Genomic DNA, 72,089 nt, shown 5'->3' on the forward strand with positions numbered 1-72,089 from the left:
AGTTTTGGGTGGATTTTTCAATTTTTTGGGGTGGTCACGAATTATAGTCCTTTTCGCTCTAGGACGCTTAGTTTAGGAGATATGGGCAAAAGAAGTTTTTCATATAAAAATTTCAATTTTTTTAGGTTTTGGGTGGATTTTTCAAGTTTTTGGGGGTGGTCACGAATTAAAGTCCTTTTCGCTCTAGGACGCATATTTAAGGAGATATGGGCAAAAGAAGTTTTTCATATAAAAATTTCAATTTTTTTTAGGTTTTGGGTGGATTTTTCAATTGTTTGAGGGTGGTCACGAATTAAAGTCCTTTTCGCTCTAGGACGCTTAGTTTAGGAGATATGGGCAAAAGAAGTTTTTCATATAAAAATTTCAATTTTTTTAGGTTTTGGGTGGATTTTTCAATTTTTTGGGGCTGGTCACGAATTAAAGTCATTTTCGCTCTAGGACGCATATTTAAGGAGATATGGGCAAAAGAAGTTTTTCATATAAAAATTTCAATTTTTTTTAGGTTTTGGGTGGATTTTTCAATATTTTGGGGTGGTCACGAATTAAAGTCCTTTTCGCTGTAGGACGCATATTTAAGGAGATATGGGCAAAAGAAGTTTTTCATATAAAAATTTCATTTTTTTTAGGTTTTGGGTGGATTTTTCAATTTTTTGGGGTGGTCACGAATTAAAGTCCTTTTCGCTCTAGGACGCATATTTAAGGAGATATGGGCAAAAGAAGTTTTTCATATAAAAACTTCAATTTTTTTAAGTTTTGGGTGGATTTTTCAATTTTTTGGGGTGGTCACGAATTATAGTCCTTTTCGCTCTAGGACGCTTAGTTTAGGAGATATGGGCAAAAGAAGTTTTTCATATAAAAATTTCAATTTTTTTAGGTTTTGGGTGGATTTTTCAAGTTTTTGGGGGTGGTCACGAATTAAAGTCCTTTTCGCTCTAGGACGCATATTTAAGGAGATATGGGCAAAAGAAGTTTTTCATATAAAAATTTCAATTTTTTTTAGGTTTTGGGTGGATTTTTCAATTGTTTGAGGGTGGTCACGAATTAAAGTCCTTTTCGCTCTAGGACGCATATTTAAGGAGATATGGGCAAAAGAAGGTTTTCATATAAAAATTTCAATTTTTTTAGGTTTTGGGTGGATTTTTCAATTTTTTTGGGGTGGTCACGAATTAAAGTCCTTTTCGCTCTAGGACGCATATTTAAGGAGATATGGGCAAAAGAAGTTTTCAATATAAAAGTTTCAATTTTTTTAGGTTTTGGGTGGATTTTTCAATTTTTTGGGGTGGTCACGAATTATAGTCCTTTTCGCTCTAGGACGCTTAGTTTAGGAGATATGGGCAAAAGAAGTTTTTCATATAAAAATTTAAATTTTTTTTAGGTTTTGGGTGGATTTTTCAATTTTTTGGGGTTGGTCACGAATTAAAGTCCTGTTCGCTCTAGGACGCATATTTAAGGAGATATGGGAAAAAGAAGTTTTTCATATAAAAATTTCAATTTTTTTTAGGTTTTGGATGGATTTTTCAATTGTTTGAGGGTGGTCACGAATTAAAGTCCTTTTCGCTCTAGGACGCATATTTAAGAAGATATCGGCAAAAGAAGGTTTTCATATAAAAATTTCAATTTTTTTAGGTTTTGGGTGGATTTTTCAATTTTTTGGGGGTGGTCACCAAAGATGGTCTGTATCAAACTTTTTTAGGTTTGCGACTGTCGCAAAGTTGTAAACGTCGTAAACGTCACATACGCGTCGTAAATGTAGAAAAAGTAACAAAAGTCGCAAACTGAAAATACTTTAGTCGCGTCGGCTAGGCAGCGAATTCGATGATATCCAAGACGATGGTAGGTGCGAAGAAGTTTCAATTCTTAGGAATGTTCACAATTTTCGGTTTTAGTCCCCACATTTTCCCTATTGCCTTTTGCACGAGTACAGGGTAACCGTGGATTTTCTCGTCCTTTCTTAGCTTTAAGTTCAGTCTCCTGTCCAATATAACTCCAAGGTATTTTACACACTCACTAACGGGAATTTCGATACCACCTAAGAAAATAGGCTTGACCATGGGAAAACTTTCACAAATTTCTGCAGAAACTCACAGCAAATGCTGTCAAACTAAATTAAAAAATGTTCAGGATTTCTTCTATTCAAAATTTGGTTTTCTACAGTAGGTTTACGACTTTTGCGACATACGTATTATACCGTCGCAAACGTATGTCGCAAAAGTCACAGTTTGTGACAGGCCAACCCTGGTGGTCACGAATTAAAGTCCTTTTCGCTCTAGGACGCATATTTAAGGAGATATGGGCAAAAGAAGGTTTTCATATAAAAATTTCAATTTTTTTAGGGTTTGGGTGGATTTTTCAATTTTTTGGGGGTGGTCACGAATTGAAGTCGTTTTCGCTCTAGGACGCATATTTAAGGAGATATGGGCAAAATAAGTTTTTCATATAAAAATTTCAATTTTTTTTAGGTTTTGGGTGGATTTTTCAATTTTTTGGGTGGTCACGAATTATAGTCCTTATCGCTCTAGGAGGCTTAGTTTAGGAGATATGGGCAAAAGAAGTTTTTCATATAAAAATTTAAATTTTTTTAGGTTTTGGGTGGATTTTTCAATTTTTTGGGGCTGGTCACGAATTAAAGTCCTTTTCGCTGTAGGACGCATATTTAAGGAGATATGGGCAAAAGAAGTTTTTCATATAAAAATTTCATTTTTTTTAGGTTTTGGGTGGATTTTTCAATTTTTTGGGGTGGTCACGAATTAAAGTCCTTTTCGCTCTAGGACGCATATTTAAGGAGATATGGGCAAAAGAAGTTTTTCATATAAAAACTTCAATTTTTTTAAGTTTTGGGTGGATTTTTAAATTTTTTGGGGTGGTCACGAATTATAGTCCTTTTCGCTCTAGGACGCTTAGTTTAGGAGATATGGGCAAAAGAAGTTTTTCATATAAAAATTTCAATTTTTTTAGGTTTTGGGTGGATTTTTCAAGTTTTTGGGGTGGTCCTTTTCGCTCTAGGACGCATATTTAAGGAGATATGGGCAAAAGAAGTTTTTCATATAAAAATTTCAATTTTTTTTAGGTTTTGGGTGGATTTTTCAATTGTTTGAGGGTGGTCACGAATTAAAGTCCTTTTCGCTCTAGGACGCATATTTAAGGAGATATGGGCAAAAGAAGGTTTTCATATAAAAATATCATTTTTTTTAGGTTTTGGGTGGATTTTTCAATTTTTTTTAGGTTTTGGGTGGATTTTTCAATTTTTTGGGGTGGTCACGAATTAAAGTCCTTTTCGCTCTAGGACGCATATTTAAGGAGATATGGGCAAAAGAAGTTTTTCATATAAAAACTTCAATTTTTTTAAGTTTTGGGTGGATTTTTCAATTTTTTGGGGTGGTCACGAATTATAGTCCTTTTCGCTCTAGGACGCTTAGTTTAGGAGATATGGGCAAAAGAAGTTTTTCATATAAAAATTTCAATTTTTTTAGGTTTTGGGTGGATTTTTCAAGTTTTTGGGGGTGGTCACGAATTAAAGTCCTTTTCGCTCTAGGACGCATATTTAAGGAGATATGGGCAAAAGAAGTTTTTCATATAAAACTTCAATTTTTTTAGGTTTTGGGTGGATTTTTCAATTTTTTGGGGTGGTCACGAATTATAGTCCTTTTCGCTCTAGGACGCTTAGTTTAGGGGATATGGGCAAAAGAAGGTTTTCATATAAAAAATTCAATTTTTTTAGGTTTTGGGTGGATTTTTCAATTTTTTGGGGGTGGTCACTAATTAAAGTCCTTTTCGCTCTAGGACGCATATTTAAGGAGATATGGGCAAAAGAAGGTTTTCATATAAAAATTTAAATTTTTTTTAGGTTTTGGGTGGATTTTTCAATTTTTTGGGGTGGTCACGAATTATAGTCCTTTTCGCTCTAGGACGCTTAGTTTAGGAGATATGGGCAAAAGAAGTTTTTCATATAAAAATTTAAATTTTTTTTAGGTTTTGGGTGGATTTTTCAATTTTTTGGGGATGGTCACGAATTAAAGTCCTTTTCGCTCTAGGACGCATATTTAAGGAGATATGGGCAAAAGAAGTTTTTCATATAAAACTTCAATTTTTTTAGGTTTTGGGTGGATTTTTCAATTTTTTGGGGTGGTCACGAATTATAGTCCTTTTCGCTCTAGGACGCTTAGTTTAGGAGATATGGGCAAAAGAAGGTTTTCATATAAAAAATTCAATTTTTTTAGGTTTTGGGTGGATTTTTCAATTTTTTGGGGGTGGTCACGAATTAAAGTCCTTTTCGCTCTAGGACGCATATTTAAGGAGATATGGGCAAAAGAAGGTTTTCATATAAAAATTTAAATTTTTTTTAGGTTTTGGGTGGATTTTTCAATTTTTTGGGGGTGGTCACGAATTAAAGTCCTTTTCGCTCTAGGACGCATATTTAAGGAGATATGGGCAAAAGAAGTTTTTCATTTAAAATTTCAATTTTTTTAGGTTTTGGGTGGATTTTTCAATTTTTTGGGGGTGTTCACGAATTAAAGTCCTTTTCGCTCTAGGACGCATATTTAAGGAGATATGGGCAAAAGAAATTTTCAATATAAAAGTTTCAATTTTTTTAGGTTTTGGGTGGATTTTTCAATTTTTTGGGGTGGTCACGAATTATAGTCCTTTTCGCTCTAGGACGCTTAGTTTAGGAGATATGGGCAAAAGAAGTTTTTCATATAAAAATTTCAATTTTTTTAGGTTTTGGGTGGATTTTTCAATTTTTTGGGGTTGGTCACGAATTAAAGTCCTTTTCGCTCTAGGACGCATATTTAAGGAGATATGGGCAAAAGAAGTTTTTCATATAAAAATTTCAATTTTTTTTAGGTTTTGGGTGGATTTTTCAATTGTTTGAGGGTGGTCACGAATTAAAGTCCTTTTCGCTCTTGGACGCATATTTAAGAAGATATCGGCAAAAGAAGGTTTTCATATAAAAATTTCAATTTTTTTAGGTTTTGGGTGGATTTTTCAATTTTTTGGGGGTGGTCACGAATTAAAGTCCTTTTCGCTCTAGGACGCATATTTAAGGAGATATGGGCAAAAGAAGGTTTTCATATAAAAATTTCAATTTTTTAGGGTTTGGGTGGATTTTTCAATTTTTTGGGGGTGGTCACGAATTGAAGTCCTTTTCGCTCTAGGACGCATATTTAAGGAGATATGGGCAAAATAAGTTTTTCATATAAAAATTTCAATTTTTTTTAGGTTTTGGGTGGATTTTTCAATTTTTTGGGGTGGTCACGAATTATAGTCCTTTTCGCTCTAGGACGCTTAGTTTAGGAGATATGGGCAAAAGAAGTTTTTCATATAAAAATTTAAATTTTTTAGGTTTTGGGTGGATTTTTCAATTTTTTGGGGCTGGTCACGAATTAAAGTCATTTTCGCTCTATGACGCATATTTAAGGAGATATGGGCAAAAGAAGTTTTTCATATAAAAATTTCTATTTTTTTTAGGTTTTGGGTGGATTTTTCAATATTTTGGGGTGGTCACGAATTATAGTCCTTTTCGCTCTAGGACGCATATTTAAGGAGATATGGGCAAAAGAAGTTTTTCATTTAAAATTTCAATTTTTTTAGGTTTTGGGTGGATTTTTCAATTTTTTGGGGGTGGTCACGAATTAAAGTCCTGTTCGCTCTAGGACGCATATTTAAGGAGATATGGGCAAAAGAAGTTTTTCATATAAAAATTTCAATTTTTTTTTAGGTTTTGGGTGGATTTTTCAATATTTTGGGGTGGTCACGAATTAAATTCGCTCTAGGACGCATATTTAAGGAGATATGGGCAAAAGAAGTTTTTCATATAAAAATTTCAATTTTTTAGGTTTTGGGTGGATTTTTCAATATTTTGGGGTGGTCACGAATTAAAGTCCTTTTCGCTCTAGGACGAATATTTAAGGAATATGGGCAAAAGAAGATTTTCATATAAAAACTTCAATTTTTTTAGGTTTTGGGTGGATTTTTCAATTTTTTGGGGTGGTCACGAATTATAGTCCTTTTCGCTCTAGGACGCTTAGTTTAGGAGATATGGGCAAAAGAAGTTTTTCATATAAAAATTTAAATTTTTTTAGGTTTTGGGTGGATTTTTCAATTTTTTTGGGGGTGGACACGAATTAAAGTCCTTTTCGCTCTAGGACGCATATTTAAGGAGATATGGGCAAAAGAAGTTTTTCATATAAAAATTTCAATTTTTTTAGGTTTTGGGTGGATTTTTCAATTTTTTGGGGTGGTCACGAATTAAAGTCCTTTTCGCTCTAGGACGCATATTTAAGGAGATATGGGCAAAAGAAGTTTTTCATATAAAAATTTCAATTTTTTTAGGTTTTGGGTGGATTTTTCAATTTTTTGGGGGTGGTCACGAATTAAAGTCCTTTTCGCTGTAGGACGCATATTTAAGGAGATATGGGCAAAAGAAGTTTTTCATATAAAAATTTCAATTTTTTTAGGTTTTGGGTGGATTTTTTAATTTTTTGGGGTGGTCACGAATTAAAGTCCTTTTCGCTCTAGGACGTATATTTAAGGAGATATAGGCAAAAGAAGTTTTTCATATAAAAACTTCAATTTTGGATTTTTAAATTTTTTGGGGGATTTTTAAATTTTTTGGGGGTGGTCACGAATTAAAGTCCTTTTCGCTGTAGGACGCATATTTAAGGAGATATGGGCAAAAGAAGTTTTTCATATAAAAATTTCAATTTTTTTAGGTTTTGGGTGGATTTTTTAATTTTTTGGGGTGGTCACGAATTAAAGTCCTTTTCGCTCTAGGACGTATATTTAAGGAGATATAGGCAAAAGAAGTTTTTCATATAAAAACTTCAATTTTTTTAGGTTTTGGGTGGATTTTTCAATTTTTTGGGGTGGTCACGAATTATAGTCCTTTTCGCTCTAGGACGCTTAGTTTAGGAGATATGGGCAAAAGAAGTTTTTCATATAAAAATTTCAATTTTTTTAGGTTTTGGGTGGATTTTTCAATTTTTTGGGGTGGTCACGAATTAAAGTCCTTTTCGCTCTAGGACGTATATTTAAGCAGATATGGGCAAAAGAAGTTTTTCATATAAAAATTTCAATTTTTTTTAGGTTTTGGGTGATTTTTCAATATTTTGGGGTGGTCACGAATTAAAGTCCTTTTCGCTCTAGGACGCATATTTAAGGAGATATGGGCAAAAGAAGTTTTTCATATAAAAATTTCAATTTTTTTTAGGTTTTGGGTGGATTTTTCAATTGTTTGAGGGTGGTCACGAATTGAAGTCCTTTTCGCTCTAGGACGCATATTTAAGGAGATATGGGCAAAAGAAGGTTTTCATATAAAAATTTCAATTTTTTTAGGTTTTGGGTGGATTTTTAAATTTTTTGGGGGTGGTCACGAATTAAAGTCCTTTTCGCTGTAGGACGCATATTTAAGGAGATATGGGCAAAAGAAGTTTTTCATATAAAAATTTCAATTTTTTTTAGGTTTTGGGTGGATTTTTCAATATTTTGGGGTGGTCACGAATTAAAGTCCTTTTCGCTGTAGGACGCATATTTAAGGAGATATGGGCAAAAGAAGTTTTTCATATAAAAATTTCATTTTTTTTAGGTTTTGGGTGGATTTTTCAATTTTTTGGGGTGGTCACGAATAAAAGTCCTTTTCGCTCTAGGACGCATATTTAAGGAGATATGGGCAAAAGAAGTTTTTCAAATAAAAACTTCAATTTTTTTAAGTTTTGGGTGGATTTTTCAATTTTTTGGGGTGGTCACGAATTATAGTCCTTTTCGCTCTAGGACGCTTAGTTTAGGAGATATGGGCAAAAGAAGTTTTTCATATAAAAATTTCAATTTTTTTAGGTTTTGGGTGGATTTTTCAAGTTTTTGGGGGTGGTCACGAATTAAAGTCCTTTTCGCTCTAGGACGCATATTTAAGGAGATATGGGCAAAAGAAGTTTTTCATATAAAAATTTCAATTTTTTTTTAGGTTTTGGGTGGATTTTTCAATTGTTTGAGGGTGGTCACGAATTAAAGTCCTTTTCGCTCTAGGACGCATATTTAAGGAGATATGGGCAAAAGAAGGTTTTCATATAAAAATTTCAATTTTTTTAGGTTTTGGGTGGATTTTTCAATTTTTTGGGGGTGGTCACGAATTAAAGTCCTTTTCGCTCTAGGACGCATATTTAAGGAGATATGGGCAAAAGAAGTTTTACATATAAAAACTTCAATTTTTTTAGGTTTTGGGTGGATTTTTCAATTTTTTGGGGTGGTCACGAATTATAGTCCTTTTCGCTCTAGGACGCTTAGTTTAGGAGATATGGGCAAAAGAAGGTTTTCATATAAAAAATTCAATTTTTTTAGGTTTTGGGTGGATTTTTCAATTTTTTGGGGGTGGTCACTAATTAAAGTCCTTTTCGCTCTAGGACGCATATTTAAGGAGATATGGGCAAAAGAAGGTTTTCATATAAAAATTTAAATTTTTTTTAGGTTTTGGGTGGATTTTTCAATTTTTTGGGGGTGGTCACGAATTAAAGTCCTTTTCGCTCTAGGACGCATATTTAAGGAGATATGGGCAAAAGAAGTTTTTCATTTAAAATTTCAATTTTTTTAGGTTTTGGGTGGATTTTGCAATTTTTTGGGGGTGGTCACTAATTAAAGTCCTTTTCGCTCTAGGACGCATATTTAAGGAGATATGGGCAAAAGAAGGTTTTCATATAAAAATTTAAATTTTTTTAGGTTTTGGGTGGATTTTTCAATTTTTTGGGGGTGGTCACGAATTAAAGTCCTTTTCGCTCTAGGACGCATATTTAAGGAGATATGGGCAAAAGAAGTTTTTCATTTAAAATTTCAATTTTTTTAGGTTTTGGGTGGATTTTTCAATTTTTTGGGGTGGTCACGAATTAAATTCGCTCTAGGACGCATATTTAAGGAGATATGGGCAAAAGAAGTTTTTCATATAAAAATTTCAATTTTTTAGGTTTTGGGTGGATTTTTCAATATTTTGGGGTGGTCACGAATTAAAGTCCTTTTCGCTCTAGGACGCATATTTAAGGAATATGGGCAAAAGAAGATTTTCATATAAAAACTTCAATTTTTTTAGGTTTTGGGTGGATTTTTCAATTTTTTGGGGTGGTCACGAATTATAGTCCTTTTCGCTCTAGGACGCTTAGTTTAGGAGATATGGGCAAAAGAAGTTTTTCATATAAAAATTTAAATTTTTTTAGGTTTTGGGTGGATTTTTCAATTTTTTGGGGGTGGACACGAATTAAAGTCCTTTTCGCTCTAGGACGCATATTTAAGGAGATATGGGCAAAAGAAGTTTTTCATATAAAAATTTCAATTTTTTTAGGTTTTGGGTGGATTTTTTAATTTTTTGGGGTGGTCACGAATTAAAGTCCTTTTCGCTCTAGGACGTATATTTAAGGAGATATAGGCAAAAGAAGTTTTTCATATAAAAACTTCAATTTTTTTAGGTTTTGGGTGGATTTTTCAATTTTTTGGGGTGGTCACGAATTATAGTCCTTTTCGCTCTAGGACGCTTAGTTTAGGAGATATGGGCAAAAGAAGTTTTTCATATAAAAATTTCAATTTTTTTAGGTTTTGGGTGGATTTTTCAATTTTTTGGGGTGGTCACGAATTAAAGTCCTTTTCGCTCTAGGACGTATATTTAAGCAGATATGGGCAAAAGAAGTTTTTCATATAAAAATTTCAATTTTTTTTAGGTTTTGGGTGATTTTTCAATATTTTGGGGTGGTCACGAATTAAAGTCCTTTTCGCTCTAGGACGCATATTTAAGGAGATATGGGCAAAAGAAGTTTTTCATATAAAAATTTCAATTTTTTTTAGGTTTTGGGTGGATTTTTCAATTGTTTGAGGGTGGTCACGAATTAAAGTCCTTTTCGCTCTAGGACGCATATTTAAGGAGATATGGGCAAAAGAAGGTTTTCATATAAAAATTTCAATTTTTTTAGGTTTTGGGTGGATTTTTAAATTTTTTGGGGGTGGTCACGAATTAAAGTCCTTTTCGCTCTAGGACGCATATTTAAGGAGATATGGGCAAAAGAAGTTTTTCATATAAAAATTTCAATTTTTTTTAGGTTTTGGGTGGATTTTTCAATATTTTGGGGTGGTCACGAATTAAAGTCCTTTTCGCTGTAGGACGCATATTTAAGGAGATATGGGCAAAAGAAGTTTTTCATATAAAAATTTCATTTTTTTTAGGTTTTGGGTGGATTTTTCAATTTTTTGGGGTGGTCACGAATTAAAGTCCTTTTCGCTCTAGGACGCATATTTAAGGAGATATGGGCAAAAGAAGTTTTTCAAATAAAAACTTCAATTTTTTTAAGTTTTGGGTGGATTTTTCAATTTTTTGGGGTGGTCACGAATTATAGTCCTTTTCGCTCTAGGACGCTTAGTTTAGGAGATATGGGCAAAAGAAGTTTTTCATATAAAAATTTAAATTTTTTAGGTTTTGGGTGGATTTTTCAATTTTTTGGGGCTGGTCACGAATTAAAGTCATTTTCGCTCTATGACGCATATTTAAGGAGATATGGGCAAAAGAAGTTTTTCATATAAAAATTTCTATTTTTTTTAGGTTTTGGGTGGATTTTTCAATATTTTGGGGTGGTCACGAATTATAGTCCTTTTCGCTCTAGGACGCATATTTAAGGAGATATGGGCAAAAGAAGTTTTTCATTTAAAATTTCAATTTTTTTAGGTTTTGGGTGGATTTTTCAATTTTTTGGGGGTGGTCACGAATTAAAGTCCTGTTCGCTCTAGGACGCATATTTAAGGAGATATGGGCAAAAGAAGTTTTTCATATAAAAATTTCAATTTTTTTTAGGTTTTGGGTGGATTTTTCAATATTTTGGGGTGGTCACGAATTAAATTCGCTCTAGGACGCATATTTAAGGAGATATGGGCAAAAGAAGTTTTTCATATAAAAATTTCAATTTTTTAGGTTTTGGGTGGATTTTTCAATATTTTGGGGTGGTCACGAATTAAAGTCCTTTTCGCTCTAGGACGCATATTTAAGGAATATGGGCAAAAGAAGATTTTCATATAAAAACTTCAATTTTTTTAGGTTTTGGGTGGATTTTTCAATTTTTTGGGGTGGTCACGAATTATAGTCCTTTTCGCTCTAGGACGCTTAGTTTAGGAGATATGGGCAAAAGAAGTTTTTCATATAAAAATTTAAATTTTTTTAGGTTTTGGGTGGATTTTTCAATTTTTTGGGGGTGGACACGAATTAAAGTCCTTTTCGCTCTAGGACGCATATTTAAGGAGATATGAGCAAAAGAAGTTTTTCATATAAAAATTTCAATTTTTTTAGGTTTTGGGTGGATTTTTCAATTTTTTGGGGTGGTCACGAATTAAAGTCCTTTTCGCTCTAGGACGCATATTTAAGGAGATATGGGCAAAAGAAGTTTTTCATATAAAAATTTCAATTTTTTTAGGTTTTGGGTGGATTTTTCAATTTTTTGGGGGTGGTCACGAATTAAAGTCCTTTTCGCTGTAGGACGCATATTTAAGGAGATATGGGCAAAAGAAGTTTTTCATATAAAAATTTCAATTTTTTTAGGTTTTGGGTGGATTTTTTAATTTTTTGTGGTGGTCACGAATTAAAGTCCTTTTCGCTCTAGGACGTATATTTAAGGAGATATAGGCAAAAGAAGTTTTTCATATAAAAACTTCAATTTTGGATTTTTAAATTTTTTGGGGGATTTTTAAATTTTTTGGGGGTGGTCACGAATTAAAGTCCTTTTCGCTGTAGGACGCATATTTAAGGAGATATGGGCAAAAGAAGTTTTTCATATAAAAATTTCAATTTTTTTAGGTTTTGGGTGGATTTTTTAATTTTTTGGGGTGGTCACGAATTAAAGTCCTTTTCGCTCTAGGACGTATATTTAAGGAGATATAGGCAAAAGAAGTTTTTCATATAAAAACTTCAATTTTTTTAGGTTTTGGGTGGATTTTTCAATTTTTTGGGGTGGTCACGAATTATAGTCCTTTTCGCTCTAGGACGCTTAGTTTAGGAGATATGGGCAAAAGAAGTTTTTCATATAAAAATTTCAATTTTTTTAGGTTTTGGGTGGATTTTTCAATTTTTTGGGGTGGTCACGAATTAAAGTCCTTTTCGCTCTAGGACGTATATTTAAGCAGATATGGGCAAAAGAAGTTTTTCATATAAAAATTTCAATTTTTTTTAGGTTTTGGGTGATTTTTCAATATTTTGGGGTGGTCACGAATTAAAGTCCTTTTCGCTCTAGGACGCATATTTAAGGAGATATGGGCAAAAGAAGTTTTTCATATAAAAATTTAAATTTTTTTTAGGTTTTGGGTGGATTTTTCAATTGTTTGAGGGTGGTCACGAATTAAAGTCCTTTTCGCTCTAGGACGCATATTTAAGGAGATATGGGCAAAAGAAGGTTTTCATATAAAAATTTCAATTTTTTTAGGTTTTGGGTGGATTTTTAAATTTTTTGGGGGTGGTCACGAATTAAAGTCCTTTTCGCTCTAGGACGCATATTTAAGGAGATATGGGCAAAAGAAGTTTTTCATATAAAAATTTCAATTTTTTTTAGGTTTTGGGTGGATTTTTCAATATTTTGGGGTGGTCACGAATTAAAGTCCTTTTCGCTGTAGGACGCATATTTAAGGAGATATGGGCAAAAGAAGTTTTTCATATAAAAATTTCATTTTTTTTAGGTTTTGGGTGGATTTTTCAATTTTTTGGGGTGGTCACGAATTAAAGTCCTTTTCGCTCTAGGACGCATATTTAAGGAGATATGGGCAAAAGAAGTTTTTCAAATAAAAACTTCAATTTTTTTAAGTTTTGGGTGGATTTTTCAATTTTTTGGGGTGGTCACGAATTATAGTCCTTTTCGCTCTAGGACGCTTAGTTTAGGAGATATGGGCAAAAGAAGTTTTTCATATAAAAATTTCAATTTTTTTAGGTTTTGGGTGGATTTTTCAAGTTTTTGGGGGTGGTCACGAATTAAAGTCCTTTTCGCTCTAGGACGCATATTTAAGGAGATATGGGCAAAAGAAGTTTTTCATATAAAAATTTCAATTTTTTTTTAGGTTTTGGGTGGATTTTTCAATTGTTTGAGGGTGGTCACGAATTAAAGTCCTTTTCGCTCTAGGACGCATATTTAAGGAGATATGGGCAAAAGAAGGTTTTCATATAAAAATTTCAATTTTTTTAGGTTTTGGGTGGATTTTTCAATTTTTTGGGGGTGGTCACGAATTAAAGTCCTTTTCGCTCTAGGACGCATATTTAAGGAGATATGGGCAAAAGAAGTTTTTCATATAAAAACTTCAATTTTTTTAGGTTTTGGGTGGATTTTTCAATTTTTTGGGGTGGTCACGAATTATAGTCCTTTTCGCTCTAGGACGCTTAGTTTAGGAGATATGGGCAAAAGAAGGTTTTCATATAAAAAATTCAATTTTTTTAGGTTTTGGGTGGATTTTTCAATTTTTTGGGGGTGGTCACTAATTAAAGTCCTTTTCGCTCTAGGACGCATATTTAAGGAGATATGGGCAAAAGAAGGTTTTCATATAAAAATTTAAATTTTTTTAGGTTTTGGGTGGATTTTTCAATTTTTTGGGGGTGGTCACGAATTAAAGTCCTTTTCGCTCTAGGACGCATATTTAAGGAGATATGGGCAAAAGAAGTTTTTCATTTAAAATTTCAATTTTTTTAGGTTTTGGGTGGATTTTGCAATTTTTTGGGGGTGGTCACTAATTAAAGTCCTTTTCGCTCTAGGACGCATATTTAAGGAGATATGGGCAAAAGAAGGTTTTCATATAAAAATTTAAATTTTTTTAGGTTTTGGGTGGATTTTTCAATTTTTTGGGGGTGTTCACGAATTAAAGTCCTTTTCGCTCTAGGACGCATATTTAAGGAATATGGGCAAAAGAAGATTTTCATATAAAAACTTCAATTTTTTTAGGTTTTGGGTGGATTTTTCAATTTTTTGGGGTGGTCACGAATTATAGTCCTTTTCGCTCTAGGACGCTTAGTTTAGGAGATATGGGCAAAAGAAGTTTTTCATATAAAAATTTAAATTTTTTTAGGTTTTGGGTGGATTTTTCAATTGTTTGGGGGTGGACACGAATTAAAGTCCTTTTCGCTCTAGGACGCATATTTAAGGAGATATGGGCAAAAGAAGTTTTTCATATAAAAATTTCAATTTTTTTAGGTTTTGGGTGGATTTTTCAATTTTTTGGGGTGGTCACGAATTAAAGTCCTTTTCGCTCTAGGACGCATATTTAAGGAGATATGGGCAAAAGAAGTTTTTCATATAAAAATTTCAATTTTTTTAGGTTTTGGGTGGATTTTTCAATTTTTTGGGGGTGGTCACGAATTAAAGTCCTTTTCGCTGTAGGACGCATATTTAAGGAGATATGGGCAAAAGAAGTTTTTCATATAAAAATTTCAATTTTTTTAGGTTTTGGGTGGATTTTTTAATTTTTTGGGGTGGTCACGAATTAAAGTCCTTTTCGCTCTAGGACGTATATTTAAGGAGATATAGGCAAAAGAAGTTTTTCATATAAAAACTTCAATTTTGGATTTTTAAATTTTTTGGGGGATTTTTAAATTTTTTGGGGGTGGTCACGAATTAAAGTCCTTTTCGCTGTAGGACGCATATTTAAGGAGATATGGGCAAAAGAAGTTTTTCATATAAAAATTTCAATTTTTTTAGGTTTTGGGTGGATTTTTTAATTTTTTGGGGTGGTCACGAATTAAAGTCCTTTTCGCTCTAGGACGTATATTTAAGGAGATATAGGCAAAAGAAGTTTTTCATATAAAAACTTCAATTTTTTTAGGTTTTGGGTGGATTTTTCAATTTTTTGGGGTGGTCACGAATTATAGTCCTTTTCGCTCTAGGACGCTTAGTTTAGGAGATATGGGCAAAAGAAGTTTTTCATATAAAAATTTCAATTTTTTTAGGTTTTGGGTGGATTTTTCAATTTTTTGGGGTGGTCACGAATTAAAGTCCTTTTTGCTCTAGGACGTATATTTAAGCAGATATGGGCAAAAGAAGTTTTTCATATAAAAATTTCAATTTTTTTTAGGTTTTGGGTGATTTTTCAATATTTTGGGGTGGTCACGAATTAAAGTCCTTTTCGCTCTAGGACGCATATTTAAGGAGATATGGGCAAAAGAAGTTTTTCATATAAAAATTTCAATTTTTTTTAGGTTTTGGGTGGATTTTTCAATTGTTTGAGGGTGGTCACGAATTAAAGTCCTTTTCGCTCTAGGACGCATATTTAAGGAGATATGGGCAAAAGAAGGTTTTCATATAAAAATTTCAATTTTTTTAGGTTTTGGGTGGATTTTTCAATTTTTTGGGGTGGTCACGAATTAAAGTCCTTTTCGCTCTAGGACGCATATTTAAGGAGATATGGGCAAAAGAAGTTTTTCAAATAAAAACTTCAATTTTTTTAAGTTTTGGGTGGATTTTTCAATTTTTTGGGGTGGTCACGAATTATAGTCCTTTTCGCTCTAGGACGCTTAGTTTAGGAGATATGGGCAAAAGAAGTTTTTCATATAAAAATTTCAATTTTTTTAGGTTTTAGGTGGATTTTTCAAGTTTTTGGGGGTGGTCACGAATTAAAGTCCTTTTCGCTCTAGGACGCATATTTAAGGAGATATGGGCAAAAGAAGTTTTTCATATAAAAATTTCAATTTTTTTTTAGGTTTTGGGTGGATTTTTCAATTGTTTGAGGGTGGTCACGAATTAAAGTCCTTTTCGCTCTAGGACGCATATTTAAGGAGATATGGGCAAAAGAAGGTTTTCATATAAAAATTTCAATTTTTTTAGGTTTTGGGTGGATTTTTCAATTTTTTGGGGGTGGTCACGAATTAAAGTCCTTTTCGCTCTAGGACGCATATTTAAGGAGATATGGGCAAAAGAAGTTTTTCGTATAAAAACTTCAATTTTTTTAGGTTTTGGGTGGATTTTTCAATTTTTTGGGGTGGTCACGAATTATAGTCCTTTTCGCTCTAGGACGCTTAGTTTAGGAGATATGGGCAAAAGAAGGTTTTCATATAAAAAATTCAATTTTTTTAGGTTTTGGGTGGATTTTTCAATTTTTTGGGGGTGGTCACGAATTAAAGTCCTTTTCGCTCTAGGACGCATATTTAAGGAGATATGGGCAAAAGAAGTTTTTCATTTAAAATTTCAATTTTTTTAGGTTTTGGGTGGATTTTGCAATTTTTTGGGGGTGGTCACTAATTAAAGTCCTTTTCGCTCTAGGACGCATATTTAAGGAGATATGGGCAAAAGAAAGTTTTCATATAAAAATTTAAATTTTTTTAGGTTTTGGGTGGATTTTTCAATTTTTTGGGGGTGGTCACGAATTAAAGTCCTTTTCGCTCTAGGACGCATATTTAAGGAGATATGGGCAAAAGAAGTTTTTCATTTAAAATTTCAATTTTTTTAGGTTTTGGGTGGATTTTTCAATTTTTTGGGGTGGTCACGAATTATAGTCCTTTTCGCTCTAGGACGCTTAGTTTAGGAGATATGGGCAAAAGAAGTTTTTCATATAAAAATTTCAATTTTTTTAGGTTTTGGGTGGATTTTTCAATTTTTTGGGGTTGGTCACGAATTAAAGTCCTTTTCGCTCTAGGACGCATATTTAAGGAGATATGGGCAAAAGAAGTTTTTCATATAAAAATTTCAATTTTTTTTAGGTTTTGGGTGATTTTTCAATATTTTGGGGTGGTCACGAATTAAAGTCCTTTTCGCTCTAGGACGCATATTTAAGGAGATATGGGCAAAAGAAGTTTTTCATATAAAAATTTCAATTTTTTTTAGGTTTTGGGTGGATTTTTCAATTGTTTGAGGGTGGTCACGAATTAAAGTCCTTTTCGCTCTAGGACGCATATTTAAGGAGATATGGGCAAAAGAAGGTTTTCATATAAAAATTTCAATTTTTTTAGGTTTTGGGTGGATTTTTAAATTTTTTGGGGGTGGTCACGAATTAAAGTCCTTTTCGCTCTAGGACGCATATTTAAGGAGATATGGGCAAAAGAAGTTTTTCATATAAAAATTTAAATTTTTTTTAGGTTTTGGGTGGATTTTTCAATATTTTGGGGTGGTCACGAATTAAAGTCCTTTTCGCTGTAGGACGCATATTTAAGGAGATATGGGCAAAAGAAGTTTTTCATATAAAAATTTCATTTTTTTTAGGTTTTGGGTGGATTTTTCAATTTTTTGGGGTGGTCACGAATTAAAGTCCTTTTCGCTCTAGGACGCATATTTAAGGAGATATGGGCAAAAGAAGTTTTTCAAATAAAAACTTCAATTTTTTTAAGTTTTGGGTGGATTTTTCAATTTTTTGGGGTGGTCACGAATTATAGTCCTTTTCGCTCTAGGACGCTTAGTTTAGGAGATATGGGCAAAAGAAGTTTTTCATATAAAAATTTCAATTTTTTTAGGTTTTGGGTGGATTTTTCAAGTTTTTGGGGGTGGTCACGAATTAAAGTCCTTTTCGCTCTAGGACGCATATTTAAGGAGATATGGGCAAAAGAAGTTTTTCATATAAAAATTTCAATTTTTTTTTAGGTTTTGGGTGGATTTTTCAATTGTTTGAGGGTGGTCACGAATTAAAGTCCTTTTCGCTCTAGGACGCATATTTAAGGAGATATGGGCAAAAGAAGGTTTTCATATAAAAATTTCAATTTTTTTAGGTTTTGGGTGGATTTTTCAATTTTTTGGGGGTGGACACGAATTAAAGTCCTTTTCGCTCTAGGACGCATATTTAAGGAGATATGGGCAAAAGAAGTTTTCATATAAAAACTTCAATTTTTTTAGGTTTTGGGTGGATTTTTCAATTTTTTGGGGTGGTCACGAATTATAGTCCTTTTCGCTCTAGGACGCTTAGTTTAGGAGATATGGGCAAAAGAAGGTTTTCATATAAAAAATTCAATTTTTTTAGGTTTTGGGTGGATTTTTCAATTTTTTGGGGGTGGTCACTAATTAAAGTCCTTTTCGCTCTAGGACGCATATTTAAGGAGATATGGGCAAAAGAAGGTTTTCATATAAAAATTTAAATTTTTTTAGGTTTTGGGTGGATTTTTCAATTTTTTGGGGGTGGTCACGAATTAAAGTCCTTTTCGCTCTAGGACGCATATTTAAGGAGATATGGGCAAAAGAAGTTTTTCATTTAAAATTTCAATTTTTTTAGGTTTTGGGTGGATTTTGCAATTTTTTGGGGGTGGTCACTAATTAAAGTCCTTTTCGCTCTAGGACGCATATTTAAGGAGATATGGGCAAAAGAAGGTTTTCATATAAAAATTTAAATTTTTTTAGGTTTTGGGTGGATTTTTCAATTTTTTGGGGGTGGTCACGAATTAAAGTCCTTTTCGCTCTAGGACGCATATTTAAGGAGATATGGGCAAAAGAAGTTTTTCATTTAAAATTTCAATTTTTTTAGGTTTTGGGTGGATTTTTCAATTTTTTGGGGTGGTCACGAATTATAGTCCTTTTCGCTCTAGGACGCTTAGTTTAGGAGATATGGGCAAAAGAAGTTTTTCATATAAAAATTTCAATTTTTTTAGGTTTTGGGTGGATTTTTCAATTTTTTGGGGTTGGTCACGAATTAAAGTCCTTTTCGCTCTAGGACGCATATTTAAGGAGATATGGGCAAAAGAAGTTTTTCATATAAAAATTTCAATTTTTTTTAGGTTTTAGGTGGATTTTTCAATTGTTTGAGGGTGGTCACGAATTAAAGTCCTTTTCGCTCTTGGACGCATATTTAAGAAGATATCGGCAAAAGAAGGTTTTCATATAAAAATTTCAATTTTTTTAGGTTTTGGGTGGATTTTTCAATTTTTTGGGGGTGGTCACGAATTAAAGTCCTTTTCGCTCTAGGACGCATATTTAAGGAGATATGGGCAAAAGAAGGTTTTCATATAAAAATTTCAATTTTTTTAGGGTTTGGGTGGATTTTTCAATTTTTTGGGGGTGGTCACGAATTGAAGTCCTTTTCGCTCTAGGACGCATATTTAAGGAGATATGGGCAAAATAAGTTTTTCATATAAAAATTTCAATTTTTTTTAGGTTTTGGGTGGATTTTTCAATTTTTTGGGGTGGTCACGAATTATAGTCCTTTTCGCTCTAGGACGCTTAGTTTAGGAGATATGGGCAAAAGAAGTTTTTCATATAAAAATTTAAATTTTTTAGGTTTTGGGTGGATTTTTCAATTTTTTGGGGCTGGTCACGAATTAAAGTCATTTTCGCTCTAGGACGCATATTTAAGGAGATATGGGCAAAAGAAGTTTTTCATATAAAAATTTCAATTTCTTTTAGGTTTTGGGTGGATTTTTCAATATTTTGGGGTGGTCACGAATTAAAGTCCTTTTCGCTGTAGGACGCATATTTAAGGAGATATGGGCAAAAGAAGTTTTTCATTTAAAATTTAAATTTTTTTAGGTTTTGGGTGGATTTTTCAATTTTTTGGGGGTGGTCACGAATTAAAGTCCTGTTCGCTCTAGGACGCATATTTAAGGAGATATGGGCAAAAGAAGTTTTTCATATAAAAATTTCAATTTTTTTTAGGTTTTGGGTGGATTTTTCAATATTTTAGGGTGGTCACGAATTAAATTCGCTCTAGGACGCATATTTAAGGAGATATGGGCAAAAGAAGTTTTTCATATAAAAATTTCAATTTTTTTTAGGTTTTGGGTGGATTTTTCAATATTTTGGGATGGTCACGAATTAAAGTCCTTTTCGCTCTAGGACGCATATTTAAGGAATATGGGCAAAAGAAGTTTTTCATATAAAAACTTCAATTTTTTTAGGTTTTGGGTGGATTTTTCAATTTTTTGGGGTGGTCACGAATTATAGTCCTTTTCGCTCTAGGACGCTTAGTTTAGGAGATATGGGCAAAAGAAGTTTTTCATATAAAAATTTAAATTTTTTTAGGTTTTGGGTGGATTTTTCAATTTTTTGGGGTGGTCACGAATTAAAGTCCTTTTCGCTCTAGGACGTATATTTAAGCAGATATGGGCAAAAGAAGTTTTTCATATAAAAATTTCAATTTTTTTTAGGTTTTGGGTGATTTTTCAATATTTTGGGGTGGTCACGAATTAAAGTCCTTTTCGCTCTAGGACGCATATTTAAGGAGATATGGGCAAAAGAAGTTTTTCATTTAAAATTTCAATTTTTTTAGGTTTTGGGTGGATTTTTCAATTTTTTGGGGTGGTCACGAATTACAGTCCTTTTCGTTCTAGGACGCATATTTAAGGAGATATGGGCAAAAGAAGTTTTCCATATAAAAATTTCAATTTTTTTAGGTTTTGGGTGGATTTTTCAATTGTTTGAGGGTGGTCACGAATTAAAGTCCTTTTCGCTGTAGGACGCATATTTAAGGAGATATGGGCAAAAGAAGTTTTTCATATAAAAATTTCATTTTTTTTAGGTTTTGGGTGGATTTTTCAATTTTTTGGGGTGGTCACGAATTAAAGTCCTTTTCGCTCTAGGACGCATATTTAAGGAGATATGGGCAAAAGAAGGTTTTCATATAAAAACTTCAATTTTTTTAAGTTTTGGGTGGATTTTTCAATTTTTTGGGGTGGTCACGAATTATAGTCCTTTTCGCTCTAGGACGCTTAGTTTAGGAGATATGGGCAAAAGAAGTTTTTCATATAAAAATTTCAATTTTTTTAGGTTTTGGGTGGATTTTTCAATTTTTTGGGGGTGGTCACGAATTAAAGTCCTTTTCGCTCTAGGACGCATATTTTAGGAGATATGGGCAAAAGAAGTTTTTCATATAAAAACTTCAATTTTTTTAGGTTTTGGGTGGATTTTTCAATTTTTTGGGGTGGTCACGAATTATAGTCCTTTTCGCTCTAGGACGCTTAGTTTAGGAGATATGGGCAAAAGAAGGTTTTCATATAAAAAATTCAATTTTTTTAGGTTTTGGGTGGATTTTTCAATTTTTTGGGGGTGGTCACTAATTAAAGTCCTTTTCGCTCTAGGACGCATATTTAAGGAGATATGGGCAAAAGAAGGTTTTCATATAAAAATTTAAATTTTTTTAGGTTTTGGGTGGAATTTTCAATTTTTTGGGGGTGGTCACGAATTAAAGTCCTTTTCGCTCTAGGACGCATATTTAAGGAGATATGGGCAAAAGAAGTTTTTCATTTAAAATTTCAATTTTTTTAGGTTTTGGGTGGATTTTGCAATTTTTTGGGGGTGGTCACTAATTAAAGTCCTTTTCGCTCTAGGACGCATATTTAAGGAGATATGGGCAAAAGAAGGTTTTCATATAAAAATTTAAATTTTTTTAGGTTTTGGGTGGATTTTTCAATTTTTTGGGGGTGGTCACGAATTAAAGTCCTTTTCGCTCTAGGACGCATATTTAAGGAGATATGGGCAAAAGAAGTTTTTCATTTAAAATTTCAATTTTTTTAGGTTTTGGGTGGATTTTTCAATTTTTTGGGGTGGTCACGAATTATAGTCCTTTTCGCTCTAGGACGCTTAGTTTAGGAGATATGGGCAAAAGAAGTTTTTCATATAAAAATTTCAATTTTTTTAGGTTTTGGGTGGATTTTTCAATTTTTTGGGGTTGGTCACGAATTAAAGTCCTTTTCGCTCTAGGACGCATATTTAAGGAGATATGGGCAAAAGAAGTTTTTCATATAAAAATTTCAATTTTTTTTAGGTTTTGGGTGGATTTTTCAATTGTTTGAGGGTGGTCACGAATTAAAGTCCTTTTCGCTCTAGGACGCATATTTAAGAAGATATCGGCAAAAGAAGGTTTTCATATAAAAATTTCAATTTTTTTAGGTTTTGGGTGGATTTTTCAATTTTTTGGGGGTGGTCACGAATTAAAGTCCTTTTCGCTCTAGGACGCATATTTAAGGAGATATGGGCAAAAGAAGGTTTTCATATAAAAATTTCAATTTTTTTAGGGTTTGGGTGGATTTTTCAATTTTTTGGGGGTGGTCACGAATTGAAGTCCTTTTCGCTCTAGGACGCATATTTAAGGAGATATGGGCAAAATAAGTTTTTCATATAAAAATTTCAATTTTTTTTAGGTTTTGGGTGGATTTTTCAATTTTTTGGGGTGGTCACGAATTATAGTCCTTTTCGCTCTAGGACGCTTAGTTTAGGAGATATGGGCAAAAGAAGTTTTTCATATAAAAATTTAAATTTTTTAGGTTTTGGGTGGATTTTTCAATTTTTTGGGGCTGGTCACGAATTAAAGTCATTTTCGCTCTAGGACGCATATTTAAGGAGATATGGGCAAAATAAGTTTTTCATATAAAAATTTCAATTTCTTTTAGGTTTTGGGTGGATTTTTCAATATTTTGGGGTGGTCACGAATTAAAGTCCTTTTCGCTGTAGGACGCATATTTAAGGAGATATGGTCAAAAGAAGTTTTTCATTTAAAATTTCAATTTTTTTAGGTTTTGGGTGGATTTTTCAATTTTTTGGGGGTGGTCACGAATTAAAGTCTTGTTCGCTCTAGGACGCATATTTAAGGAGATATGGGCAAAAATAGTTTTTCATATAAAAATTTCAATTTTTTTTAGGTTTTGGGTGGATTTTTCAATATTTTGGGGTGGTCACGAATTAAATTCGCTCTAGGACGCATATTTAAGGAGATATGGGCAAAAGAAGTTTTTCATATAAAAATTTCAATTTTTTTTAGGTTTTGGGTGGATTTTTCAATATTTTGGGATGGTCACGAATTAAAGTCCTTTTCGCTCTAGGACGCATATTTAAGGAATATGGGCAAAAGAAGTTTTTCATATAAAAACTTCAATTTTTTTAGGTTTTGGGTGGATTTTTCAATTTTTTGGGGTGGTCACGAATTATAGTCCTTTTCGCTCTAGGACGCTTAGTTTAGGAGATATGGGCAAAAGAAGTTTTTCATATAAAAATTTAAATTTTTTTAGGTTTTGGGTGGATTTTTCAATTTTTTGGGGTGGTCACGAATTAAAGTCCTTTTCGCTCTAGGACGTATATTTAAGCAGATATGGGCAAAAGAAGTTTTTCATATAAAAATTTAAATTTTTTTTAGGTTTTGGGTGATTTTTCAATATTTTGGGGTGGTCACGAATTAAAGTCCTTTTCGCTCTAGGACGCATATTTAAGGAGATATGGGCAAAAGAAGTTTTTCATTTAAAATTTCAATTTTTTTAGGTTTTGGGTGGATTTTTCAATTTTTTGGGGGTGGTCACGAATTACAGTCCTTTTCGTTCTAGGACGCATATTTAAGGAGATATGGGCAAAAGAAGTTTTCCATATAAAAATTTAAATTTTTTTAGGTTTTGGGTGGATTTTTCAATTGTTTGAGGGTGGTCACGAATTAAAGTCCTTTTCGCTGTAGGACGCATATTTAAGGAGATATGGGCAAACGAAGTTTTTCATATAAAAATTTCATTTTTTTTAGGTTTTGGGTGGATTTTTCAATTTTTTGGGGTGGTCACGAATTAAAGTCCTTTTCGCTCTAGGACGCATATTTAAGGAGATATGGGCAAAAGAAGGTTTTCATATAAAAACTTCAATTTTTTTAAGTTTTGGGTGGATTTTTCAATTTTTTGGGGTGGTCACGAATTATAGTCCTTTTCGCTCTAGGACGCTTAGTTTAGGAGATATGGGCAAAAGAAGTTTTTCATATAAAAATTTCAATTTTTTTAGGTTTTGGGTGGATTTTTCAATTTTTTGGGGGTGGTCACGAATTAAAGTCCTTTTCGCTCTAGGACGCATATTTAAGGAGATATGGGCAAAAGAAGTTTTTCATATAAAAACTTCAATTTTTTTAGGTTTTGGGTGGATTTTTAAATTTTTTGGGGTGGTCACGAATTATAGTCCTTTTCGCTCTAGGACGCTTAGTTTAGGAGATATGGGCAAAAGAAGGTTTTCATATAAAAAATTAAATTTTTTTAGGTTTTGGGTGGATTTTTCAATTTTTTGGGGGTGGTCACTAATTAAAGTCCTTTTCGCTCTAGGACGCATATTTAAGGAGATATGGGCAAAAGAAGGTTTTCATATAAAAATTTAAATTTTTTTAGGTTTTGGGTGGATTTTTCAATTTTTTGGGGGTGGTCACGAATTAAAGTCCTTTTCGCTCTAGGACGCATATTTAAGGAGATATGGGCAAAAGAAGTTTTTCATTTAAAATTTCAATTTTTTTAGGTTTTGGGTGGATTTTGCAATTTTTTGGGGGTGGTCACTAATTAAAGTCCTTTTCGCTCTAGGACGCATATTTAAGGAGATATGGGCAAAAGAAGGTTTTCATATAAAAATTTAAATTTTTTTAGGTTTTGGGTGGATTTTTCAATTTTTTGGGGGTGGCCACGAATTAAAGTCCTTTTCGCTCTAGGACGCATATTTAAGGAGATATGGGCAAAAGAAGTTTTTCATTTAAAATTTCAATTTTTTTAGGTTTTGGGTGGATTTTTCAATTTTTTGGGGTGGTCACGAATTATAGTCCTTTTCGCTCTAGGACGCTTAGTTTAGGAGATATGGGCAAAAGAAGTTTTTCATATAAAAATTTCAATTTTTTTAGGTTTTGGGTGGATTTTTCAATTTTTTGGGGTTGGTCACGAATTAAAGTCCTTTTCGCTCTAGGACGCATATTTAAGGAGATATGGGCAAAAGAAGTTTTTCATATAAAAATTTCAATTTTTTTTAGGTTTTGGGTGGATTTTTCAATTGTTTGAGGGTGGTCACGAATTACAGTCCTTTTCGTTCTAGGACGCATATTTAAGGAGATATGGGCAAAAGAAGTTTTCCATATAAAAATTTAAATTTTTTTAGGTTTTGGGTGGATTTTTCAATTGTTTGAGGGTGGTCACGAATTAAAGTCCTTTTCGCTGTAGGACGCATATTTAAGGAGATATGGGCAAAAGAAGTTTTTCATATAAAAATTTCATTTTTTTTAGGTTTTGGGTGGATTTTTCAATTTTTTGGGGTGGTCACGAATTAAAGTCCTTTTCGCTCTAGGACGCATATTTAAGGAGATATGGGCAAAAGAAGGTTTTCATATAAAAACTTCAATTTTTTTAAGTTTTGGGTGGATTTTTCAATTTTTTGGGGTGGTCACGAATTATAGTCCTTTTCGCTCTAGGACGCTTAGTTTAGGAGATATGGGCAAAAGAAGTTTTTCATATAAAAATTTCAATTTTTTTAGGTTTTGGGTGGATTTTTCAATTTTTTGGGGGTGGTCACGAATTAAAGTCCTTTTCGCTCTAGGACGCATATTTAAGGAGATATGGGCAAAAGAAGGTTTTCATATAAAAATTTAATTTTTTTTAGGTTTTGGGTGGATTTTTCAATTTTTTTGGGGGTGGTCACGAATTAAAGTCCTTTTCGCTCTACGACGCATATTTAAGGAGATATGGGCAAAAGAAGGTTTTCATATAAAAATTTCAATTTTTTTAGGTTTTGGGTGGAGTTTTCAATTTTTTGGGGTTGTCACGAATTAAAGTCCTTTTCGCTCTAGGACGCATATTTAAGGAGATATGGGCAAAAGAAGTTTTTCATATAAAAATTTCAATTTTTTTAGGTTTTGGGTGGATTTTTCAATTTTTTGGGTGTGGTCACGAATTAAAGTCCTTTTCGCTCTAGGACGCATATTTAAGGAGATATGGGCAAAAGAAGTTTTTCATATAAAAATTTCAATTTTTTTAGGTTTTGGGTGGATTTTTTAATTTTTTGGGGTGGTCACGAATTAAAGTCCTTTTCGCTCTAGGACGTATATTTAAGGAGATATAGGCAAAAGAAGTTTTTCATATAAAAACTTCAATTTTTTTAGGTTTTGGTTGGATTTTTCAATTTTTTGGGGTGGTCACGAATTATAGTCCTTTTCGCTCTAGGACGCTTAGTTTAGGAGATATGGGCAAAAGAAGTTTTTCATATAAAAATTTCAATTTTTTTAGGTTTTGGGTGGATTTTTCAATTTTTTGGGGTGGTCACGAATTAAAGTCCTTTTCGCTCTAGGACGTATATTTAAGCAGATATGGGCAAAAGAAGTTTTTCATATAAAAATTTCAATTTTTTTTAGGTTTTGGGTGATTTTTCAATATTTTGGGGTGGTCACGAATTAAAGTCCTTTTCGCTCTAGGACGCATATTTAAGGAGATATGGGCAAAAGAAGTTTTTCATTTAAAATTTCAATTTTTTTAGGTTTTGGGTGGATTTTTCAATTTTTTGGGGGTGGTCACGAATTACAGTCCTTTTCGTTCTAGGACGCATATTTAAGGAGATATGGGCAAAAGAAGTTTTCCATATAAAAATTTCAATTTTTTTAGGTTTTGGGTGGATTTTTCAATTGTTTGAGGGTGGTCACGAATTAAAGTCCTTTTCGCTGTAGGACGCATATTTAAGGAGATATGGGCAAAAGAAGTTTTTCATATAAAAATTTCATTTTTTTTAGGTTTTGGGTAGATTTTCCAATTTTTTGGGGTGGTCACGAATTAAAGTCCTTTTCGCTCTAGGACGCATATTTAAGGAGATATGGGCAAAAGAAGTTTTTCATATAAAAACTTCAATTTTTTTAAGTTTTGGGTGGATTTTTCAATTTTTTGGGGTGGTCACGAATTATAGTCCTTTTCGCTCTAGGACGCTTAGTTTAGGAGATATGGGCAAAAGAAGTTTTTCATATAAAAATTTCAATTTTTTTAGGTTTTGGGTGGATTTTTCAATTTTTTGGGGGTGGTCACGAATTAAAGTCCTTTTCGCTCTAGGACGCATATTTAAGGAGATATGGGCAAAAGAAGGTTTTCATATAAAAATTTAATTTTTTTTAGGTTTTGGGTGGATTTTTCAATTTTTTTGGGGGTGGTCACGAATTAAAGTCCTTTTCGCTCTACGACGCATATTTAAGGAGATATGGGCAAAAGAAGGTTTTCATATAAAAATTTCAATTTTTTTAGGTTTTGGGTGGAGTTTTCAATTTTTTGGGGGTGGTCACGAATTAAAGTCCTTTTCGCTCTAGGACGCTTAGTTTAGGAGATATGGGCAAAAGAAGTTTTTCATATAAAAATTTAATTTTTTTTAGGTTTTGGGTGGATTTTTCAATTTTTTGGGGGTGGTCACGAATTAAAGTCCTTTTCGCTCTACGACGCATATTTAAGGAGATATGGGCAAAAGAAGGTTTTCATATAAAAATTTCAATTTTTTTAGGTTTTGGGTGGAGTTTTCAATTTTTTGGGGGTGGTCACGAATTAAAGTCCTTTTCGCTCTAGGACGCTTAGTTTAGGAGATATGGGCAAAAGAAGTTTTTCATATAAAAATTTAATTTTTTTTAGGTTTTGGGTGGATTTTTCAATTTTTTGGGGGTGGTCACGAATTAAAGTCCTTTTCGCTCTAGGACGCATATTTAAGAAGATATGGGCAAAAGAAGTTTTTCATTTAAAATTTCAATTTTTTTAGGTTTTGGGTGGATTTTTCAATTTTTTGGGGGTGTTCACGAATTAAAGTCCTTTTCGCTCTAGGACGCATATTTAAGGAGATATGGGCAAAAGAAGTTTTCAATATAAAAGTTTCAATTTTTTTACGTTTTGGGTGGATTTTTCAATTTTTTGGGGTGGTCACGAATTATAGTCCTTTTCGCTCTAGGACGCTTAGTTTAGGAGATATGGGCAAAAGAAGTTTTTCATATAAAAATTTCAATTTTTTTAGGTTTTGGGTGGATTTTTCAATTTTTTGGGGTTGGTCACGAATTAAAGTCCTTTTCGCTCTAGGACTCATATTTAAGGAGATATGGGCAAAAGAAGTTTTTCATATAAAAATTTCAATTTTTTTTTAGGTTTTGGGTGGATTTTTCAATTGTTTGAGGGTGGTCACGAATTAAAGTCCTTTTCGCTCTAGGACGCATATTTAAGAAGATATCGGCAAAAGAAGGTTTTCATATAAAAATTTCAATTTTTTTAGGTTTTGGGTGGATTTTTTAATTTTTTGGGGTGGTCACGAATTAAAGTCCTTTTCGCTCTAGGACGTATATTTAAGGAGATATAGGCAAAAGAAGTTTTTCATATAAAAACTTCAATTTTTTTAGGTTTTGGGTGGATTTTTCAATTTTTTGGGGTGGTCACGAATTATAGTCCTTTTCGCTCTAGGACGCTTAGTTTAGGAGATATGGGCAAAAGAAGTTTTTCATATAAAAATTTCAATTTTTTTAGGTTTTGGGTGGATTTTTCAATTTTTTGAGGGTGGTCACGAATTAAAGTCCTTTTCGCTCTAGGACGCATATTTAAGGAGATATGGGCAAAAGAAGTTTTTCATATAAAAATTTCAATTTTTTTAGGTTTTGGGTGGATTTTTCAAGTTTTTAGGGGTGGTCACGAATTAAAGTCCTTTTCGCTCTAGGACGCATATTTAAGGAGATATGGGCAAAAGAAGTTTTTCATATAAAAATTTAAATTTTTTTAGGTTTTGGGTGGATTTTTCAATTTTTTGGGGGTGGTCACGAATTAAAGTCCTTTTCGCTCTACGACGCATATTTAAGGAGATATGGGCAAAAGAAGTTTTTCATATAAAAATTTCAATTTTTTTTTTAGGGTTTGGGTGGATTTTTCAATTGTTTGAGGGTGGTCACGAATTAAAGTCCTTTTCGCTCTAGGACGCATATTTAAGGAGATATGGGCAAAAGAAGTTTTTCATATAAAAATTTCAATTTTTTTAGGTTTTGGGTGGATTTTTCAATTTTTTGGGGGTGGTCACGAATTAAAGTCCTTTTCGCTCTAGGACGCATATTTAAGGAGATATGGGCAAAAGAAGTTTTTCATATAAAAACTTCAATTTTTTTAGGTTTTGGGTGGATTTTTCAATTTTTTGGGGTGGTCACGAATTATAGTCCTTTTCGCTCTAGGACGCTTAGTTTAGGAGATATGGGCAAAAGAAGGTTTTCATATAAAAATTTCCATTTTTTAGGTTTTGGGTTGATTTTTCAATTTTTTGGGGGTGGTCACGAATTAAAGTCCTTTTCGCTCCAGGACGCATATTTAAGGAGATATGGGCAAAAGAAGGTTTTCATATAAAAATTTAAATTTTTTTAGGTTTTGGGTGGATTTTTCAATTTTTTGGGGGTGGTCACGAATTAAAGTCCTTTTCGCTCTACGACGCATATTTAAGGAGATATGGGCAAAAGAAGGTTTTCATATAAAAATTTCAATTTTTTTAGGTTTTGGGTGGAGTTTTCAATTTTTTGGGGGTGGTCACGAATTAAAGTCCTTTTCGCTCTAGGACGCTTAGTTTAGGAGATATGGGCAAAAGAAGTTTTTCATATAAAAATTTCAATTTTTTTAGGTTTTGGGTGGATTTTTAAATTTTTTGGGGTGGTCACGAATTTAAGTCCTTTTCGCTCTAGGACGCATATTTAAGGAGATATGGGCAAAAGAAGTTTTTCATATAAAAATTTAATTTTTTTTAGGTTTTGGGTGGATTTTTCAATTTTTTGGGGGTGGTCACGAATTAAAGTCCTTTTCGCTCTAGGACGCATATTTAAGAAGATATGGGCAAAAGAAGTTTTTCATTTAAAATTTCAATTTTTTTAGGTTTTGGGTGGATTTTTCAATTTTTTGGGGGTGTTCACGAATTAAAGTCCTTTTCGCTCTAGGACGCATATTTAAGGAGATATGGGCAAAAGAAGTTTTCAATATAAAAGTTTCAATTTTTTTAGGTTTTGGGTGGATTTTTCAATTTTTTGGGGTGGTCACGAATTATAGTCCTTTTCGCTCTAGGACGCTTAGTTTAGGAGATATGGGCAAAAGAAGTTTTTCATATAAAAATTTCAATTTTTTAGGTTTTGGGTGGATTTTTCAATTTTTTGGGGTTGGTCACGAATTAAAGTCCTTTTCGCTCTAGGACGCATATTTAAGGAGATATGGGCAAAAGAAGTTTTTCATATAAAAATTTCAATTTTTTTTTAGGTTTTGGGTGGATTTTTCAATTGTTTGAGGGTGGTCACGAATTAAAGTCCTTTTCGCTCTAGGACGCATATTTAAGAAGATATCGGCAAAAGAAGGTTTTCATATAAAAATTTCAATTTTTTTAGGTTTTGGGTGGATTTTTCAATTTTTTGGGGGTGGTCACGAATTAAAGTCCTTTTCGCTCTAGGACGCATATTTAAGGAGATATGGGCAAAAGAAGGTTTTCATATAAAAATTTCAATTTTTTTAGGGTTTGGGTAGATTTTTCAATTTTTTGGGGGTGGTCACGAATTGAAGTCCTTTTCGCTCTAGGACGCATATTTAAGGAGATATGGGCAAAAGAAGTTTTTCATATAAAAATTTCAATTTTTTTTAGGTTTTGGGTGGATTTTTCAATTTTTTGGGGTGGTCACGAATTATAGTCCTTTTCGCTCTAGGACGCTTAGTTTAGGAGATATGGGCAAAAGAAGTTTTTCATATAAAAATTTCAATTTTTTAGGTTTTGGGTGGATTTTTCAATTTTTTGGGGCTGGTCACGAATTAAAGTCATTTTCGCTCTAGGACGCATATTTAAGGAGATATGGACAAAAGAAGTTTTTCATATAAAAATTTCAATTTTGTTTAGGTTTTGGGTGGATTTTTCAATATTTTGGGGTGGTCACGAATTAAAGTCCTTTTCGCTGTAGGACGCATATTTAAGGAGATATGTGCAAAAGAAGGTTTTCATATAAAAATTTCAATTTTTTTAGGTTTTTTGGGGTGGATTTTTCAATTTTTTGGGGGTGGTCACGAATTAAAGTCCTTTTCGCTCTAGGACGCATATTTAAGGAGATATGGGCAAAAGAAGTTTTTCATATAAAAATTTCAATTTTTTTAGGTTTTGGGTGGATTTTTCAATTTTTTGGGGTGGTCACGAATTAAAGTCCTTTTCGCTCTAGGACGCATATTTAAGGAGATATGGGCAAAAGAAGGTTTTCATATAAAAATTTAAATTTTTTTAGGTTTTGGGTGGATTTTTCAATTTTTTGGGGGTGGTCACGAATTAAAGTCCTTTTCGCTCTACGACGCATATTTAAGGAGATATGGGCAAAAGAAGGTTTTCATATAAAAATTTAAATTTTTTTAGGTTTTGGGTGGAGTTTTCAATTTTTTGGGGGTGGTCACGAATTAAAGTCCTTTTCGCTCTAGGACGCTTAGTTTAGGAGATATGGGCAAAAGAAGTTTTTCATATAAAAATTTCAATTTTTTAGGTTTTGGGTGGATTTTTCAATTTTTTGGGGCTGGTCACGAATTAAAGTCATTTTCGCTCTAGGACGCATATTTAAGGAGATATGGACAAAAGAAGTTTTTCATATAAAAATTTCAATTTTTTTTAGGTTTTGGGTGGATTTTTCAATATTTTGGGGTGGTCACGAATTAAAGTCCTTTTCGCTCTAGGACGCATATTTAAGGAATATGGGCAAAAGAAGTTTTTCATATAAAAACTTCAATTTTTTTAGGTTTTGGGTGGATTTTTCAATTTTTTGGGGTGGTCACGAATTATAGTCCTTTTCGCTCTAGGACGCATAGTTTAGGAGATATGGGCAAAAGAAGTTTTTCATATAAAAATTTAATTTTTTTTAGGTTTTGGGTGGATTTTTCAATTTTTTGGGGGTGGTCACGAATTAAAGTCCTTTTCGCTCTAGGACGCATATTTAAGGAGATATGGGCAAAAGAAGTTTTTCATATAAAAATTTTAATTTTATTAGGTTTTGGGTGGATTTTTCAATTTTTTGGGATGGTCACGAATTAAAGTCCTTTTCGCTCTAGGACGCATATTTAAGGAGATATGGGCAAAAGAAGTTTTTCATATAAAAATTTCAATTTTTTAGGTTTTGGGTGGATTTTTCAATTTTTTGGGGGTGGTCACGAATTAAAGTCCTTTTCGCTCTAGGACGCATATTTAAGGAGATATGGGCAAAAGAAGTTTTTCATATAAAAATTTCAATTTTTTTAGGTTTTGGGTGGATTTTTCAATTTTTTGGGGTGGTCACGAATTAAAGTCCTTTTCGCTCTAGGACGTATATTTAAGGAGATATGGGCAAAAGAAGTTTTTCATATAAAATCTTCAATTTTTTTAGGTTTTGGGTGGATTTTTCAATTTTTTGGGGTGGTCACGAATTATAGTCCTTTTCGCTCTAGGACGCTTAGTTTAGGAGATATGGGCAAAAGAAGTTTTTCATATAAAAATTTCAATTTTTTTAGGTTTTGGGTGGATTTTTCAATTTTTTGGGGTGGTCACGAATTAAAGTCCTTTTCGCTCTAGGACGTATATTTAAGGAGATATGGGCAAAAGAAGTTTTTCATATAAAAATTTCAATTTTTTTTAGGTTTTGGATGGATTTTTCAATTTTTTGGGGTGGTCACGAATTAAAGTCCTTTTCGCTGTAGGACGCATATTTAAGGAGATATGTGCAAAAGAAGGTTTTCATATAAAAATTTCAATTTTTTTAGGTTTTTTGGGGTGGATTTTTCAATTTTTTGGGGGTGGTCACGAATTAAAGTCCTTTTCGCTCTAGGACGCATATTTAAGGAGATATGGGCAAAAGAAGTTTTTCATATAAAAATTTCAATTTTTTTAGGTTTTGGGTGGATTTTTCAATTTTTTGGGGTGGTCACGAATTAAAGTCCTTTTCGCTCTAGGACGCTTAGTTTAGGAGATATGGGCAAAAGAAGTTTTTCATATAAAAATTTCAATTTTTTTAGGTTTTGGGTGGATTTTTCAATTTTTTGGGGTGGTCACGAATTAAAGTCCTTTTCGCTCTAGGACGTATATTTAAGGAGATATGGGCAAAAGAAGTTTTTCATATAAAAATTTCAATTTTTTTTAGGTTTTGGATGGATTTTTCAATTTTTTGGGGGTGGTCACGAATTAAAGTCCTTTTCGCTCTAGGACGCATATTTAAGGAGATATGGGCAAAAGAAGGTTTTCATATAAAAATTTAAATTTTTTTAGGTTTTGGGTGGAGTTTTCAATTTTTTGGGGGTGGTCACGAATTAAAGTCCTTTTCGCTCTAGGACGCTTAGTTTAGGAGATATGGGCAAAAGAAGTTTTTCATATAAAAATTTCAATTTTTTAGGTTTTGGGTGGATTTTTCAATTTTTTGGGGCTGGTCACGAATTAAAGTCATTTTCGCTCTAGGACGCATATTTAAGGAGATATGGACAAAAGAAGTTTTTCATATAAAAATTTCAATTTTTTTTAGGTTTTGGGTGGATTTTTCAATATTTTGGGGTGGTCACGAATTAAAGTCCTTTTCGCTCTAGGACGCATATTTAAGGAATATGGGCAAAAGAAGTTTTTCATATAAAAACTTCAATTTTTTTAGGTTTTGGGTGGATTTTTCAATTTTTTGGGGTGGTCACGAATTATAGTCCTTTTCGCTCTAGGACGCATAGTTTAGGAGATATGGGCAAAAGAAGTTTTTCATATAAAAATTTAAATTTTTTTAGGTTTTGGGTGGATTTTTCAATTTTTTGGGGGTGGTCACGAATTAAAGTCCTTTTCGCTCTAGGACGCATATTTAAGGAGATATGGGCAAAAGAAGTTTTTCATATAAAAATTTTAATTTTATTAGGTTTTGGGTGGATTTTTCAATTTTTTGGGATGGTCACGAATTAAAGTCCTTTTCGCTCTAGGACGCATATTTAAGGAGATATGGGCAAAAGAAGTTTTTCATATAAAAATTTCAATTTTTTAGGTTTTGGGTGGATTTTTCAATTTTTTGGGGGTGGTCACGAATTAAAGTCCTTTTCGCTCTAGGACGCATATTTAAGGAGATATGGGCAAAAGAAGTTTTTCATATAAAAATTTCAATTTTTTTAGGTTTTGGGTGGATTTTTCAATTTTTTGGGGTGGTCACGAATTAAAGTCCTTTTCGCTCTAGGACGTATATTTAAGGAGATATGGGCAAAAGAAGTTTTTCATATAAAATCTTCAATTTTTTTAGGTTTTGGGTGGATTTTTCAATTTTTTGGGGTGGTCACGAATTATAGTCCTTTTCGCTCTAGGACGCTTAGTTTAGGAGATATGGGCAAAAGAAGTTTTTCATATAAAAATTTCAATTTTTTTAGGTTTTGGGTGGATTTTTCAATTTTTTGGGGTGGTCACGAATTAAAGTCCTTTTCGCTCTAGGACGTATATTTAAGGAGATATGGGCAAAAGAAGTTTTTCATATAAAAATTTCAATTTTTTTTAGGTTTTGGATGGATTTTTCAATTTTTTGGGGTGGTCACGAATTAAAGTCCTTTTCGCTCTAGGACGCATATTTAAGGAGATATGGGCCAAAGAAGTTTTTCATTTAAAATTTCAATTTTTTTAGGTTTTGGGTGGATTTTTCAATTTTTTGGGGGTGGTCACGAATTAAAGTCCTTTTCGCTCTAGGACGCATATTTAAGGAGATATGGGCAAAAGAAGTTTTCCATATAAAAATTTCAATTTTTTTTAGGTTTTGGGTGGATTTTTCAATTTTTTGGGGGTGGTCACGAATTAAAGTCCTTTTCGCTCTAGGACGCATAGTTTGGGAGATATGGGCAAAAGAAGTTTTTCATATAAAAATTTCAATTTTTTTTAGGTTTTGGGTGGATTTTTCAATTTTTTGGGATGGTCACGAATTAAAGTCCTTTTCGCTCTAGGACGCATATTTAAGGAGATATGGGCAAAAGAAGTTTTTCATATAAAAATTTCAATTTTTTAGGTTTTGGGTGGATTTTTCAATTTTTTGGGGGTGGTCACGAATTAAAGTCCTTTTCGCTCTAGGACGCATATTTAAGGAGATATGGGCAAAAGAAGTTTTTCATATAAAAATTTCAATTTTTTTAGGTTTTGGGTGGATTTTTCAATTTTTTGGGGTGGTCACGAATTAAAGTCCTTTTCGCTCTAGGACGTATATTTAAGGAGATATGGGCAAAAGAAGTTTTTCATATAAAATCTTCAATTTTTTTAGGCTTTGGGTGGATTTTTCAATTTTTTGGGGTGGTCACGAATTATAGTCCTTTTCGCTCTAGGACGCTTAGTTTAGGAGATATGGGCAAAAGAAGTTTTTCATATAAAAATTTCAATTTTTTTAGGTTTTGGGTGGATTTTTCAATTTTTTGGGGTGGTCACGAATTAAAGTCCTTTTCGCTCTAGGACGTATATTTAAGGAGATATGGGCAAAAGAAGTTTTTCATATAAAAATTTCAATTTTTTTTAGGTTTTGGATGGATTTTTCAATTTTTTGGGGTGGTCACGAATTAAAGTCCTTTTCGTTCTAGGACGCATATTTAAGGAGATATGGGCAAAAGAAGTTTTTCATTTAAAATTTCAATTTTTTTAAGTTTTGGGTGGATTTTTCAATTTTTTGGGGGTGGTCACGAATTAAAGTCCTTTTCGCTCTAGGACGCATATTTAAGGAGATATGGGCAAAAGAAGTTTTTCGTATAAAAATTTCAATTTTTTTAGGTTTTGGGTGGATTTTTCAATTTTTTTGGGGTGGTCACGAATTAAAGTCCTTTTCGCTCTAGGACGCATATTTAAGGAGATATGGGCAAAAGAAGTTTTTCATATAAAAATTTCAATTTTTTTAGGTTTTGGGTGGATTTTTCAATTGTTTGAGGGTGGTCACGAATTAAAGTCCTTTTCGCTCTAGGACGCATATTTAAGAAGATATCGGCAAAAGAAGGCTTTCATATAAAAATTTCAATTTTTTTAGGTTTTGGGTGGATTTTTCAATTTTTTGGGGGTGGTCACGAATTAAAGTCCTTTTCGCTCTAGGACGCATATTTAAGGAGATATGGGCAAAAGAAGGTTTTCATATAAAAATTTCAATTTTTTTAGGGTTTGGGTGGATTTTTCAATTTTTTGGGGGTGGTCACGAATTGAAGTCCTTTTCGCTCTAGGACGTATATTTAAGGAGATATGGGCAAAATAAGTTTTTCATATAAAAATTTCAATTTTTTTTAGGTTTTGGGTGGATTTTTCAATTTTTTGGGGGTGGTCACGAATTATAGTCCTTTTCGCTCTAGGACGCTTAGTTTAGGAGATATGGGCAAAAGAAGTTTTTCATATAAAAATTTCAATTTTTTTAGGTTTTGGGTGGATTTTTCAATTTTTTGGGGCTGGTCACGAATTAAAGTCATTTTCGCTCTAGGACGCATATTTAAGGAGATATGGGCAAAAGAAGTTTTTCATATAAAAATTTCAATTTTTTTTAGGTTTTGGGTGGATTTTTCAATATTTTGGGGTGGTCACGAATTAAAGTCCTTTTCGCTCTAGGACGCATATTTAAGGAGATATGGGCAAAAGAAGTTTTTCATTTAAAATTTCAATTTTTTTAGGTTTTGGGTGGATTTTTCAATTTTTTGGGGGTGGTCACGAATTAAAGTCCTTTTCGCTCTAGGACGCATATTTAAGGAGATATGGGCAAAAGAAGTTTTTCATATAAAAATTTCAATTTTTTTAGGTTTTGGGTGGATTTTTCAATTTTTTGGGGTGGTCACGAATTAAAGTCCTTTTCGCTCTAGGACGTATATTTAAGGAGATATGGGCAAAAGAAGTTTTTCATATAAAATCTTCAATTTTTTTAGGTTTTGGGTGGATTTTTCAATTTTTTGGGGTGGTCACGAATTAAAGTCCTTTTCGCTCTAGGACGTATATTTAAGGAGATATGGGCAAAAGAAGTTTTTCATATAAAAATTTCAATTTTTTTTAGGTTTTGGGTGGATTTTTCAATTTTTTGGGGTGGTCACGAATTAAAGTCCTTTTCGCTCTAGGACGCATATTTAAGGAGATATGGGCAAAAGAAGTTTTTCATTTAAAATTTCAATTTTTTTAGGTTTTGGGTGGATTTTTCAATTTTTTGGGGGTGGTCACGAATTAAAGTCCTTTTCGCTCTAGGACGCATATTTAAGGAGATATGGGCAAAAGAAGTTTTCCATATAAAAATTTCAATTTTTTTAGGTTTTGGGTTGATTTTTCAATTTTTTGGGGGTGGTCACGAATTAAAGTCCTTTTCGCTCTAGGACGCATATTTAAGGAGATATGGGCAAAAGAAGTTTTTCATATACAAATTTCAATTTTTTTAGGTTTTGGGTGGATTTTTCAATTTTTTGGGGTGGTCACGAATTAAAGTCCTTTTCGCTCTAGGACGCATATTTAAGGAGATATGGGCAAAAGAAGTTTTTCATATAAAAATTTCAATTTTTTTAGGTTTTGGGTGGATTTTTCAATTGTTTGAGGGTGGTCACGAATTAAAGTCCTTTTCGCTCTAGGACGCATATTTAAGAAGATATCGGCAAAAGAAGGCTTTCATATAAAAATTTCAATTTTTTTAGGTTTTGGGTGGATTTTTCAATTTTTTGGGGGTGGTCACGAATTAAAGTCCTTTTCGCTCTAGGACGCATATTTAAGGAGATATGGGCAAAAGAAGGTTTTCATATAAAAATTTCAATTTTTTTAGGGTTTGGGTGGATTTTTCAATTTTTTGGGGGTGGTCACGAATTGAAGTCCTTTTCGCTCTAGGACGTATATTTAAGGAGATATGGGCAAAATAAGTTTTTCATATAAAAATTTCAATTTTTTTTAGGTTTTGGGTGGATTTTTCAATTTTTTGGGGTGGTCACGAATTATAGTCCTTTTCGCTCTAGGACGCTTAGTTTAGGAGATATGGGCAAAAGAAGTTTTTCATATAAAAATTTCAATTTTTTTAGGTTTTGGGTGGATTTTTCAATATTTTGGGGTGGTCACGAATTAAAGTCCTTTTCGCTCTAGGACGCATATTTAAGGAGATATGGGCAAAAGAAGTTTTTCATTTAAAATTTCAATTTTTTTAGGTTTTGGGTGGATTTTTCAATTTTTTGGGTGTGGTCACGAATTACAGTCCTTTTCGTTCTAGGACGCATATTTAAGGAGATATGGGCAAAAGAAGTTTTTCATATAAAAATTTAAATTTTTTTAGGTTTTGGGTGGATTTTTCAATTTTTTGGGGTGGTCACGAATTAAAGTCCTTTTCGCTCTAGGACGCATATTTAAGGAGATATGGGCAAAAGAAGTTTTTCATATAAAAATTTCAATTTTTTTAGGTTTTGGGTGGATTTTTCATTTTTTGGGGTGGTCACGAATTAAAGTGGTCACGAATTAAAGTCCTTTTCGCTCTAGGACGCATATTTAAGGAGATATGGGCAAAAGAAGTTTTTCATATAAAAATTTCAATTTTTTTAGGTTTTGGGTGGATTTTTCAAATTTTTGGGGGTGGTCACGAATTAAAGTCCTTTTCGCTCTAGGACGCATATTTAAGGAGATATGGGCAAAAGAAGTTTTTCATATAAAAATTTCAATTTTTTTTAGGTTTTGGGTGGATTTTTCAATTGTTTGAGGGTGGTCACGAATTAAAGTCCTTTTCGCTCTAGGACGCATATTTAAGGAGATATGGGCAAAAGAAGGTTATCATATAAAAATTTAAATTTTTTTAGGTTTTGGGTGGATTTTTCAATTTTTTGGGGGTGGTCACGAAGTAAAGTCCTTTTCGCTCTAGGACGCATATTTAAGGAGATATGGGCAAAAGAAGTTTTTCATATAAAAATTTCAATTTTTTTAGGTTTTGGGTGGATTTTTCAATTTTTTGGGGGTGGTCACGAATTAAAGTCCTTTTCCCTCTACGACGCATATTTAAGGAGATATGGGCAAAAGAAGTTTTTCATATAAAAATTTCAATTTTTTTTGGTTTTGGGTGGATTTTTCAATTTTTTGGGGGTGGTCACGAATTAAAGTCCTTTTCGCTCTAGGACGCATATTTAAGGAGATATGGGCAAAAGAAGTTTTTCATATGAAAATTTCAATTTTTTTAGGTTTTGGGTGGATTTTTCAATATTTTGGGGTGGTCACGAATTAAAGTCCTTTTCGCTCTAGGACGCATATTTAAGGAGATATGGGCAAAAGAAGTTTTTCATATAAAAATTTCAATTTTTTTTAGGTATTGTGTGGATTTTTCAATTGTTTGAGGGTGGTCACGAATTAAAGTCCTTTTCGCTCTAGGACGCATATTTAAGGAGATATGGGCAAAAGAAGGTTTTCATATAAAAATTTCAATTTTTTTAGGTTTTGGGTGGATTTTTCAATTTTTTGGGGGTGGTCACGAATTAAAGTCCTTTTCGCTCTAGGACGCATATTTAAGGAGATATGGGCAAAAGAAGGTTTTCATATAAAAATTTCAATTTTTTTAGGTTTTCGGTGGATTTTTCAATTTTTTGGGGTGGTCACGAATTAAAGTCCTTTTCGCTCTAGGACGCATATTTAAGGAGATATGGGCAAAAGAAGTTTTTTATATAAAAATTTCAATTTTTTTAGGTTTTGGGTGGATTTTTCAATTTTTTGGGGGTGGTCACGAATTAAAGTCCTTTTCGCTCTAGGACGCATATTTAAGGAGATATGGACAAAAGAAGTTTTTCATATAAAAATTTCAATTTTTTTTAGGTTTTGGGTGGATTTTTCAATTGTTTGAGGGTGGTCACGAATTAAAGTCCTTTTCGCTCTAGGACGCATATTTAAGGAGATATGGGCAAAAGAAGGTTTTCATATAAAAATTTCAATTTTTTTAGGTTTTGGGTGGATTTTTCAATTTTTTGGGGGTGGTCACGAAGTAAAGTCCTTTTCGCTCTAGGACGCATATTTAAGGAGATATGGGCAAAAGAAGTTTTTCATATAAAAATTTCAATTTTTTTAGGTTTTGGGTGGATTTTTCAATTTTTTGGGGTGGTCACGAATTAAAGTCCTTTTCGCTCTAGGACGCATATTTAAGGAGATATGGGCAAAAGAAGTTTTTCATTTAAAAATTTCAATTTTTTAGGTTTTGGGTGGATTTTTTTTTTTTTTGGGTGGTCACGAATTAAAGTCCTTTTCGCTGTAGGACGCATATTTAAGGAGATATGGGCAAAAGAAGTTTTTCATATAAAAATTTCAATTTTTTTAGGTTTTGGGTGGATTTTTCAATTTTTTGGGGGTGGTCACGAATTAAAGTCCTTTTCGCTCTACGACGCATATTTAAGGAGATATGGGCAAAAGAAGTTTTTCATATAAAAATTTCAATTTTTTTAGGTTTTGGGTGGATTTTTCAATTTTTTGGGGGTGGTCACGAATTAAAGTCCTTTTCACTCTAGGACGCACATTTAAGGAGATATGGGCAAAAGAAGTTTTTCATATAAAAATTTCAATTTTTTTAGGTTTTGGGTGGATTTTTCAATTTTTTGGGGTGGTCACGAATTAAAGTCCTTTTCGCTCTAGGACGTATATTTAAGGAGATATGGGCAAAAGAAGTTTTTCATATAAAAACTTCAATTTTTTAGGTTTTGGGTGGATTTTTCAATTTTTTGGGGTGGTCACGAATTAAAGTCCTTTTCGCTCTAGGACGCATATTTAAGGAGATATGGGCAAAAGAAGTTTTTCATATAAAAATTTCAATTTTTTTAGGTTTTGGGTGGATTTTTCAATTTTTTGGGGGTGGTCACGAATTAAAGTCCTTTTCGCTCTAGGACGCATATTTAAGGAGATATGGGCAAAAGAAGTTTTTCATATAAAAATTTCAATTTTTTTAGGTTTTGGGTGGATTTTTCAATTTTTTGGGGTGGTCACGAATTAAAGTCCTTTTCGCTCTAGGACGCATATTTAAGGAAATATGGGCAAAAGAAGTTTTTCATATAAAAATTTCAATTTTTTTAGGTTTTGGGTGGATTTTTCAATTTTTTGGGGTGGTCACGAATTAAAGTCCTTTTCGCTCTAGGACGTATATTTAAGGAGATATGGGCAAAAGAAGTTTTTCATATAAAAACTTCAATTTTTTTAGGTTTTGGGTGGATTTTTCAATTTTTTGGGGTGGTCACGAATTAAAGTCCTTTTCGCTCTAGGACGCTTAGTTTAGGAAATATGGGCAAAAGAAGTTTTTCATATAAAAATTTCAATTTTTTTAGGTTTTGGGTGGATTTTTCAATTTTTTGGGGGTGGTCACGAATTAAAGTCCTTTTCGCTCTAGGACGCATATTTAAGGAGATATGGGCAAAAGAAGTTTTTCATATAAAAATTTCAATTTTTTTTAGGTTTTGGGTGGATTTTTCAATTGTTTTTGGGGGTGGTCACGAATTAAAGTCCTTTTCGCTCTAGGACGCATATTTAAGGAGATATGGGCAAAAGAAGGTTTTCATATAAAAATTTCAATTTTTTAGGTTTTGGGTGGATTTTTCAATTTTTTGGGGGTGGTCACGAATTACAGTCCTTTTCGTTCTAGGACGCATATTTAAGGAGATATGGGCAAAAGAAGTTTTCCATATAAAAATTTCAATTTTTTTAGGTTTTGGGTGGATTTTTCATTTTTTTGGGGGTGGTCACGAATTAAAGTCCTTTTCGCTCTAGGACGCATATTTAAGGAGATATGGGCAAAAGAAGTTTTTCATATAAAAATTTAAATTTTTTTTAGGTTTTGGGTGGATTTTTCAATTGTTTGAGGGTGGTCACGAATTAAAGTCCTTTTCGCTCTAGGACGCATATTTAAGGAGATATGGGCAAAAGAAGGTTTTCATATAAAAATTTCAATTTTTTTAGGTTTTGGGTGGATTTGGGTGGTGGATTTTTCAATTTTTTGGGGTGGACACGAATTAAAGTCCTTTTCGCTCTAGGACGCATATTTAAGGAGATATGGGCAAAAGAAGTTTTTCATATAAAAATTTCAATTTTTTTAGGTTTTGGGTGGATTTTTCAATTTTTTGGGGGTGGTCACGAATTAAAGTCCTTTTCGCTCTAGGACGCATATTTAAGGAGATATGGGCAAAAGAAGTTTTTCGTATAAAAAATTCAATTTTTTTAGGTTTTCGGTGGATTTTTCAATTTTTTGGGGGTGGTCACGAATTAAAGTCCTTTTCGCTCTAGGACGCATATTTAAGGAGATATGGGCAAAAGAAGGTTTTCATATAAAAATTTCAATTTTTTAGGTTTTGGGTGGATTTTTAAATTTTTTGCGGGTGGTCACGAATTAAAGTCCTTTTCGCTCTAGGACGCATATTTAAGAAGATATGGGCAAAAGAAGTTTTTCATATAAAAATTTCAATTTTTTTAGGTTTTGGGTGGATTTTTCAATTTTTTGGGGTGGTCACGAATTAAAGTCCTTTTCGCTCTAGGACGCATATTTAAGGAGATATGGGCAAAAGAAGTTTTTCATATAAAAATTTCATTTTTTTAGGTTTTGGGTGGATTTTTCAATTTTTTTGGGGTGGTCACGAATTAAAGTCCTTTTCGCTCTAGGACGCATATTTAAGGAGATATGGGCAAAAGAAGTTTTTCATATAAAAATTTCAATTTTTTTAGGTTTTGGGTGGATTTTTCAATTTTTTGGGGGTGGTCACGAATTAAAGTCCTTTTCGCTCTAGGACGCATATTTAAGGAGATATGGGCAAAAGAAGTTTTTCATATAAAAATTTCAATTTTTTTAGGTTTTGGGTGGATTTTTCAATTTTTTGGGGTGGTCACGAATTAAAGTCCTTTTCGCTCTAGGACGCATATTTAAGGCGATATGGGCAAAAGAAGTTTTTCATATAAAAATTTCAATTTTTTTAGGTTTTGGGTGGATTTTTCAATTTTTTGGGATGGTCACGAATTAAAGTCCTTTTCGCTCTAGGACGCATATTTAAGGAGATATGGGCAAAAGAAGGTTTTCATATAAAAATTTCAATTTTTTTAGGTTTTGGGTGGATTTTTCAATTTTTTGGGGGTGGTCACGAATTAAAGTCCTTTTCGCTCTAGGACGCATATTTAAGGAGATATGGGCAAAAGAAGTTTTTCATATAAAAATTTCAATTTTTTTAGGTTTTGGGTGGATTTTTCAATTTTTTGGGGGTGGTCACGAATTACAGTCCTTTTCGTTCTAGGACGCATATTTAAGGAGATATGGGCAAAAGAAGTTTTTCATATAAAAATTTCAATTTTTTTTAGGTTTTGGGTGGATTTTTCAATTGTTTGAGGGTGGTCACGAATTAAAGTCCTTTTCGCTCTAGGACGCATATTTAAGAGATATGGGCAAAAGAAGTTTTTCATATAAAAATTTCAATTTTTTTAGGTTTTGGGTGGATTTGTCAATTTTTTGGGGGTGGTCACGAAGTAAAGTCCTTTTCGCTCTAGGACGCATATTTAAGGAGATATGGGCAAAAGAAGTTTTTCATATAAAAATTTCAATTTTTTTAGGTTTTGGGTGGATTTTTCAATTTTTTGGGGGTGGTCACGAATTACAGTCCTTTTCGTTCTAGGACGCATATTTAAGGAGATATGGGCAAAAGAAGTTTTCCATATAAAAATTTCAATTTTTTTAGGTTTTGGGTGGATTTTTTTTTTTTTGGTGGTCACGAATTAAAGTCCTTTTCGCTCTAGGACGCATATTTAAGGAGATATGGGCAAAAGAAGTTTTTCATATAAAAATTTCAATTTTTTTAGGTTTTGGGTGGATTTTTCAATTTTTTGCGGGTGGTCACGAATTAAAGTCCTTTTCGCTCTACGACGCATATTTAAGGAGATATGAGCAAAAGAAGTTTTTCATATAAAAATTTCAATTTTTTTAGGTTTTGGGTGGATTTTTCAATTTTTTGGGGGTGGTCACGAATTAAACTCCTTTTCGCTCTAGGACGCATATTTAAGGAGATATGGGCAAAAGAAGTTTTTCATATAAAAATTTCAATTTTTTTAGGTTTTGGGTGGATTTTTCAATTTTTTGGGGGTGGTCACGAATTAAAGTCCTTTTCGCTCTAGGACGCATATTTAAGGAGATATGGGCAAAAGAAGTTTTTCATATAAAAATTTCAATTTTTTTAGGTTTTGGGTGGATTTTTCAATTTTTTGGGGGTGGTCACGAATTAAAGTCCTTTTCGCTCTAGGACGCATATTTAAGGAGATATGGGCAAAAGAAGTTTTTCATATAAAAATTTCAATTTTTTTAGGTTTTGGGTGGATTTTTCAATTTTTTGGGGTGGTCACGAATTATAGTCCTTTTCGCTCTAGGACGCTTAGTTTAGGAGATATGGGCAAAAGAAGTTTTTCATATAAAAATTTCAATTTTTTTAGGTTTTGGGTGGATTTTTCAATTTTTTGGGGGTGGTCACGAATTAAAGTCCTTTTCGCTCTAGGACGCATATTTAAGGAGATATGGGCAAAAGAAGTTTTTTCATATAAAAATTTCAATTTTTTTAGGTTTTGGGTGGATTTTTCAATTTTTTGGGGGTGGTCACGAATTAAAGTCCTTTTCGCTCTAGGACGCATATTTAAGGAGATATGGGCAAAAGAAGTTTTTCATATAAAAATTTCAATTTTTTTAGGTTTTGGGTGGATTTTTCAATTTTTTGGGGGTGGTCACGAATTAAAGTCCTTTTCGCTCTAGGACGCATATTTAAGGAGATATGGGCAAAAGAAGTTTTTCATATAAAAATTTCAATTTTTTTAGGTTTTGGGTGGATTTTTCAATTTTTTGGGGTGGTCACGAATTAAAGTCCTTTTCGCTCTAGGACGTATATTTAAGGAGATATGGGCAAAAGAAGTTTTTCATATAAAAACTTCAATTTTTTTAGGTTTTGGGTGGATTTTTCAATTTTTTGGGGTGGTCACGAATTAAAGTCCTTTTCGCTCTAGGACGCATATTTAAGGAGATATGGGCAAAAGAAGTTTTTCATATAAAAATTTCAATTTTATTAGGTTTTGGGTGGATTTTTCAATTTTTTGGGGGTGGTCACGAATTAAAGTCCTTTTCGCTCTAGGACGCATATTTAAGGAGATATGGGCAAAAGAAGTTTTTCGTATAAAAAATTCAATTTTTTAGGTTTTCGGTGGATTTTTCAATTTTTTGGGGGTGGTCACGAATTAAAGTCCTTTTCGCTCTAGGACGCATATTTAAGGAGATATGGGCAAAAGAAGGTTTTCATATAAAAATTTCAATTTTTTAGGTTTTGGGTGGATTTTTAAATTTTTTGCGGGTGGTCACGAATTAAAGTCCTTTTCGCTCTAGGACGCATATTTAAGGAGATATGGGCAAAAGAAGTTTTTCATATAAAAATTTCAATTTTTTTAGGTTTTGGGTGGATTTTTCAATTTTTTGGGGTGGTCACGAATTAAAGTCCTTTTCGCTCTAGGACGCATATTTAAGGAGATATGGGCAAAAGAAGTTTTTCATATAAAAATTTCAATTTTTTTATTTTTTAGGTGGATTTTTCAATTTTTTGGGGTGGTCACGAATTAAAGTCCTTTTCGCTCTAGGACGCATATTTAAGGAGATATGGGCAAAAGAAGTTTTTCATATAAAAATTTCAATTTTTTTAGGTTTTTGGGTGGATTTTTCAATTTTTTGGGGTGGTCACGAATTAAAGTCCTTTTCGCTCTAGGACGTATATTTCATATAAAAATTTCAATTTTTTTAGGTTTTAGGTGGATTTTTCAATTTTTTGGGGTGGTCACGAATTAAAGTCCTTTTCGCTCTAGGACGCATATTTAAGGAGATATGGGCAAAAGAAGTTTTTCATATAAAAATTTCAATTTTTTTAGGTTTTGGGTGGATTTTTCAATTTTTTGGGGGTGGTCACGAATTAAAGTCCTTTTCGCTCTAGGACGCATATTTAAGGAGATATGGGCAAAAGAAGTTTTTTCATATAAAAATTTCAATTTTTTTAGGTTTTGGGTGGATTTTTCAATTTTTTGGGGGTGGTCACGAATTAAAGTCCTTTTCGCTCTAGGACGCATATTTAAGGAGATATGGGCAAAAGAAGTTTTTCATATAAAAATTTCAATTTTTTAAGGTTTTGGGTGGATTTTTCAATTTTTTGGGGGTGGTCACGAATTAAAGTCCTTTTCGCTCTAGGACGCATATTTAAGGAGATATGGGCAAAAGAAGTTTTTCATATAAAAATTTCAATTTTTTTAGGTTTTGGGTGGATTTTTCAATTTTTTGGGGTGGTCACGAATTAAAGTCCTTTTCGCTCTAGGACGTATATTTAAGGAGATATGGGCAAAAGAAGTTTTTCATATAAAAACTTCAATTTTTTTAGGTTTTGGGTGGATTTTTCAATTTTTTGGGGTGGTCACGAATTAAAGTCCTTTTCGCTCTAGGACGCATATTTAAGGAGATATGGGCAAAAGAAGTTTTTCATATAAAAATTTCAATTTTATTAGGTTTTGGGTGGATTTTTCAATTTTTTGGGGGTGGTCACGAATTAAAGTCCTTTTCGCTCTAGGACGCATATTTAAGGAGATATGGACAAAAGAAGTTTTTCATATAAAAATTTCAATTTTTTTTAGGTTTTGGGTGGATTTTTCAATTGTTTGAGGGTGGTCACGAATTAAAGTCCTTTTCGCTCTAGGACGCATATTTAAGGAGATATGGGCAAAAGAAGGTTTTCATATAAAAATTTCAATTTTTTTAGGTTTTGGGTGGATTTTTCAATTTTTTGGGGGTGGTCACGAAGTAAAGTCCTTTTCGCTCTAGGACGCATATTTAAGGAGATATGGGCAAAAGAAGTTTTTCATATAAAAATTTCAATTTTTTTAGGTTTTGGGTGGATTTTTCAATTTTTTGGGGTGGTCACGAATTAAAGTCCTTTTCGCTCTAGGACGCATATTTAAGGAGATATGGGCAAAAGAAGTTTTTCATTTAAAAATTTCAATTTTTTAGGTTTTGGGTGGATTTTTTTTTTTTTTGGGTGGTCACGAATTAAAGTCCTTTTCGCTGTAGGACGCATATTTAAGGAGATATGGGCAAAAGAAGTTTTTCATATAAAAATTTCAATTTTTTTAGGTTTTGGGTGGATTTTTCAATTTTTTGGGGGTGGTCACGAATTAAAGTCCTTTTCGCTCTACGACGCATATTTAAGGAGATATGGGCAAAAGAAGTTTTTCATATAAAAATTTCAATTTTTTTAGGTTTTGGGTGGATTTTTCAATTTTTTGGGGGTGGTCACGAATTAAAGTCCTTTTCACTCTAGGACGCACATTTAAGGAGATATGGGCAAAAGAAGTTTTTCATATAAAAATTTCAATTTTTTTAGGTTTTGGGTGGATTTTTCAATTTTTTGGGGTGGTCACGAATTAAAGTCCTTTTCGCTCTAGGACGTATATTTAAGGAGATATGGGCAAAAGAAGTTTTTCATATAAAAACTTCAATTTTTTAGGTTTTGGGTGGATTTTTCAATTTTTTGGGGTGGTCACGAATTAAAGTCCTTTTCGCTCTAGGACGCATATTTAAGGAGATATGGGCAAAAGAAGTTTTTCATATAAAAATTTCAATTTTTTTAGGTTTTGGGTGGATTTTTCAATTTTTTGGGGGTGGTCACGAATTAAAGTCCTTTTCGCTCTAGGACGCATATTTAAGGAGATATGGGCAAAAGAAGTTTTTCATATAAAAATTTCAATTTTTTTAGGTTTTGGGTGGATTTTTCAATTTTTTGGGGTGGTCACGAATTAAAGTCCTTTTCGCTCTAGGACGCATATTTAAGGAGATATGGGCAAAAGAAGTTTTTCATATAAAAATTTCAATTTTTTTAGGTTTTGGGTGGATTTTTCAATTTTTTGGGGTGGTCACGAATTAAAGTCCTTTTCGCTCTAGGACGTATATTTAAGGAGATATGGGCAAAAGAAGTTTTTCATATAAAAACTTCAATTTTTTTAGGTTTTGGGTGGATTTTTCAATTTTTTGGGGTGGTCACGAATTAAAGTCCTTTTCGCTCTAGGACGCTTAGTTTAGGAAATATGGGCAAAAGAAGTTTTTCATATAAAAATTTCAATTTTTTTAGGTTTTGGGTGGATTTTTCAATTTTTTGGGGGTGGTCACGAATTAAAGTCCTTTTCGCTCTAGGACGCATATTTAAGGAGATATGGGCAAAAGAAGTTTTTCATATAAAAATTTCAATTTTTTTTAGGTTTTGGGTGGATTTTTCAATTGTTTTTGGGGGTGGTCACGAATTAAAGTCCTTTTCGCTCTAGGACGCATATTTAAGGAGATATGGGCAAAAGAAGGTTTTCATATAAAAATTTCAATTTTTTAGGTTTTGGGTGGATTTTTCAATTTTTTGGGGGTGGTCACGAATTACAGTCCTTTTCGTTCTAGGACGCATATTTAAGGAGATATGGGCAAAAGAAGTTTTCCATATAAAAATTTCAATTTTTTTAGGTTTTGGGTGGATTTTTCATTTTTTTGGGGGTGGTCACGAATTAAAGTCCTTTTCGCTCTAGGACGCATATTTAAGGAGATATGGGCAAAAGAAGTTTTTCATATAAAAATTTAAATTTTTTTTAGGTTTTGGGTGGATTTTTCAATTGTTTGAGGGTGGTCACGAATTAAAGTCCTTTTCGCTCTAGGACGCATATTTAAGGAGATATGGGCAAAAGAAGGTTTTCATATAAAAATTTCAATTTTTTTAGGTTTTGGGTGGATTTGGGTTGTGGATTTTTCAATTTTTTGGGGTGGACACGAATTAAAGTCCTTTTCGCTCTAGGACGCATATTTAAGGAGATATGGGCAAAAGAAGTTTTTCATATAAAAATTTCAATTTTTTTAGGTTTTGGGTGGATTTTTCAATTTTTTGGGGGTGGTCACGAATTAAAGTCCTTTTCGCTCTAGGACGCATATTTAAGGAGATATGGGCAAAAGAAGTTTTTCGTATAAAAAATTCAATTTTTTTAGGTTTTCGGTGGATTTTTCAATTTTTTGGGGGTGGTCACGAATTAAAGTCCTTTTCGCTCTAGGACGCATATTTAAGGAGATATGGGCAAAAGAAGGTTTTCATATAAAAATTTCAATTTTTTAGGTTTTGGGTGGATTTTTAAATTTTTTGCGGGTGGTCACGAATTAAAGTCCTTTTCGCTCTAGGACGCATATTTAAGAAGATATGGGCAAAAGAAGTTTTTCATATAAAAATTTCAATTTTTTTAGGTTTTGGGTGGATTTTTCAATTTTTTGGGGTGGTCACGAATTAAAGTCCTTTTCGCTCTAGGACGCATATTTAAGGAGATATGGGCAAAAGAAGTTTTTCATATAAAAATTTCATTTTTTTAGGTTTTGGGTGGATTTTTCAATTTTTTTGGGGTGGTCACGAATTAAAGTCCTTTTCGCTCTAGGACGCATATTTAAGGAGATATGGGCAAAAGAAGTTTTTCATATAAAAATTTCAATTTTTTTAGGTTTTGGGTGGATTTTTCAATTTTTTGGGGGTGGTCACGAATTAAAGTCCTTTTCGCTCTAGGACGCATATTTAAGGAGATATGGGCAAAAGAAGTTTTTCATATAAAAATTTCAATTTTTTTAGGTTTTGGGTGGATTTTTCAATTTTTTGGGGTGGTCACGAATTAAAGTCCTTTTCGCTCTAGGACGCATATTTAAGGCGATATGGGCAAAAGAAGTTTTTCATATAAAAATTTCAATTTTTTTAGGTTTTGGGTGGATTTTTCAATTTTTTGGGATGGTCACGAATTAAAGTCCTTTTCGCTCTAGGACGCATATTTAAGGAGATATGGGCAAAAGAAGGTTTTCATATAAAAATTTCAATTTTTTTAGGTTTTGGGTGGATTTTTCAATTTTTTGGGGGTGGTCACGAATTAAAGTCCTTTTCGCTCTAGGACGCATATTTAAGGAGATATGGGCAAAAGAAGTTTTTCATATAAAAATTTCAATTTTTTTAGGTTTTGGGTGGATTTTTCAATTTTTTGGGGGTGGTCACGAATTACAGTCCTTTTCGTTCTAGGACGCATATTTAAGGAGATATGGGCAAAAGAAGTTTTTCATATAAAAATTTCAATTTTTTTTAGGTTTTGGGTGGATTTTTCAATTGTTTGAGGGTGGTCACGAATTAAAGTCCTTTTCGCTCTAGGACGCATATTTAAGAGATATGGGCAAAAGAAGTTTTTCATATAAAAATTTCAATTTTTTTAGGTTTTGGGTGGATTTGTCAATTTTTTGGGGGTGGTCACGAAGTAAAGTCCTTTTCGCTCTAGGACGCATATTTAAGGAGATATGGGCAAAAGAAGTTTTTCATATAAAAATTTCAATTTTTTTAGGTTTTGGGTGGATTTTTCAATTTTTTGGGGGTGGTCACGAATTACAGTCCTTTTCGTTCTAGGACGCATATTTAAGGAGATATGGGCAAAAGAAGTTTTCCATATAAAAATTTCAATTTTTTTAGGTTTTGGGTGGATTTTTTTTTTTTTGGTGGTCACGAATTAAAGTCCTTTTCGCTCTAGGACGCATATTTAAGGAGATATGGGCAAAAGAAGTTTTTCATATAAAAATTTCAATTTTTTTAGGTTTTGGGTGGATTTTTCAATTTTTTGCGGGTGGTCACGAATTAAAGTCCTTTTCGCTCTACGACGCATATTTAAGGAGATATGAGCAAAAGAAGTTTTTCATATAAAAATTTCAATTTTTTTAGGTTTTGGGTGGATTTTTCAATTTTTTGGGGGTGGTCACGAATTAAACTCCTTTTCGCTCTAGGACGCATATTTAAGGAGATATGGGCAAAAGAAGTTTTTCATATAAAAATTTCAATTTTTTTAGGTTTTGGGTGGATTTTTCAATTTTTTGGGGGTGGTCACGAATTAAAGTCCTTTTCGCTCTAGGACGCATATTTAAGGAGATATGGGCAAAAGAAGTTTTTCATATAAAAATTTCAATTTTTTTAGGTTTTGGGTGGATTTTTCAATTTTTTGGGGGTGGTCACGAATTAAAGTCCTTTTCGCTCTAGGACGCATATTTAAGGAGATATGGGCAAAAGAAGTTTTTCATATAAAAATTTCAATTTTTTTAGGTTTTGGGTGGATTTTTCAATTTTTTGGGGTGGTCACGAATTATAGTCCTTTTCGCTCTAGGACGCTTAGTTTAGGAGATATGGGCAAAAGAAGTTTTTCATATAAAAATTTCAATTTTTTTAGGTTTTGGGTGGATTTTTCAATTTTTTGGGGGTGGTCACGAATTAAAGTCCTTTTCGCTCTAGGACGCATATTTAAGGAGATATGGGCAAAAGAAGTTTTTTCATATAAAAATTTCAATTTTTTTAGGTTTTGGGTGGATTTTTCAATTTTTTGGGGGTGGTCACGAATTAAAGTCCTTTTCGCTCTAGGACGCATATTTAAGGAGATATGGGCAAAAGAAGTTTTTCATATAAAAATTTCAATTTTTTTAGGTTTTGGGTGGATTTTTCAATTTTTTGGGGGTGGTCACGAATTAAAGTCCTTTTCGCTCTAGGACGCATATTTAAGGAGATATGGGCAAAAGAAGTTTTTCATATAAAAATTTCAATTTTTTTAGGTTTTGGGTGGATTTTTCAATTTTTTGGGGTGGTCACGAATTAAAGTCCTTTTCGCTCTAGGACGTATATTTAAGGAGATATGGGCAAAAGAAGTTTTTCATATAAAAACTTCAATTTTTTTAGGTTTTGGGTGGATTTTTCAATTTTTTGGGGTGGTCACGAATTAAAGTCCTTTTCGCTCTAGGACGCATATTTAAGGAGATATGGGCAAAAGAAGTTTTTTCATATAAAAATTTCAATTTTTTTAGGTTTTGGGTGGATTTTTCAATTTTTTGGGGGTGGTCACGAATTAAAGTCCTTTTCGCTCTAGGACGCATATTTAAGGAGATATGGGCAAAAGAAGTTTTTCATATAAAAATTTCAATTTTTTTAGGTTTTGGGTGGATTTTTCAATTTTTTGGGGGTGGTCACGAATTAAAGTCCTTTTCGCTCTAGGACGCATATTTAAGGAGATATGGGCAAAAGAAGTTTTTCATATAAAAATTTCAATTTTTTTAGGTTTTGGGTGGATTTTTCAATTTTTTGGGGTGGTCACGAATTAAAGTCCTTTTCGCTCTAGGACGTATATTTAAGGAGATATGGGCAAAAGAAGTTTTTCATATAAAAACTTCAATTTTTTTAGGTTTTGGGTGGATTTTTCAATTTTTTGGGGTGGTCACGAATTAAAGTCCTTTTCGCTCTAGGACGCATATTTAAGGAGATATGGGCAAAAGAAGTTTTTCATATAAAAATTTCAATTTTATTAGGTTTTGGGTGGATTTTTCAATTTTTTGGGGGTGGTCACGAATTAAAGTCCTTTTCGCTCTAGGACGCATATTTAAGGAGATATGGGCAAAAGAAGTTTTTCGTATAAAAAATTCAATTTTTTAGGTTTTCGGTGGATTTTTCAATTTTTTGGGGGTGGTCACGAATTAAAGTCCTTTTCGCTCTAGGACGCATATTTAAGGAGATATGGGCAAAAGAAGGTTTTCATATAAAAATTTCAATTTTTTAGGTTTTGGGTGGATTTTTAAATTTTTTGCGGGTGGTCACGAATTAAAGTCCTTTTCGCTCTAGGACGCATATTTAAGGAGATATGGGCAAAAGAAGTTTTTCATATAAAAATTTCAATTTTTTTAGGTTTTGGGTGGATTTTTCAATTTTTTGGGGTGGTCACGAATTAAAGTCCTTTTCGCTCTAGGACGCATATTTAAGGAGATATGGGCAAAAGAAGTTTTTCATATAAAAATTTCAATTTTTTTATTTTTTAGGTGGATTTTTCAATTTTTTGGGGTGGTCACGAATTAAAGTCCTTTTCGCTCTAGGACGCATATTTAAGGAGATATGGGCAAAAGAAGTTTTTCATAAAAAAATTTCAATTTTTTAGGTTTTGGGTGGATTTTTCAATTTTTTGGGGGTGGTCACGAATTAAAGTCCTTTTCGCTCTAGGACGCATATTTAAGGAGATATGGGCAAAAGAAGTTTTTCATATAAAAATTTCAATTTTTTTAGGTTTTGGGTGGATTTTTCAATTTTTTGGGGTGGTCACGAATTAAAGTCCTTTTCGCTCTAGGACGCATATTTAAGGAGATATGGGCAAAAGAAGTTTTTCATAAAAAAATTTCAATTTTTTAGGTTTTGGGTGGATTTTTCAATTTTTTGGGGGTGGTCACGAATTAAAGTCCTTTTCGCTCTAGGACGCATATTTAAGGAGATATGGGAAAAAGAAGGTTTTCATATAAAAATTTCAATTTTTTTAGGTTTTGGGTGGATTTGTCAATTTTTTGGGGGTGGTCACGAAGTAAAGTCCTTTTCGCTCTAGGACGCTTAGTTTAGGAGATATGGGCAAAAGAAGTTTTTCATATAAAAATTTCAATTTTTTTAGGTTTTGGGTGGATTTTTCAATTTTTTGGGGGTGGTCACGAATTAAAGTCCTTTTCGCTCTAGGACGCATATTTAAGGAGATATGGGCAAAAGAAGTTTTTCATATAAAAATTTCAATTTTTTTAGGTTTTGGGTGGATTTTTCAATTTTTTGGGGGTGGTCACGAATTAAAGTCCTTTTCGCTCTAGGACGCATATTTAAGGAGATATGGGCAAAAGAAGTTTTTCATATAAAAATTTCAATTTTTTTAGGTTATGGGTGGATTTTTCAATTTTTTGGGGTGGTCACGAATTAAAGTCCTTTTCGCTCTAGGACGCATATTTAAGGAGATATGGGCAAAAGAAGTTTTTCATATAAAAATTTCAATTTTTTTAGGTTTTTGGGTGGATTTTTCAATTTTTTGGGGTGGTCACGAATTAAAGTCCTTTTCGCTCTAGGACGTATATTTCATATAAAAATTTCAATTTTTTTAGGTTTTAGGTGGATTTTTCAATTTTTTGGGGTGGTCACGAATTAAAGTCCTTTTCGCTCTAGGACGCATATTTAAGGAGATATGGGCAAAAGAAGTTTTTCATATAAAAATTTCAATTTTTTTAGGTTTTGGGTGGATTTTTCAATTTTTTGGGGGTGGTCACGAATTAAAGTCCTTTTCGCTCTAGGACGCATATTTAAGGAGATATGGGCAAAAGAAGTTTTTTCATATAAAAATTTCAATTTTTTTAGGTTTTGGGTGGATTTTTCAATTTTTTGGGGGTGGTCACGAATTAAAGTCCTTTTCGCTCTAGGACGCATATTTAAGGAGATATGGGCAAAAGAAGTTTTTCATATAAAAATTTCAATTTTTTAAGGTTTTGGGTGGATTTTTCAATTTTTTGGGGGTGGTCACGAATTAAAGTCCTTTTCGCTCTAGGACGCATATTTAAGGAGATATGGGCAAAAGAAGTTTTTCATATAAAAATTTCAATTTTTTTAGGTTTTGGGTGGATTTTTCAATTTTTTGGGGTGGTCACGAATTAAAGTCCTTTTCGCTCTAGGACGTATATTTAAGGAGATATGGGCAAAAGAAGTTTTTCATATAAAAACTTCAATTTTTTTAGGTTTTGGGTGGATTTTTCAATTTTTTGGGGTGGTCACGAATTAAAGTCCTTTTCGCTCTAGGACGCATATTTAAGGAGATATGGGCAAAAGAAGTTTTTCATATAAAAATTTCAATTTTATTAGGTTTTGGGTGGATTTTTCAATTTTTTGGGGGTGGTCACGAATTAAAGTCCTTTTCGCTCTAGGACGCATATTTAAGGAGATATGGGCAAAAGAAGTTTTTCGTATAAAAAATTCAATTTTTTAGGTTTTCGGTGGATTTTTCAATTTTTTGGGGGTGGTCACGAATTAAAGTCCTTTTCGCTCTAGGACGCATATTTAAGGAGATATGGGCAAAAGAAGGTTTTCATATAAAAATTTCAATTTTTTAGGTTTTGGGTGGATTTTTAAATTTTTTGCGGGTGGTCACGAATTAAAGTCCTTTTCGCTCTAGGACGCATATTTAAGGAGATATGGGCAAAAGAAGTTTTTCATATAAAAATTTCAATTTTTTTAGGTTTTGGGTGGATTTTTCAATTTTTTGGGGTGGTCACGAATTAAAGTCCTTTTCGCTCTAGGACGCATATTTAAGGAGATATGGGCAAAAGAAGTTTTTCATATAAAAATTTCAATTTTTTTATTTTTTAGGTGGATTTTTCAATTTTTTGGGGTGGTCACGAATTAAAGTCCTTTTCGCTCTAGGACGCATATTTAAGGAGATATGGGCAAAAGAAGTTTTTCATAAAAAAATTTCAATTTTTTAGGTTTTGGGTGGATTTTTCAATTTTTTGGGGGTGGTCACGAATTAAAGTCCTTTTCGCTCTAGGACGCATATTTAAGGAGATATGGGCAAAAGAAGTTTTTCATATAAAAATTTCAATTTTTTTAGGTTTTGGGTGGATTTTTCAATTTTTTGGGGTGGTCACGAATTAAAGTCCTTTTCGCTCTAGGACGCATATTTAAGGAGATATGGGCAAAAGAAGTTTTTCATAAAAAAATTTCAATTTTTTAGGTTTTGGGTGGATTTTTCAATTTTTTGGGGGTGGTCACGAATTAAAGTCCTTTTCGCTCTAGGACGCATATTTAAGGAGATATGGGAAAAAGAAGGTTTTCATATAAAAATTTCAATTTTTTTAGGTTTTGGGTGGATTTGTCAATTTTTTGGGGGTGGTCACGAAGTAAAGTCCTTTTCGCTCTAGGACGCTTAGTTTAGGAGATATGGGCAAAAGAAGTTTTTCATATAAAAATTTCAATTTTTTTAGGTTTTGGGTGGATTTTTCAATTTTTTGGGGGTGGTCACGAATTAAAGTCCTTTTCGCTCTAGGACGCATATTTAAGGAGATATGGGCAAAAGAAGTTTTTCATATAAAAATTTCAATTTTTTTAGGTTTTGGGTGGATTTTTCAATTTTTTGGGGGTGGTCACGAATTAAAGTCCTTTTCGCTCTAGGACGCATATTTAAGGAGATATGGGCAAAAGAAGTTTTTCATATAAAAATTTCAATTTTTTTAGGTTATGGGTGGATTTTTCAATTTTTTGGGGTGGTCACGAATTAAAGTCCTTTTCGCTCTAGGACGCATATTTAAGGAGATATGGGCAAAAGAAGTTTTTCATATAAAAATTTCAATTTTTTTAGGTTTTTGGGTGGATTTTTCAATTTTTTGGGGTGGTCACGAATTAAAGTCCTTTTCGCTCTAGGACGTATATTTCATATAAAAATTTCAATTTTTTTAGGTTTTAGGTGGATTTTTCAATTTTTTGGGGTGGTCACGAATTAAAGTCCTTTTCGCTCTAGGACGCATATTTAAGGAGATATGGGCAAAAGAAGTTTTTCATATAAAAATTTCAATTTTTTTAGGTTTTGGGTGGATTTTTCAATTTTTTGGGATGGTCACGAATTAAAGTCCTTTTCGCTCTAGGACGCATATTTAAGGAGATATGGGCAAAAGAAGGTTTTCATATAAAAATTTCAATTTTTTTAGGTTTTGGGTGGATTTTTCAATTTTTTGGGGGTGGTCACGAATTAAAGTCCTTTTCGCTCTAGGACGCATATTTAAGGAGATATGGGCAAAAGAAGTTTTTCATATAAAAATTTCAATTTTTTTAGGTTTTGGGTGGATTTTTTTAGGTTTTGGGTGGATTTTTCAATTGTTTGAGGGTGGTCACGAATTAAAGTCCTTTTCGCTCTAGGACGCATATTTAAGGAGATATGGGAAAAAGAAGGTTTTCATATAAAAATTTCAATTTTTTTAGGTTTTGGGTGGATTTGTCAATTTTTTGGGGGTGGTCACGAATTACAGTCCTTTTCGTTCTAGGACGCATATTTAAGGAGATATGGGCAAAAGAAGTTTTTCATATAAAAATTTCAATTTTTTTAGGTTTTGGGTGGATTTTTTTTTTTTGGGTGGTCACGAATTAAAGTCCTTTTCGCTCTAGGACGCATATTTAAAAAGAAGTTTTTCATATAAAAATTTCAATTTTTTTAGGTTTTGGGTGGATTTTTCAATTTTTTGGGGGTGGTCACGAATTAAAGTCCTTTTCGCTCTAGGACGCATATTTAAGGAGATATGGGCAAAAGAAGTTTTTCATATAAAAATTTCAATTTTTTTAGGTTTTGGGTGGATTTTTCAATTTTTTGGGGTGGTCACGAATTAAAGTCCTTTTCGCTCTAGGACGTATATTTAAGGAGATATGGGCAAAAGAAGTTTTTCATATAAAAACTTAAATTTTTTTTATGTTTTGGGTGGATTTTTCAATTTTTTGGGGGTGGTCACGAATTAAAGTCCTTTTCGCTCTAGGACGCATATTTAAGGAGATATGGGCAAAAGAAGTTTTTCATATAAAAATTTCAATTTTTTTAGGTTTTGGGTGGATTTTTCAATTTTTTGGGGTGGTCACGAATTAAAGTCCTTTTCGCTCTAGGACGCATATTTAAGGAGATATGGGCAAAAGAAGTTTTTCATATAAAAATTTCAATTTTTTTAGGTTTTGGGTGGATTTTTCAATTTTTTGGGGTGGTCACGAATTAAAGTCCTTTTCGCTCTAGGACGTATATTTAAGGAGATATGGGCAAAAGAAGTTTTTCATATAAAAACTTAAATTTTTTTAGGTTTTGGGTGGATTTTTCAATTTTTTGGGGTGGTCACGAATTATAGTCCTTTTCGCTCTAGGACGCTTAGTTTAGGAGATATGGGCAAAAGAAGTTTTTCATATAAAAATTTCAATTTTTTTAGGTTTTGGGTGGATTTTTCAATTTTTTGGGGGTGGTCACGAATTAAAGTCCTTTTCGCTCTAGGACGCATATTTAAGGAGATATGGGCAAATGAAGTTTTTCATATAAAAATTTCAATTTTTTTTAGGTTTTGGGTGGATTTTTCAATTGTTTGAGGGTGGTCACGAATTAAAGTCCTTTTCGCTCTAGGACGCATATTTAAGGAGATATGGGCAAAAGAAGTTTTTCATATAAAAATTTCAATTTTTTTAGGTTTTGGGTGGATTTTTCAATTTTTTGGGGTGGTCACGAATTAAAGTCCTTTTCGCTCTAGGACGCATATTTAAGGAGATATGGGCAAAAGAAGTTTTTCATATAAAAATTTCATTTTTTTTAGGTTTTGGGTGGATTTTTCAATTTTTTGGGGGTGGTCACGAATTAAAATCCTTTTCGCTCTAGGACGCATATTTAAGGAGATATGGGCAAAAGAAGTTTTTCATATAAAAATTTCAATTTTTTTAGGTTTTGGGTGGATTTTTCAATTTTTTGGGGTGGTCACGAATTAAAGTCCTTTTCGCTCTAGAACGCATATTTAAGGAGATATGGGCAAAAGAAGTTTTTCATAAAAAAATTTCAATTTTTTAGGTTTTGGGTGGATTTTTCAATTTTTTGGGGGTGGTCACGAATTAAAGTCCTTTTCGCTCTAGGACGCATATTTAAGGAGATATGGGCAAAAGAAGTTTTTCATATAAAAATTTCAATTTTTTTTAGGTTTTGGGTGGATTTTTCAATTGTTTGAGGGTGGTCACGAATTAAAGTCCTTTTCGCTCTAGGACGCATATTTAAGGAGATATGGGAAAAAGAAGGTTTTCATATAAAAATTTCAATTTTTTTAGGTTTTGGGTGGATTTTTCAATTTTTTGGGGGTGGTCACGAAGTAAAGTCCTTTTCGCTCTAGGACGCATATTTAAGGAGATATGGGCAAAAGAAGTTTTTCATATAAAAATTTCAATTTTTTTAGGTTTTGGGTGGATTTTTCAATTTTTTTGGGTGGTCACGAATTAAAGTCCTTTTCGCTCTAGGACGCATATTTAAGGAGATATGGGCAAAAGAAGGTTTTCATATAAAAATTTCAATTTTTTTAGGTTTTGGGTGGATTTTTCAATTTTTTGGGGGTGGTCACGAATTAAAGTCCTTTTCGCTCTAGGACGCATATTTAAGGAGATATGGGCAAAAGAAGGTTTTCATATAAAAATTTCAATTTTTTTAGGTTTTGGGTGGATTTTTCAATTTTTTGGGGGTGGTCACGAATTAAAGTCCTTTTCGCTCTAGGACGCATATTTAAGGAGATATGGGCAAAAGAAGTTTTTCATATAAAAATTTCAATTTTTTTAGGTTTTGGGTGGATTTTTCAATTTTTTGGGGTGGTCACGAATTAAAGTCCTTTTCGCTCTAGGACGCATATTTAAGGAGATATGGGCAAAAGAAGTTTTTCATATAAAAATTTCAATTTTTTTAGGTTTTGGGTGGATTTTTCAATTTTTTGGGGGTGGTCACGAATTAAAGTCCTTTTCGCTCTAGGACGCATATTTAAGGAGATATGGGCAAAAGAAGTTTTTCGTATAAAAATTTCAATTTTTTTAGGTTTTGGGTGGATTTTTCAATTTTTTGGGGGTGGTCACGAATTAAAGTCCTTTTCGCTCTAGGACGCATATTTAAGGAGATATGGGCAAAAGAAGGTTTTCATATAAAAATTTAAATTTTTTTAGGTTTTGGGTGGATTTTTCAATTTTTTTGGGGGTGGTCACGAATTAAAGTCCTTTTCGCTGTAGGACGCATATTTAAGGAGATATGGGCAAAAGAAGTTTTTCATATAAAAATTTCAATTTTTGTAGGTTTTGGGTGGATTTTTAAATTTTTTGGGGTGGTCACGAATTAAAGTCCTTTTCGCTCTAGGACGCATATTTAAGGAGATATGGGCAAAAGAAGTTTTTCATATAAAAATTTCAATTTTTTTAGGTTTTGGGTGGATTTTTCAATTTGTTGGGGGTGGTCACGAATTAAAGTCCTTTTCGCTCTAGGACGCATATTTAAGGAGATATGGGCAAAAGAAGTTTTTCATATAAAAATTTCAATTTTCTTAGGTTTTGGGTGGATTTTTCAATTTTTTGGGGTGGTCACGAATTAAAGTCCTTTTCGCTCTAGGACGCATATTTAAGGAGATATGGGCAAAAGAAGTTTTTCATATAAAAATTTAAATTTTTTAGGTTTTAGGTGGATTTTTCAATATTTTGGGGGTGGTCACGAATTAAAGTCCTTTTCGCTCTAGGACGCATATTTAAGGAGATATGGGCAAAAGAAGTTTTTCATATAAAAATTTCAATTTTTTTTTAGGTTTTGGGTGGATTTTTCAATTGTTTGAGGGTGGTCACGAATTAAAGTCCTTTTCGCTCTAGGACGCATATTTAAGGAGATATGGGCAAAAGAAAGTTTTCATATAAAAATTTCAATTTTTTTAGGTTTTGGGTGGTTTTGTCAATTTTTTGGGGGTGGTCACGAAGTAAAGTCCTTTTCGCTCTAGGACGCATATTTAAGGAGATATGGGCAAAAGTAATTTTTCGTATAAAAAATTTCAATTTTTTTAGGTTTTGGGTGGATTTTTCAATTGTTTGAGGGTGGTCACGAATTAAAGTCCTTTTCGCTCTAGGACGCATATTTAAGGAGATATGGGCAAAAGAAGTTTTCCATATAAAAATTTCAATTTTTTTAGGTTTTGGGTGGATTTTTCAATTTTTTGGGGGTGGTCACGAATTAAAGTCCTTTTCTCTCTAGGACGCATATTTAAGGAGATATGGGCAAAAGAAGGTTTTCATATAAAAATTTCAATTTTTTAGGTTTTGGGTGGATTTTTCAATTTTTTGGGGGTGGTCACGAATTAAAGTCCTTTTCGCTCTAGGACGCATATTTAAGGAGATATGGGCAAAAGAAGGTTTTAATATAAAAATTTCAATTTTTTTAGGTTTTGGGTGGATTTTTCAATTTTTTGGGGGTGGTCACGAATTAAAGTCCTTTTCGCTCTAGGACGCATATTTAAGGAGATATGGGCAAAAGAAGTTTTTCGTATAAAAATTTCAATTTTTTTAGGTTTTGGGTGGATTTTTCAATTTTTTGGGGGTGGTCACGAATTAAAGTCCTTTTCGCTCTAGGACGCATATTTAAGGAGATATGGGCAAAAGAAGGTTTTCATATAAAAATTTAAATTTTTTTAGGTTTTGGGTGGATTTTTCAATTTTTTTGGGGGTGGTCACGAATTAAAGTCCTTTTCGCTGTAGGACGCATATTTAAGGAGATATGGGCAAAAGAAGTTTTTCATATAAAAATTTCAATTTTTGTAGGTTTTGGGTGGATTTTTAAATTTTTTGGGGTGGTCACGAATTAAAGTCCTTTTCGCTCTAGGACGCATATTTAAGGAGATATGGGCAAAAGAAGTTTTTCATATAAAAATTTCAATTTTTTTAGGTTTTGGGTGGATTTTTCAATTTGTTGGGGGTGGTCACGAATTAAAGTCCTTTTCGCTCTAGGACGCATATTTAAGGAGATATGGGCAAAAGAAGTTTTTCATATAAAAATTTCAATTTTCTTAGGTTTTGGGTGGATTTTTCAATTTTTTGGGGTGGTCACGAATTAAAGTCCTTTTCGCTCTAGGACGCATATTTAAGGAGATATGGGCAAAAGAAGTTTTTCATATAAAAATTTAAATTTTTTAGGTTTTAGGTGGATTTTTCAATATTTTGGGGGTGGTCACGAATTAAAGTCCTTTTCGCTCTAGGACGCATATTTAAGGAGATATGGGCAAAAGAAGTTTTTCATATAAAAATTTCAATTTTTTTTTTAGGTTTTGGGTGGATTTTTCAATTGTTTGAGGGTGGTCACGAATTAAAGTCCTTTTCGCTCTAGGACGCATATTTAAGGAGATATGGGCAAAAGAAAGTTTTCATATAAAAATTTCAATTTTTTTAGGTTTTGGGTGGTTTTGTCAATTTTTTGGGGGTGGTCACGAAGTAAAGTCCTTTTCGCTCTAGGACGCATATTTAAGGAGATATGGGCAAAAGTAATTTTTCGTATAAAAAATTTCAATTTTTTTAGGTTTTGGGTGGATTTTTCAATTGTTTGAGGGTGGTCACGAATTAAAGTCCTTTTCGCTCTAGGACGCATATTTAAGGAGATATGGGCAAAAGAAGTTTTCCATATAAAAATTTCAATTTTTTTAGGTTTTGGGTGGATTTTTCAATTTTTTGGGGGTGGTCACGAATTAAAGTCCTTTTCTCTCTAGGACGCATATTTAAGGAGATATGGGCAAAAGAAGGTTTTCATATAAAAATTTCAATTTTTTAGGTTTTGGGTGGATTTTTCAATTTTTTGGGGGTGGTCACGAATTAAAGTCCTTTTCGCTCTAGGACGCATATTTAAGGAGATATGGGCAAAAGAAGGTTTTAATATAAAAATTTCAATTTTTTTAGGTTTTGGGTGGATTTTTCAATTTTTTGGGGGTGGTCACGAATTAAAGTCCTTTTCGCTCTAGGACGCATATTTAAGGAGATATGGGCAAAAGAAGGTTTTCATATAAAAATTTAAATTTTTTAGGTTTTGGGTGGATTTTTCAATTTTTTGGGGGTGGTCACGAATTAAAGTCCTTTTCGCTCTAGGACGCATATTTAAGGAGATATGGGCAAAAGAAGGTTTTAATATAAAAATTTCAATTTTTTTAGGTTTTGGGTGGATTTTTCAATTTTTTGGGGGTGGTCACGAATTAAAGTCCTTTTCGCTCTAGGACGCATATTTAAGGAGATATGGGCAAAAGAAGGTTTTCATATAAAAATTTAAATTTTTTAGGTTTTGGGTGGATTTTTCAATTTTTTGGGGGTGGTCACGAATTAAAGTCCTTTTCGCTCTAGGACGCATATTTAAGGAGATATGGGCAAAAGAAGTTTTTCATATAAAAATTTCAATTTTTTTTAGGTTTTGGGTGGATTTTTCAATTTTTTGGGGTGTCACGAATTATAGTCCTTTTCGCTCTAGGACGCTTAGTTTAGGAGATATGGGCAAAAGAAGTTTTTCATATAAAAATTTCAATTTTTTTAGGTTTTGGGTGGATTTTTCAATTTTTTGGGGGTGGTCTCGAATTAAAGTCCTTTTCGCTCTAGGACGCATACTTAAGGAGATATGGGCAAAAGAAGTTTTTCATATAAAAATTTCAATTTTTTTTAGGTTTTGGGTGGATTTTTCAATTGTTTGAGGGTGGTCACGAATTAAAGTCCTTTTCGCTCTAGGACGCATATTTAAGGAGATATGGGCAAAAGAAGGTTTTCATATAAAATTTTCAATTTTTTTAGGTTTTGGGTGGATTTTTCAATTTTTTGGGGGCGGTCACGAATTAAAGTCCTTTTCGCATATTTAAGGAGATATGGGCAAAAGAAGTTTTTCATATAAAAATTTCAATTTTTTTAGGTTTTGGGTGGATTTTTCAACTTTTTGGGGGTGGTCACGAATTAAAGTCCTTTTCGCTCTAGGACGCATATTTAAGGAGATATGGGCAAAAGAAGTTTTTCATATAAAAACTTCAATTTTTTTAGGTTTTGGGTGGATTTTTCAATTTTTTGAGGGTGGTCACGAATTAAAGTCCTTTTCGCTCTAGGACGCATATTTAAGGAGATATGGGCAAAAGAAGTTTTTCATATAAAAATTTCAATTTTTTTTAGGTTTTGGGTGGATTTTTCAATTTTTTGGGGTGGTCACGAATTATAGTCCTTTTCGCTCTAGGACGCTTAGTTTAGGAGATATGGGCAAAAGAAGTTTTTCATATAAAAATTTCAATTTTTTTGGTTTTGGGTGGATTTTTCAATTTTTTGGGGGTGGTCTCGAATTAAAGTCCTTTTCGCTCTAGGACGCATATTTAAGGAGATATGGGCAAAAGAAGTTTTTCATATAAAAATTTCAATTTTTTTTTAGGTTTTGGGTGGATTTTTCAATTGTTTGAGGGTGGTCACGAATTAAAGTCCTTTTCGCTCTAGGACGCATATTTAAGGAGATATGGGCAAAAGAAGGTTGTCATATAAAAATTTCAATTTTTTTAGGTTTTGGGTGGATTTTTCAATTTTTTGGGGGCGGTCACGAATTAAAGTCCTTTTCGCATATTTAAGGAGATATGGGCAAAAGAAGTTTTTCATATAAAAATTTCAATTTTTTTAGGTTTTGGGTGGATTTTTCAACTTTTTGGGGGTGGTCACGAATTAAAGTCCTTTTCGCTCTAGGACGCATATTTAAGGAGATATGGGCAAAAGAAGTTGTTCATATAAAAACTTCAATTTTTTTAGGTTTTGGGTGGATTTTTCAATTTTTTGGGGTGGTCACGAATTATAGTCCTTTTCGCTCTAGGACGCTTAGTTTAGGAGATATGGGCAAAAGAAGTTGTTCATATAAAAACTTCAATTTTTTTAGGTTTTGGGTGGATTTTTCAATTTTTTGGGGGTGGTCACGAATTATAGTCCTTTTCGCTCTAGGACGCTTAGTTTAGGAGATATGGGCAAAAGAAGTTTTTCATATAAAAATTTCAATTTTTTTAGGTTTTGGGTGGATTTCTAAATTTTTTGGGGGTGGTCACGAATTAAAGTCCTTTTCGATCTAGGACGCATATTTAAGGAGATATGGGCAAAAGAAGTTTTTCATATAAAAATTTTAATTTTTTTTAGGTTTTGGGTGGATTTTTCAATATTTTGGGGTGGTCACGAATTAGAGTCCTTTTCGATCTAGGACGCATATTTAAAGAGATATGGGCAAAAGAAGTTTTTCATATAAAAATTTCAATTTTTTTTGGTTTTGGGTGGATTTTTCAACTTTTTGGGGGTGGTCACGAATTAAAGTCCTTTTCGCTCTAGGACGCATATTTAAGGAGATATGGGCAAAAGAAGGTTTTCATATAAAAATTTCAATTTTTTTAGGTTTTGGGTGGATTTTTCAATTTTTTTTGGGTGGTCACGAATTAAAGTCCTTTTCGCTCTAGGACGCATATTTAAGGAGATATGGGCAAAAGATGTTTTTCGTATAAAAATTTCAACTTTTTTAGGTTTTGGGTGGATTTTTCAATTTTTTGGGGGTGGTCACGAATTGAAGTCCTTTTCGCTCTAGGACGCATATTTAAGGAGATATGGGCAAAATAAGTTGTTCATATAAAAACTTCAATTTTTTTAGGTTTTGGGTGGATTTTTCAATTTTTTGGGGGTGGTCACGAATTATAGTCCTTTTCGCTCTAGGACGCTTAGTTTAGGAGATATGGGCAAAAGAAGTTTTTCATATAAAAATTTCAATTTTTTTAGGTTTTGGGTGGATTTCTAAATTTTTTGGGGGTGGTCACGAATTAAAGTCCTTTTCGATCTAGGACGCATATTTAAGGAGATATGGGCAAAAGAAGTTTTTCATATAAAAATTTTAATTTTTTTTAGGTTTTGGGTGGATTTTTCAATATTTTGGGGTGGTCACGAATTAGAGTCCTTTTCGATCTAGGACGCATATTTAAAGAGATATGGGCAAAAGAAGTTTTTCATATAAAAATTTCAATTTTTTTAGGTTTTGGGTGGATTTTTCAACTTTTTGGGGGTGGTCACGAATTAAAGTCCTTTTCGCTCTAGGACGCATATTTAAGGAGATATGGGCAAAAGAAGGTTTTCATATAAAAATTTCAATTTTTTTAGGTTTTGGGTGGATTTTTCAATTTTTTTTGGGTGGTCACGAATTAAAGTCCTTTTCGCTCTAGGACGCATATTTAAGGAGATATGGGCAAAAGAAGTTTTTCGTATAAAAATTTCAACTTTTTTAGGTTTTGGGTGGATTTTTCAATTTTTTGGGGGTGGTCACGAATTGAAGTCCTTTTCGCTCTAGGACGCATATTTAAGGAGATATGGGCAAAAGAAGGTTTTCATATAAAAATTTCAATTTTTTTAGGTTTTGGGTGGATTTTGCAATTTTTTGGGGGTGGTCACGAATTAAAATCCTTTTCGCTCTAGGACGCATTTTAAGGAGATATGGGCAAAAGAAGTTTTTCATTTAAAATTTAAATTTTTTTAGGTTTTGGGTGGATTTTTCAATTTTTTGGGGGTGGTCACGAATTAAAGTCCTTTTCGCTCTAGGACGCATATTTAAGGAGATATGGGCAAAAGAAGGTTTTCATATAAAAAATTCAATTTTTTTAGGTTTTGGGTGGATTTTTCAATTTTTGGGGATGGTCACGAATTAAAGTCCTTTTCGCTCTAGGACGCTTAGTTTAGGAGATATGGGCAAAAGAAGTTTTTCATATAAAAATTTCAATTTTTTTTAGGTTTTGGGTGGATTTTTCAATTTTTTGGGGTGGTCACGAATTTAAGTCCTTTTCGCTCTAGGACGCATATTTAAGGAGATATGGGCAAAAGAAGTTTTTCATATAAAAATTTAAATTTTTTTAAGGAGATATGGGCAAAAGAAGTTTTCCATATAAAAATTTCATTTTTTTTAGGTTTTGGGTGGATTTTTCAATTTTTTGGGGGTGGTCACGAATTAAAGTCCTTTTCGCTCTAGGACGCTTAGTTTAGGAGATATGGGCAAAAGAAGTTTTTCATATAAAAATTTCAATTTTTTTTAGGTTTTGGGTGGATTTTTCAATTTTTTGGGGTGGTCACGAATTTAAGTCCTTTTCGCTCTAGGACGCATATTTAAGGAGATATGGGCAAAAGAAGTTTTTCATATAAAAATTTAAATTTTTTTAGGTTTTGGGTGGATTTTTCAATTTTTTGGGGGTGGTCACGAATTAAAGTCCTTTTCGCTCTAGGACGCATATTTAAGGAGATATGGGCAAAAGAAGTTTTCCATATAAAAATTTCAATTTTTTTAGGTTTTTGGTGGATTTGTCAATTTTTTGGGGGTGGTCACGAATAAAAGTCCTTTTCGCTCTAGGACGCATATTTAAGGAGATATGGGCAGAAGAAGTTTTTCATATAAAAACTTCAATTTTTTAGGTTTTGGGTGGATTTTTCAATTTTTTGGGGTGGTCACGAATTATAGTCCTTTTCGCTCTAGGACGCTTAGTTTAGGAGATATGGACAAAAGAAGTTTTTCATATAAAAATTTAAATTTTTTTAGGTTTTGGGTGGATTTTTCAATTGTTTGAGGGTGGTCACGAATTAAAGTCCTTTTCGCTCTAGGACGCATATTTAAGGAGATATGGGCAAAAGAAGGTTTTCATATAAAAATTTCAATTTTTTTAGGTTTTGGGTGGATTTTTCAATTTTTTGGGAGTGGTCACGAATTAAAGTCCTTTTCGCTCTAGGACGCATATTTAAGGAGATATGGGCAAAAGAAGTTTTTCATATAAAAATTTCAATTTTTTTAGGTTTTGGGTGGATTTTTCAATTGTTTGAGGGTGGTCACGAATTAAAGTCCTTTTCGCTCTAGGACGCATATTTAATTTCAATTTTTTTAGGTTTTGGGTGGATTTTTCAATTTTTTGGGGGTGGTCACGAATTAAAGTCCTTTTCGCTCTAGGACGCATATTTAAGGAGATATGGGCAAAAGAAGTTTTTCATATAAAAATTTCAATTTTTTTAGGTTTTGGGTGGATTTTTCAATTTTTTGGGGTGGTCACGAATTATAGTCCTTTTCGCTCTAGGACGCTTAGATATGGGCAAAAGAAGTTTTTCATATAAAAATTTCAATTTTTTTAGGTTTTGGATGGATTTTTCAATTTTTTGGGGTGGTCACGAATTAAAGTCCTTTTCGCTCTAGGACACATATTTAAGGAGATATGGGCAAAAGAAGGTTTTCATATAAAAATTTCAATTTTTTTAGGTTTTGGGTGGATTTTCAATTTTTTGGGGTTGTCACGAATTAAAGTCCTTTTCGCTCTAGAACGCATATTTAAGGAGATATGGGCAAAAGAAGTTTTTCATATAAAAACTTCAATTTTTTTAGGTTTTGGGTGGATTTTTCAATTTTTTGGGGTGGCCACGAATTATAGTCCTTTTCGCTCTAGGACGCTTAGTTTAGGAGATATGGGCAAAAGAAGTTTTTCATATAAAAATTTCAATTTTTTTAGGTTTTGGGTGGATTTTTCAATTTTTTGGTGGTGGTCACGAATTAAAGTCCTTTTCGCTCTAGGACGCATATTTAAGGAGATATGGGCAAAATAAGTTGTTCATATAAAAACTTCAATTTTTTTAGGTTTTGGGTGGATTTTTCAATTTTTTGGGGGTGGTCACGAATTATAGTCCTTTTCGCTCTAGGACGCTTAGTTTAGGAGATATGGGCAAAAGAAGTTTTTCATATAAAAATTTCAATTTTTTTAGGTTTTGGGTGGATTTCTAAATTTTTTGGGGGTGGTCACGAATTAAAGTCCTTTTCGATCTAGGACGCATATTTAAGGAGATATGGGCAAAAGAAGTTTTTCATATAAAAATTTTAATTTTTTTTAGGTTTTGGGTGGATTTTTCAATATTTTGGGGTGGTCACGAATTAGAGTCCTTTTCGATCTAGGACGCATATTTAAAGAGATATGGGCAAAAGAAGTTTTTCATATAAAAATTTCAATTTTTTTAGGTTTTGGGTGGATTTTTCAACTTTTTGGGGGTGGTCACGAATTAAAGTCCTTTTCGCTCTAGGACGCATATTTAAGGAGATATGGGCAAAAGAAGGTTTTCATATAAAAATTTCAATTTTTTTAGGTTTTGGGTGGATTTTTCAATTTTTTTTGGGTGGTCACGAATTAAAGTCCTTTTCGCTCTAGGACGCATATTTAAGGAGATATGGGCAAAAGAAGTTTTTCGTATAAAAATTTCAACTTTTTTAGGTTTTGGGTGGATTTTTCAATTTTTTGGGGGTGGTCACGAATTGAAGTCCTTTTCGCTCTAGGACGCATATTTAAGGAGATATGGGCAAAAGAAGGTTTTCATATAAAAATTTCAATTTTTTTAGGTTTTGGGTGGATTTTGCAATTTTTTGGGGGTGGTCACGAATTAAAATCCTTTTCGCTCTAGGACGCATTTTAAGGAGATATGGGCAAAAGAAGTTTTTCATATAAAAATTTCAATTTTTTTAGGTTTTGGGTGGATTTTTCAATTTTTTGGGGGTGGTCACGAATTAAAGTCCTTTTCGCTCTAGGACGCATATTTACGGAGATATGGGCAAAAGAAGGTTTTCATATAAAAATTTCAATTTTTTTAGGTTTTGGGTGGATTTTTCAATTTTTTTTGGGTGGTCACGAATTAAAGTCCTTTTCGCTCTAGGACGCATATTTAAGGAGATATGGGCAAAAGAAGTTTTTCATATAAAAATTTCATTTTTTTTTAGGTTTTGGGTGGATTTTTCAATTTTTTGGGGTGGTCACGAATTATAGTCCTTTTCGCTCTAGGACGCTTAGTTTAGGAGATATGGGCAAAAGAAGTTTTTCATATAAAAATTTCAATTTTTTTAGGTTTCGGGTGGAATTTTCAATTTTTTGGGGGTGGTCACGAATTAAAGTCCTTTTCGCTCTAGGACGCATATTTAAGGAGATATGGGCAAAAGAAGTTTTTCATATAAAAATTTCAATTTTTTTAGGTTTTGGGCGGATTTTTCAATATTTTGGGGTGGTCACGAATTGAAGTCCTTTTCGCTCTAGGACGCATATTTAAGGAGAAATGGGCAAAAGAAGGTTTTCATATAAAAATTTAAATTTTTTTAGGTTTTTTGGGGTGGATTTTTCAATTTTTTGGGGGTGGTCACGAATTAAAGTCCTTTTCGCTCTAGGACGCATATTTAAGGAGATATGGGCAAAAGAAGGTTTTCATACAAAAATTTCAATTTTTTTAGGTTTTGGGTGGATTTTTCAATTTTTTGGGGTGGTCACGAATTAAAGTCCTTTTCGCTCTAGGACGCATATTTAAGGAGATATGGGCAAAAGAAGTTTTTCATATAAAAATTTCAATTTTTTTAGGTTTTGGGTGGATTTTTCAATTTTTTGGGGGTGGTCACGAATTAAAGTCCTTTTCGCTCTAGGACGCATATTTAAGGAGATATGGGCAAAAGAAGTTTTCCATATAAAAATTTCAATTTTTTTAGGTTTTGGGTGGATTTTTCAATTTTTTGGGGGTGGTCACGAATAAAAGTCCTTTTCGCTCTAGGACGCATATTTAAGGAGATAGGGGCAGAAGAAGTTTTTCATATAAAAACTTCAATTTTTTAGGTTTTGGGTTGATTTTTCAATTTTTTGGGGTGGTCACGAATTATAGTCCTTTTCGCTCTAGGACGCTTAGTTTAGGAGATATGGACAAAAGAAGTTTTTCATATAAAAATTTCAATTTTTTTAGGTTTTGGGTGGATTTTTCAATTTTTTGGGGGTGGTCACGAATTAAAGTCCTTTTCGCTCTAGGACGCATATTTAAGGAGATATGGGCAAAAGAAGTTTTTCATATAAAAATTTCAATTTTTGTAGGTTTTGAGTGGATTTTTTAATTGTTTGGGGGTGGTCACGAATTAAAGTCCTTTTCGCTCTAGGACGCATATTTAAGGAGATATGGGCAAAAGAAGTTTTTCATATAAAAATTTAAATTTTTTTAGGTTTTGGGTGGATTTTTCAATTTTTTGGGGGTGGTCACGAATTAAAGTCCTTTTCGCTCTAGGACGCATATTTAAGGAGATATGGGCAAAAGAAGTTTTTCATATAAAAATTTAAATTTTTTTAGGTTTTGGGTGGATTTTTCAATTTTTTGGGGTGGTCACGAATTATAGTCCTTTTCGCTCTAGGACGCTTAGATATGGGCAAAAGAAGTTTTTCATATAAAAATTTCAATTTTTTTAGGTTTTGGATGGATTTTTCAATTTTTTGGGGTGGTCACGAATTAAAGTCCTTTTCGCTCTAGGACACATATTTAAGGAGATATGGGCAAAAGAAGGTTTTCATATAAAAATTTCAATTTTTTTAGGTTTTGGGTGGATTTTCAATTTTTTGGGGTGGTCACGAATTAAAGTCCTTTTCGCTCTAGGACGCATATTTAAGGAGATATGGGCAAAAGAAGTTTTTCATATAAAAACTTCAATTTTTTTAGGTTTTGGGTGGATTTTTCAATTTTTTGGGGTGGCCACGAATTATAGTCCTTTTCGCTCTAGGACGCTTAGTTTAGGAGATATGGGCAAAAGAAGTTTTTCATATAAAAATTTCAATTTTTTTAGGTTTTGGGTGGATTTTTCAATTTTTTGGGGGTGGTCACGAATTAAAGTCCTTTTCGCTCTAGGACGCATATTTAAGGAGATATGGGCAAAAGAAGTTTTTCATATAAAAATTTAAATTTTTTTAGGTTTTGGATGGATTTTTCAATTGTTTGAGGGTGGTCACGAATTAAAGTCCTTTTCGCTCTAGGACGCATATTTAAGGAGATATGGGCAAAAGAAGGTTTTCATATAAAATTTTCAATTTTTTTAGGTTTTGGGTGGATTTTTCAATTTTTTGGGGGTGGTCACGAATTAAAGTCCTTTTCGCTCTAGGACGCATATTTAAGGAGATATGGGCAAAAGAAGGTTTTCATATAAAAATTTCAATTTTTTTAGGTTTTGGGTGGATTTTTCAATTTTTTGGGGGTGGTCACGAATTAAAGTCCTTTTCGCTCTAGGACGCATATTTAAGGAGATATGGGCAAAAGAAGTTTTTCATATAAAAATTTCATTTTTTTTTAGGTTTTGGGTGGATTTTTCAATTTTTTGGGGTGGTCACGAATTATAGTCCTTTTCGCTCTAGGACGCTTAGTATAGGAGATATGGGCAAAAGAAGTTTTTCATATAAAAATTTCAATTTTTTTAGGTTTCGGGTGGAATTTTCAATTTTTTGGGGGTGGTCACGAATTAAAGTCCTTTTCGCTCTAGGACGCATATTTAACGAGATATGGGCAAAAGAAGTTTTTCATATAAAAATTTCAATTTTTTTAGGTTTTGGGCGGATTTTTCAATATTTTGGGGTGGTCACGAATTAAAGTCCTTTTCGCTCTAGGACGCATATTTAAGGAGAAATGGGCAAAAGAAGGTTTTCATATAAAAATTTAAATTTTTTTAGGTTTTTTGGGGTGGATTTTTCAATTTTTTGGGGGTGGTCACGAATTAAAGTCCTTTTCGCTCTAGGACGCATATTTAAGGAGATATGGGCAAAAGAAGTTTTTCTTATAAAAATTTCATTTTTTTTTAGGTTTTGGGTGGATTTTCCAATATTTTGGGGTGGTCACGAATTAAAGTCCTTTTCGCTCTAGGACGCATATTTAAGGAGATATGGGCAAAAGAAGGTTTTCATACAAAAATTTCAATTTTTTTAGGTTTTGGGTGGATTTTTCAATTTTTTGGGGTGGTCACGAATTAAAGTCCTTTTCGCTCTAGGACGCATATTTAAGGAGATATGGGCAAAAGAAGTTTTTCATATAAAAACTTCAATTTTTTTAGGTTTTGGGTGGATTTTTCAATTTTTTGGGGTGGTCACGAATTATAGTCCTTTTCGCTCTAGGACGCTTAGTTTAGGAGATATGGGCAAAAGAAGTTTTTCATATAAAAATTTCAATTTTTTTTAGGTTTTGGGTGGATTTTTCAATTTTTTGGGGTGGTCACGAATTTAAGTCCTTTTCGCTCTAGGACGCATATTTAAGGAGATATGGGCAAAAGAAGTTTTTCATATAAAAATTTAAATTTTTTTAGGTTTTGGGTGGATTT

This window comes from Haematobia irritans, chromosome 3, assembly GCF_050003625.1.
Source record: "Haematobia irritans isolate KBUSLIRL chromosome 3, ASM5000362v1, whole genome shotgun sequence".
Taxonomy (NCBI): domain Eukaryota; kingdom Metazoa; phylum Arthropoda; class Insecta; order Diptera; family Muscidae; genus Haematobia; species Haematobia irritans.